Source organism: Camellia sinensis, chromosome 2 (genome assembly GCF_055761805.1).
Source record: "Camellia sinensis isolate YWXY chromosome 2, ASM5576180v1, whole genome shotgun sequence".
In the NCBI taxonomy this organism is placed as follows: domain Eukaryota; kingdom Viridiplantae; phylum Streptophyta; class Magnoliopsida; order Ericales; family Theaceae; genus Camellia; species Camellia sinensis.
In genome coordinates, this window is record NC_138962.1 from 27,167,881 (window position 1) to 27,239,969 (window position 72,089).

A 72,089-nucleotide genomic window follows, 5' to 3' on the forward strand; every position below is an offset into this window, starting at 1 on the left:
AAACCACCGTATGGACGTCACGGCCAGGTTCCCTATGACTAATAAGACTTGTGAAAATAGATGGAATGCAAATAGCACGCATAGGTTGGGATTTAGATCCGAAAACACATTAAACTTAATCAAAAAAGGTTGTTAAAGGGGCGAAAATGTGAAATAGTCCCCGAACCACCATACAGATGTCACTGCTAGCTTTCCCGTGACAAATAAAACATGTGACAACAAACAGAATGTAATTAGCATGCATAAATTCAGAGTTAGAGCTGAAAACACATTGAACTTCACCGAAAAATGGTGTTAAGGGGGCAAAAATGCGAAATAGCTCCTGAACCACTATCTGGATGTCACGGCCAACTTCCTTATGAAAAATAAGACCTGTGACAATAGACAAAATTTAATTATCACGCGTAGATTGGGAGTTAGAGTCGAAAATGCATTAAACTTAATTGAAAAAGAGCGTTAAAGGGTGAAAATGCGAAACAGCCCTCGAACCATCGTACGAATGTCACGGCCACCTTCCCTGTGACAAATAGAAGCTGTGACAACTGACGGAATGTAATTAGCATGTGTAGGTTGGGAGTTAAAGCTGAAAACGCCTTAAACTTAGCTGAAAAAGGGCGTTAAGGGTGCGAAAAAGCGAAACAGCCCCAGAACCATCATATGGATGTCACGGCCAGCTTCCCCATGACATATTGGACCTATGAAAATAGTCGGAATGTCATTAGCACATGTAGGTTGGGAGTTAGAGTCGAAGTCGAAAATGCCTAAAATTTAACCGGAAAAGGGCGTTAAGGGGGCAAAATGCAAAACAGCCCCAGAATCACTGTACAGATGTCACGACCAGCTTTCCCGTAACAAATAGGTCTTGTGGCAATAGAAGGAATGCAATTAGCACGCGTAGGTTGGGAGTTAGAGCCGAAAATGCATTAAATTTAACTAAAAAAAAGGGCGTTACAGGGGCGAAAATGAGAAACAACCCCCAAACCACCATATAGATGTCATGGCCAGCTTGCCCGTGACAAATAGGACCTATGACAACAGAAAAAATGCAATTAGCATGCACCAGTTGGGAGTTAGAGCCGAAAACAAATTAAACTTAATTAAAAAACGGCGTTAAAGGGACGAAAATGCGAAATAGTCCCTAAACCACAGTACGGATGTCACGGCCAACTTTCCCGTGACTAGCCATAAGCATTTATTTTATGAAGAGGTATGCTCCTAAAAATTGTATTTTTTGTAAATTGAAATTAAGTTTGAAATAAATCTTTCATGATGCATACGTATGATTGTATTTCGAAAAAAGACTTTTATAAATTGTTTTACCTTAAATGCATGTTATTACAACATTTTTCCTATGTCTGAATCAATTGATATTTTGTAATTGGTGCAATGTTTTTTTTTTTTTTTTTTTTGTAGATGGCTTTTGACGTGGACTTGTGAATAGTCTATATTTTTGTTTATAGAGGACATTTGACACTTTTGTATAATCCTACTAACTATCCTCTACTTTTGTGTAGATTAGTATTACTGATACATATAACTTTTATAATCCAATTGATAGTTGGTGGCATGGCATATTAGATCACCTTTTGTCGTCGTACAAATTACAATGGTAATTTTACCACGCCAATGGCCATATTGGATGGTAGTAAATATATTTTTTGTATATGGAGGGTTAGATTTTTGTATGGAAATATAATTTTAGTTTGGACAATAGTTGGTTTGTATGGAATATATACATTTAAAGTTATTCATTTTTTGATGGTTGGAAGTAATATGGATTGTGGAATGATTGATAATTTTACATTGTGGAATGATTGATAAAATATGTATTGCTTTGTTTATATGCATACTACAGGTGCGCGAAATATATAGAAGCTATGGAGAAATTAGAATTTTGCGATAAAACATAAGAGTATTTTTTTGGCAACTAAACAATCTGTAGTAAAAAGGAAGTATATATTTCAGTGACTAAAATGTTAGTAGTTAAAACCAAATAAAAAATTTCGAAAAACAATTATAGCGACTACAAAATTGTGTCAACAAAAAGCAGACATTAGGCGACTAAAACTTAAAAAATAATCAAACATTTAGCGACTAAAATATTTTGTAGTCAAAAAATAAAAAACATTTGCCGACTGCAAGTTTAGTAGCGAAAAATGTGAGACTTTTGCCAATTAAATGTTTAGCAGGCAAAATACAAAAAATTTGCCTACTAAAAGCTTAGTAATCAAAAAAGTCAGACTTATAGCGACTAAAAAATTAGTAGTCAAAAAGAAAATCAGACTTTAGGCGACTAAAATCTCAGTAGCCAAAAACAATCTGACATTTGATGACTAAAATATTTTGTAGCCAAAAAATTTTTGATGAACAACAACACTTTTGCTAACTATAAGTTTAGTAACGAAAAATGTGAGACTTTGGGCGACTAAACTTTTAGTAGCTAAAATACAATCACACTTTAGGCAACTAATATATTTAGTAGCTTAAAAAATAATAGGAGGAACCGAAAAAAATTTGACTACTAAATCTTTAGTAACTAGATATAAGTAAGATTTTTCACGAAAAAATATTTTTAGTCATTGAAAATGTGATGTTTAATTGTTTTTCAATACTTTTGGCTAAGGGTGGGCTTAGGTCGGTTGCGGCCACGGAACTTCCAATCTGCTATCCATTCGCCAATTTGGCGGATGTGGATTGAACAGATTGACGGATGGATGCAAATCAATTTGATGGTTTAAAATTTTATAAATTTTCAACATAATTCAACTTGTGTATTTTCTCAAAAAAAGAAAAAAAAGTATTACTGTCAATGACTTAAAAAAATATTACAATCATTGCATATCTCATCCAAAGAAAAAAACTTTGAAACTTTATAATATTACCATCACTGCAAGTTTCATCCACATATTACAATCACAACATGCCTCATCCACATAAAGTATTACAATATGTGGTTTTTAAAATATAAAATCAATTCAAACCACCAAAATCATGAACAGAGCAGTAGTAGAGATTGTATGCCTTTGTATTGTTATATCTATATCTATTTTTTAAAACAAAAACCAACCAGCATATATCATCTTTTTTATTTATTATTTTTAGAGTTAGATTTAAAAATCAAAAAATATAGATAAATAATACATTTTTTTTTTTCAATTCAAAAATATATTCAAGTTGAAAACTTTTTTTCAATAGAATATATTCAACATAATATTTGAACTTTTTTGTAATGGAAAACACGAATACAATATCTAAACAAATTGAAAATATAAAATCTTACAAATTACTAGGGGTGCTTGCGGTTTGGCGGTTCGGTTGTGACCAAAAGAACTTCAAATCCGCCATCCGTCCAAAATTAGACGGTTTGGAAAAAATAAATCTGTAACAATCCGCTCGTCATCACGCATCCGTTCAAAATATGACGGGTCGGATCGGTTCGGTCAATTTGGATGGATCAGTATATCTGCTGCTCACCCCTACTTTTGACAACTAAAAAATTAGTCTGCATTTCAGTAAATTTGCCGACTAAAATAATTTTAGTCACCAATTACCTTTCCCAACAATCCTTCAGCGACTACTCTTGCGAACAAAAAATTTAGTCGCTAAAAAGTTTCGACGACTAAAAGATGACTTTTGATAACTAAAAATTTAGTTGCCAAAAGTATAAATTCTTGTAGTGTATCTCACACTAATTTTTACTTTGATAATTCATTATAAGTTAAAATATATATATGTATTAACTATAGCAATTTTAAAATTTAAACCACGGTTAGAAAAAAAAATATAATTACACACTAGTGTTGTTAAAAATATATATATATACGAAAATATAATAAATATTTTTATTTTTATTTTTTTTACTAATATGTAATAATTTTTAGAAATCCCTTCCAAATAGTAATTTTCCCATAATAGAATAAACTATAATAAAAAAAATTAGAATAATGTCACATTTATTATTTTTTCCCCATAACACTCACTCTGTTTGATTTCCATTTTTAGAATTCACTTTTCAGAAAATTTTACTTTTTTGTTTTCCCTATTTTTTTTTTTGTTTTCAATGAATTTTTTTTTTCTTCATATTTTCAGCATTTTTTTTTAAAATTTTTAGACACACCTAACATAAATCCACTTAAAAAGTATAATATTTGTGAAAACAATCTTTAAAAAAATCACTAACTACCAAAAATACAAAAAAAAATAAAAAAATTGTATTTTTTTGTATTTATTAATTTTTTAAAATAATTTTTCACAAATATTCTATTGTTTAGATACATTTAAGTAAGGCGCATCTAAAAAAGTAAAAAAAATTGTTAAAAAATATTCACCAAAAACAAAAAAAAATTAAAAACAAAAAAACTGAATTCATAAAATTGAAACCAAACACACTGATTGATATTAACAATTTTATTAGCACATTCATAAAAATTAAGGTTATTTATACCAAGATTTCCTCAATTTTTACCGAATATCATTTTATTCTTTTTATTAATGAATTTGTACATTTTGACCTCCTCAATTATACAAATGTATCAATTTTGCTTTATAAACTCCTGCGTAAAATGATATTCACCAATAATTGAGGAAATCTTAGAGTAATTAACCTTAAATTTTACTAGACCCATTATAATGTTAAAATCTCACAAATTTGTGTGTACGTTAATATAATTGTTAGTACCGATGTTAGTATTCTTTAAGACAATACATATATATATATATATATATATATATCTCATTTTATTTGTCATGTAACGTAATAATGAATATTAAAAAATACACATCTTATTAATCATTATAAGTGTCATATACCAAAAAAAAAAAGGATGTATGACTGAAAAAAATGTGACCTAAGATTAATTTGTGTCATTAATATGAGTTTTTTTTAGACTTCTTTATTGTTTTCATCTCACTCTTGTTTTGGGGGACACTTTTCATAATTATTATGGCGTCTTTTAGGAGAGTAAGGATCTTCTAGAATTTTTTTTTTTTAAAGTTTCGTGCATTGTGTGGTTGAGATTTAATGACAAGTCACATCAATTTTTCAGCATTAAATTTCAACCACACAATACACCATTTTAGGAAACTTTAGGAAAAAAAGCACTCTAGAGGATCCTTGGTGCTTTTGGGAAGCAAAAAAAAAGAGTCAATTTTTAACTTTTTATTCATTTTAGATCATATCACCTCTCACATTTTTTACCTACAAAAAGATAAAATGAACTCAAAAAACTAAAAAATTACCAACTTTCTAAAACAGCAGTACGTGTCCCACCCTCAAATCAATTGAGGTGATAAGCTACTTTCTTTATAGTAGATTTTTTCTACTATTACAACCAATTGATGTTTGTCTCGTATTAAATAGAGTGTAGAGTTTCGACACATTTATTTTAAGAAGTCATTCATTCATGATATTAGGGGGTGCGATTTTACTGCTTTCGTGCTGTGTGCAGTTGTTGTTGTCGTTATGGCTCCAATAAAAGCCTTACGCATTGCATCAATACTTAGGTCACTTAACCTTGCATCTTAACAGAGCAAACTGTCTCTCTCTTTTTTTCTTTTTTTTTTTTTCTCTCTCTCTCTCTCTAACTTTTCCTCTCTTCATTTAAAATAGGGCAAATTACATATACACCCCTCGAGGTTTGGCTAAATTACAGATACCCCTGAGGTTTGAGAAATTACGAATTCCCCCCTGAATGCTATATTTGCATAAGAAATCAGGGGGTAATTTGTTATGAAATATAAACCTCAGGGGGCAAATTGTTATGAAAATACAAACCTCAGGGGGCGGGATGTAATTTCCGAAACCTCAGGGAGGTATCTGTAATTTAGCCATACCTCAAGGGGGTATATGTAATTTGCCCTAATTTTCCTTTTCGGCTCTCTTTCTCTCTTGCTCTTTTCGTTTCTCTTTCTCTTTCTCTCCCTCTTCCTCTTCCTTTTCTGATCTAACCTTCCATGCCCATAAAAATTGTAAGAAGTCTTCCTCTCTCTTTCTCGTGGCAAAGTTAAGTGATCCAGTTAGAGAGAGAGTTTACTTCGTTAAAAAGTAAAGTTTAGTGACTTGGGTATAAGTGCAACACGTCAGGCTTCTGTTGGAGCCATGTAAGCGACAGTAACAACCGCACACAGTACGAAAGCAACAAAACCACATCCGATATTAGGAGATTTCAATTAATGAAGTGATAAGCTTTATTGATAACTAGTTCTTTGCTGTTCAAATAACTTAAATTCAATTGAATTAGGGATTCCAATTAATGAAGTGATAAGCTTTCTTAATTGATAATTAGTTCTTGGCTGTTCAAATAACTTAAATTCAATTGAATTACGGCATGCGAGAGATACTAATTGTCAAAAAAAATAAATAAATAAGTGGTAAGATTTACATTGCATCACTATAAGGCGATTGTGCTTATTTTCTTGCATATTTATTGTACTTTTATAACCAATTGAAAACTTCAAATTGTCTATACACTGCTCTTTATTTAAAAAAAAAATGATTTGACATGAAGAATTTTAATTATTAGATTTCTCAACAAAAAATAAAAAATAAAAAATTGGAACATTTGTGTGAATATGTTGGCTGTTAAATATTTTTTATACAAAATTAAATAGCTAAAATTTGTCAATTAGTAATTTTTTTTATTATCTTTACAAATTAAACATTCATAGAAAAATAAAATTCTATTATACACGCCTTAAACATGTATACTATATGCTTACCATTTTTCACATTTTTTAATTGCGTGTATATTTGATTGAGTTACACAAATTATTTTTTGATTTTTTAAAATAAAAATTAATTTGACAGAAATAAATACAAGGAGAAGATAATTTTTAATTTTTAAAAATTATTTCTCTAAAAAATGAGAAGTACATATAAAAAAAATATGGCTATTTTTTAAAGTTTTTTCACCAAGCTAATTTTTTATTAAAAAACACTTTCTATGAAAATTCAATCAAACTTTAAAAATCATAAATACATCAAAATCAAAGATAACGAGGTAGACATAGACAAGTGGGAAACAAAATTAAAAAAAAAAAAAAAAAAAAAAACTGTTGAATTAATAGTTATTTTGAATTGGATAGAACCCTAGTATCCAATGAAACTTTCATAATACACAATACTCTTAATACAAAATCTGTTTTTAATTTCATCTCTATCTCTAATTCTATTATATACATCTCTAAATCTATCATCAAAATCAAACCCATCTCTTACTTTTCTCTTATTTTTTTTTTTGTTCTTTCTTGCATTATTTTCCTTTGTATTGCCCTAGATTTTTTACCACATAAGGAACGAAGAAGACATGAACAATGCTGAAGAAATCAAGAAGAGAAAAAACAGTCATGATTTTCTTGGAAAATTATCAGGTCTTGAAGAAGAAGACAGATTTACTCACTCTTTCTCTCTCCTGCCCTCGACACTTGTCACCACCACCGCCACCACTACCACCGCCACCACAACAAGCATTCTCACAATGGTCCCCACTACCACCACCACCACCACCACCACCGTGGCCACTCCAACTATCCGCCTCTCACTCTCTCTACACCCAGCCGCCACCTTTACCACCCCCACCACCACCACCTCCACCTCCAACCCCCTCCACCTCCGTTACCACAGTGCACCGCCACGAGGCAGGCCCTGGCCCATCTCGTATGGTACGTGCTCGCCGAAACCCTACCCAATTGCCGCGGGAGGAGAAAAGTGACACAGTCCCAGCTCCTTTCCCGTGGGCGACCTCCCACCGGGCCACCGTGCACAGCCTCAACTACCTATTATCGAGACAAATTTATTCCATAACCGGTGAAGTACAGTGCAAGCGATGCGAGAGGCGGTATGAGATGGATTTTGATCTCCGGGAGCCGTTCGCGGAGGTTGGGACCTTCGTGGCAGAGAGGAAGAGCAGCATGCACAATTGAGCTCCGAGCGCGTGGATGAACCCAGTGCTCCCGGCATGCAGGTTGTGTTTATTTTTTTTATTTTCATTTAAGTTTATTCAAATAATGGAAGAGTGATCTGTTAAAGAAAATTTAGTATTATTTAGTGATAGAAAAATGTTATATATGTATATAATCTAATTTCTTACTTTGTTGGTTTCATATGCATTTATAAATTTAGGTTTCAATTCTATTTATCTATAGCATTGCTTTTTTTAATAATTTGATAACCTATGTAAGAAAACAAAACTCTCAAAATATTTTTAAAAATAATGTATGTTAAGAGAATTTAGTATTATTTGGGGATATATAATTGCTTATGTGGTTATATATATCTATGGGAGAAAATGAGTGTTTATATTGTGATGAAAGAGTCTTAATGTTAAAATGTCAAAAGTTTATTTTTAAGCTTTATATATATAACTTTGTAATTTAGTTATTTGAAAATTGAGAGTAATATGAGTGAAACTTTCTTCCAATTGTTTGAATTGTATAGCCATTTTATTTTCTAACAGGTTTTGCGAGCAAGAGAACAACGCAAAGCCGGTGATTTCAGAGAAGAAAAAGTCCATCAATTGGTTGTTTTTGCTTCTGGGTCAGATGATCGGGTGTTGTACTCTTGAACAGTTGAAGTACTTCTGTAAACACACTAAGAACCATCGGACTGGAGCAAAAGATCGGGTTTTTTATCTAACTTATCTTGGTCTATGCAAACAGCTTGATCCTAATGGACCATTTGATCGCTGAGCACATAAGATGTGTCACGAGATCTTTAATCTCAAATTTAGATCATATAATTATGTGAAATTTATTTTTGAAGATCATAAAACATAATGTTTTCATCATTATGTTTATGTAATTTTAGAGTTGTTAGATTTGAAGTCATTTGTGATTTTGTTTAATTTCATTAGATCTTTGTCTCTATGTCTATCTGTTTGAATTTTGTCTGTTTGAGTAAATTATTATTCATAAAACTCTAGCTTGGTCAACTACATGATTGGTCCCATTTATTACTCATGCAAAATAAATATTCAAACTTTGATTTTATTTTGTTAATGTATTAATGTGTTCTTGGAGTATATGTTATATTAAAAGAATTATACATTTTGCATAAAAGTTAATACCATAAAAAAATGTATAATATTTTAAAGCATGCTTAGTAGAATTTATAATAAAATTCATCGTTAATGTTTTCATTATATGTGAATAATAAGGGAATAATCACATTTTTTAATCACGTTTTGCTAATCTTATAATGCGGTATACTTACAAACAAACATTTGCACGAATCTTATTAATACTTCATCATTGATAGGCCTATCACATCCAATTATAAATAAAATGTGATAAAAAGTTATTGATACTATGTTTCTGTAGTACTCACCTTTGCTTGTGACCATGTCATTTTTGTTGTACATTAATGTTGATTTACTTCAACCCCGTCGCATATTTTGTTCCCTAATAATATATAATATATATTTTCAAATATAAATATTTATTTTTTTGTGTGGTTTAAGGCATGTTTGATATCATTTTCGTTTTCTATTTTCTCCTATGAAATTGAGAAAGTAATAATATATATTACCAAAAAAATTGTTCTTATGACTGCAACCATGCCGAGTCAATTAGAATTGTAGATTATTATAGTTTGAATTAAAATTTTAACAAGTTTCCAAAATCTATTAAAGCTTCTGAACTGATTTCAAACAAATTATAATTGAGCCAAAACTAAGTAAGTTAATTTTTTATAACACATATTAACTTACAAAAATTAACAAGTATTGAAATGTATTTACTCTGACCTTTGGGAGAAGCATTCAATGAATAGGCACGTCTTCTCTGGTTTTAGTTTTCAAACTTTTTGTTTATGAAAATACAAAAATCAAAAGATCAAGAATGAGATCAATACCAAACAATTATAAATACTAAAGCTTCCCACTATACCTCCCGTACAACATTCTGAAGGAATTTTATACATGAGGTTTTGAATTACTAAAATTTTTGGCAAATTGGCAACTTGGAAACCAAACAAAGTTTATTATAAAAGCTCACTCCTCTCACATATACAAAAGGATCTTGACGACAATTAATACATTGCATATCGTGTCAATATCTATAAAAAGGTGTTGGGTGCCAGTGAATTGAGGGGAGGCTCGATAACGAATAGGAAAAAGCTTAAAACTAGAACAACGAGGGAGAATATGACAAGTGATTTACAGGGATTGGCATATTGTCTAACAAGTGTGATTCCTTCTTCTTGACCACTTTTTGAAGATCCATCATCCATTCGCAGCATTGGGCACGTCAGAAAACCATACAATATACCCGTAAAACCTGCTCCAAAATGTGTCCTGCAACATGTTGTAATATCATTAGAATGTGAAGATCTTTGTCTATTTTCTGTGTAGTCAAATTTTCAATTCTATAGCACTAAACAACAGTTCATATATATTTTGTCATGCATATAAGTGAAACTTTTTCAAAAAATATTTTTTGTAGAAAAAGTTTTTCTATATTTGATTGCATCCTTGAAACTAATGTACTGGCGGTGGTGGGTGGAGGTGGTTTGGTCGGAAAGGGGGAGAGTGGTGGTGGTATAGTCCGAAAAGCATTTGTCATATTTCAAAAGTGGAGAATATTTTATACTCAAATAAGATTGTTTTTCATTGATCCAAAAAAATGTTCACTTTTGACTTTCATTTTCCGATGTACCAAACACTAAAAACGGAACATTTGTACCCATTTGCTTTAAAATTCCGGGGAAATCAAATTAAAATTATTTTAACTTGTAAAGAACTGACCAGTCATCAATTGGACCAAAATTGCTTAATATGCAGCTGATGCCGGTGGCAATTATTGCTTTCTGAAGCATGTTTTCAGAATCATCCTTTGTGATCACCTCCTTGTTCTGAATTTGATAAATGAGCCAAGCTCCAATTACAGCAAATACTGGTCCCTGAACATGTAGAACGACTTCGTTAATGTTAGTATGGACAGAAAAAGCATTGCAAGAAAAACAGAAAGATGCTGAATTTGAAGCATTATATCAGAACAGTGCTCGCACAAACTTTGCTTGTCAATGTAATGTAATGTTTTTTCTTTAAAAGAAAGAAAGAAAAAAATAGAAAAAATATGGTAGGAGAAATTGTCATAAAGATCTACATGGTGGAAAGACCAAATGATGGCTCAATTTTCAGTGTAGTTACTACGTGCATATGAAATCCCAACAAACTAATTTCAAACCTCGACTCATTTAGGGAGTGTGTTTGTGTATGTGTGAAGAAACACATATCTCCATTGGTTTGCCATTTTGAAGCTACAGACACAATCTATATATTTCTCCAGAAAATGACTCTCAGTAACATACAGACCCATAGAGAGAGAGAGAGAGGCACATTTCAATTACAATAAAAATCTTTGCAATGACTAAAGACAGCAAAGCAAAATACAAATAGAGCAAACAAGTCTGAACTCTATATTGAAAGGACAATGAGGTAAAAGTAACCACAACGACCATGGTATTATTCACATAATCTATCATGAAGTGGAAATTGCCCGGAAAAACAAAAAATAAAAAATAAAAAGAAAAGAGATACAAGGAAAATGAAAAAATACATAGATAGTATGTATAAGATTATATACCAAAGAAATAAAAGAAAACAGTGCAACACGGCTTACCGTCCCACCCACAGTTGGGTCTGGTGTTTGACGAAAGCTGGTCAAGTTACCAGAAATTCCTCTAAGAATATATATCAATGAAAATGTAAAGGAACCATATGCTCTGCAAACTCGAGGCCCAAAACTAAGAAGCACCCAACAACCAAGGGCCACGTTAAGGATTCCCGAGTGCTGCAAATAGAAAATGTTTAAAAGAAGGCGAATCTAAAATGTTCACATCTCAAACTTGTGTGCAGTAATTTACTAAAGGAGTTCTTGGACATCCAGAAGAATTCAAACCAGTACTTTATTTTCTCTTTTACATTAAATGGAATTGAAACAGTCTACTGTTTCTTTCAAAGCATTTTTGTATTATTTTTCATAGCATATACATGAACCCATTGTTCTAATTCTAAAAAGGACATGATTCAATAATGGTTTCACATCTTTGGAATGATTACATTTCTCATTTTTCCATTAAAAAAACAAGAAACTAGCAATCAATAAAATAAGATAAGTGACAGATGATTGGGTGATTTGTTTGTAGTCAATGTAGTACAGTGTTCTTTTGATTGAACTTCCTAGTAGAGACTAAATCTTGATTACGATAGACAAAAATAAAAAATATACAAAATTTGTATATAGAATGATGTTGGTGTATTAAAACTTTCCATTTTAAAACAGAGTGCCCAAGAAAATGATACTTTAATTACTGAAATCCCACAGCCACACCATTTTGGTGGAAAAGTCTGCATAAAAATCCCGTAAGAATAGTATTTTCCCAAAAGAATATATCAAGTTTATAAATGTGGCTATTTGGTAGGCTTTTTGTTTTTAACCATTCACCAAAGGATTATAAATGACAGTTAATGCTTCACAGTAATCAAAAGCCCAATGGAACCATTTTGTTTTTAGGACATGCAAATGCCCTGTACCTAAAAATCTGTCTCAAGTTTCATTTGATTAACTAAATCCACAAACCACTACGGCAAGTTTTATAAATAATCATTTCAGTACTGTTTGAATAATTGTTGAAACGGTATTGAATAAAAACACGAACCCAATCATCAATCTTGTACCAGAAACATAGGTGTCACTAGTCTCCACCATTCTCCAAGCAGAATCAAGTGATTTATCTTTGCTCCATATAACAATGGGAGTGAAAAGAGCTCTAAGTCAGAATTCTGGATCGGACTTGCTATTTCGAACAGAAAAACTGCTATGTTTATGGAAACCAATATACTTCTGCATTGAGAAATCTTAGAAGTATCAGAATGGTATAAATCGAGAGTTACCCAAAAAGAAAATGTATAGATAGTGGCAATGGAAACCAAACAACATCAAACATAAAGTTCAAAAAGATGGATGGATATATTACATCAAGTGAAAATCGGAGGTTTCATTGTATGAATGCTTTGAACCATCCTCACCATCCTTGTTTTTAAACCTCATATAGTTTCTCATTTTCTTCCATCCACCTCTTCCAGAACCTACCCTGACAGAATATGATGCTGCTTCACTAGTTTCATCGTTGGAAGCAGATGACACGTAGTTTTTTGAATTTGCATCTGAATGAAAGATAAAAAGCATTAGGACTTTTATTTTCCTAATAAACAATGACTATGGAAATCTAGAAATACATGCTAGAAATATGCTTCGGTGCTTTGCAACATATCAATGATATGCTCGTACCAACAAAATTTGAAAACAAAAAAAAATAATAATAATAAATAATAAATAAAAATTGAACCATTACCTTTACTAACTTTGCCAAAATAATCATCTAAAGATCCTAGTACACTTTCGCATTGGACTGACCATCTTGATCAATAAACTCTTCCTTCTTATTCAAAGAAACTGAAGAAGGCTTATTAGCATCATGTTGAAGTTTTCCAAAATAAGTATCTAGAGACTGCATTCGAATTTGACTTATATGCATGACAGACGATGCACCATTTGTCTCTTTGTGGAATTTTATTGGATCTGGATCTTAGACAGAACGGTGTAGATCCTCTGGTATAAACCATTCCTTGGGAAGCTCCAGCGCCTTTTCTCGTATTTTCTTTTAGTGGAATCCCAGTAGCATCATTTGACCATCTTCTGCCTATTTCACCATAAATTGAAGAAAAACAACCACAATCCTCCTGGGTTGCAGTAAAGCTACACATAAAATCCTTCTCATTATGTCTTACTTCTTTTGAATTTAAAGGAGGTTGGTCTTTGTATGACATTTTGTAGCATATTGGAACCACAGCCATGGAGACCTGAAACAATAACATAAATAGCGGTATCAGCATCAGTTTTATACCTATAAACAGAAATTACTTTATTAGTTTGTTCCCAATATCAAATAACGCACTATATTCATTCACACATTTCTACGAACACTTTATCTATGAACTTAAAGCAGCACATTAAATAATCAAACAAGAGCACATACATGCCAATATCAGCCCAAAATTCATTCATGCATATCTACAAAAACTTTATCTATGAAATAAAATCAAGATATAGAATCTTAGGCGGGGTTTGGCAATAGAACTTTTTATTTATTTATTTTTTTTGTTAGTGGGAAAATTGAATAGTTCCTTAGTTTTTATAGCACCCCCCCCCCCCCCAAAAAAAAAAAAATTAGGGACTAATATAGCTAAAAAAAACTACTTTTTTAGAATTTACCAAACAAGACTCTGATAACAATTGCCACAAGTTAAATAATCAAACAAGAGCTCATTGGGAGCCAATATTCATTCATGCATATCTACAAACATTTGATCTATGAAGTTAAAGCACCATAAAAAATCTTAATAAACATTGCACAATGTAGTTAAATAATCAAACAAGAGCTCATTCGGTACCAATATCAAATACCAAGTATTCATTCATGCATTTCTACAAACACTTTGATCTCTAAACTTAAAAGCACCACATAGAATCTTGATACCATACACACACACACAAACCCAAGACATGACATGTTTTCATGGGAATAAACAGAGGAAAAAAGGTAGTTATATACCGTTAAAGACAACAAGTGAAGGTGATGGAACCAAGATAACATGCAGAGAGGTGAGGGAAAACAAAACACACAGAGAGAGAGAGAGAGAGAGAGAGAGAGAGAGAGAGATAGAATCTAACTAGGAATTAGTCAGATAAGTGGCACTTCCATTAATGAAAGGACTTTGCAAAAACATAGATGGTAATAGCAAATGTAGAAATCTGACATGTAGCCAATGGAAAGTACTGCCTCATCATGGTTGGTCCACTGCAGTGCTGCCACGTGTTCCCAACAACACCCAGATTCTCACTGGTTCTTCCTGATTTGGTCGCCAGGAAGTTTGCATGGTCCCACGTTCTTTGATTTTGTGTGTCGCACCAACCACGTCGTGCCACGTGGTGGTTTACAGTGGATATTAACGCTTACTTTGTCAATTAGAAAAAGAAATTATTCGCTTATTCACTTATTTGATGCCATTGGCCACTTGGTTGATGTTTTATGTTTTATTATTATTATTGGGTAGATTACAAATAAACTATTAAATTACAAATAAACTATTTGCAAAAAATACTATAGCTTCCTATAATTATAAAAATTATGGGTGTGTTTGGTTTGGTTTTGAGAGATAGATTTTCAAAAAAAAATTGGACAGAGAGTTTAGAATTTTTATTTATTTATTTGGTTGTATATTTTGAAAATAGTTTTGGAGTATGGGAGTTTGGAATGATTTGGGGCTGGTTTGGCAACTTTTACAAAAAAAAAAAAACCAAAAAGTTACCAAAAAAATTAAAAAGTTATCACTATTCACAAAAAAATATTAAAAAATTAATATATATAATATTAAAATACAAATCAACTTTACGCTTTTTTAAGGACTGACGTCAAAGCAAAGGCTGAAAGAAAGAGGGAAAAAAATTACATGTCTGTAGTTGGATGGTAAAGTTGGGCCCATAGGGGCCTACCATGGGTTCTATTTTGATAATCCAAACCGTTAATATGTAGAACTCGTCTAATACTATATGCTTGTAAAAAATCACGTCTATCGAATATCACTAACTACATGATCAAATCAGTTTTGTATAAAAAATGAATGGTGTTATAGTTAACAGTTGACAAAAAAAACTAACACGATCAGATAGCTATCAATATCCAATCAACGTGATTTTTTACAAGCATATAGTACTCGACGAGTTCTACACATTGAACAGTTCCGATTAGAAAAAAGGACCCGTAGTAGGCCCCCACGGGCCGAGCAACACATTCCAATCAAAGCCCGAAAAGGAGGTAATCTTTTCCCATCTCCTACCCAGCCGACTGCACTGCCCAGCCAGTACAGATTAATTAATTATTTTCTCCTACACACTTATTTATACAATATTTTAATGCACATTTTTTCATAAAAAGTCAAAAAGTTAACCAAAACATTTATATTTTTTTTCTCAACTTTTTAGTCCAAAAAGACAAAAAGTGCACTTATTTAGGACACCCCAAATAACCCCTTGATATTTTGTTATAGTTGAGTAGATGTGTGTGAGAGAAAAAGTGATTAAGAAGGAGAGAGGAGAGAGAAAAAGTGATTGAGAAAGAGAGAGGAGAGAGAAAATGATTTTGGAATTTTTTTTCCAAAATCACTAAACCAAACAAAATTTTAAAATTTTTTCTCCAAAGCTACTCTCTTTTAAATTTATAATCACAAATAACTTATTTTGTTAATCAATTATTAAATTAATTAATAATTTTTAATAACACCAATAATCTATTTCAATTAACAATTGCCATAATTTTATTGTTGTATAAGATAATAGTTAAAAATTTCATTTTTTATATCAATTCTATTAATTAAACGGCAAATTATGATAAGAGATTACTTATAATTTTCAAAATCATAAAAAATAATTTATATTTTAAGTAAATTGTAGTGAATATATTTATAATTTATTTATTTATATTTTTTTACATTAAAATTACAAATAAATCTTCTTAAAATGGAGAGACCCCACCATATGATATTTTTAGCAGGAACAATGTTACATCTACTTCAAATCTTGTTAATAATCTTACTAAGATATACATGTCTAAATATCATTGGATGTTTAAATATTTTTACCTTTTATTGGAACTAATCATATTTTGTCTCTTGTATTTAGAATTATTTTTACAAAAATGCTTTGCACCCCCAGTTAGGCCGACCCCCACCCACCCCCAGCTGACGTGGACAATCACGTGATTTTCACGTCCACCTTCAGCACACGCACCTTCACTTTCTCTCTCATCATTCAGAAGTCATTCAAAATCTAATTTCATTACAGGTCTCTCATCTCTCTCTCCCTCCATTCTTGACTCCGACGAAGGACACGCGATTCTCTCTCTCTTTCCCCCTCTCTCCCTTGACTCCGATGAAGGTCCGAGACCCACGGCCACCACCATGGAAGTCGCCGGAGATGGAGGAAGTCGCCGGAGATGGAGAAGAGAGAGACGCCGGAGATGGAGGAGAGGAAGGAAATTGGTTAATCGCAGTGCTCTCTCTTGATCTTTTTTTTTTCTTTTTTTTTTGTCCAGCTGTGTTTACACGCCTGAGATGGAAGAGAGGAAGGAAATTGGTTGATGGCAGTGCTCTCGATCTTGATCGCAGTGCTCTCTCTCGATCTTGATCGCAGAGCTCCAATGATTGTTCCGATTAGGAGGTTGAATAGGAAGATCAAAGAGCTGATGAGTGTCACCCGAGCCTTTCGAGGGATGGCTTCACCATTGTTGCTCTTGGGTAAGCTGACTCTGTTCTCCATCATCGACTTCACCATTGTTGCTCTCGGGTAAGCTGACTCTGTTCTCCATCATCACTGTGTTTCATTCGTTTGGATTCGTAGAGGACTCCCCAGAAGTTGAGGGTTGGGGCTAGAGTTGCCATGGGAGGTGAGCTATAGAGAGAGAAAGTTGTTGCAGAGAGGGTCGTGTGAGAGAGAAAGAGAACTCAATTGGTTATAATTTTCCTTTTTTTTTTCTTTTTTTTTTTTCAGCTGTGTTTACACATCAGCTGCCACCTCATCGCCATGTCACTGGGGGTCGCCATATCACTGGGTGTCGCCACGTCACTGGGTGTATGTAGCGGGATTGTTATTTTTATAGAGGGCAAGTTTGGGTAACATTTTTCTTTTTTGGGTGAAAAAAAGGGTTACGCAGGCTCTGTGAGTGAAGCAATGTATAAGGGTGCCACTTCGAGAGAAGATGAAGAATCGAATTCGAGTGAAAGCGTTATTTGACCAATCTCTAACCACTGAACCCACCTCTTAGGGGCAAGTTTGGATACTTAGGCCTCGTTTGGGAACCATCCCTTTTAGCCAAAAAGTCAAAAAATTACTAAATTAGCCAAAAAGTCAACAATTCATACCAAAAAATCAAAGATTCTCTTTTTTCTCTACTTTTTGCACATCTTTTCGTAAAAAGCAAAAAAGTCATCCCAAACATACTAGTTTTTTTTAGCTCATATTTTAGCTAAATGGCCAAAAAGTTACTAAATTAGCATGTTCCCAAACGAGGCCTTATTAAAAAGGAGAAAAGACAAAAGGACATTGTTAAAAATTTAGGGATTGTTTGTAATGTTCTAAATAAGTGTACTTTTTGACTTTTTATGAAATATGAGTTGGGTTTGAAATGATGTGATAGAGAAGTGATGTGACTTAAATAGGATAATAATCTTTTGACTTTATAATTTTTTTAAGGGACGACAAACAAAGCCTTAATTTAAATTTTTACTTTCATAAAAAAATTAATTTTCAAAACAAGCAAGAGGTGAAGTCATGGGCCATTTGCAAAAAAAGAAAAAGAAAAAAGCTGGTGAGTTGTGAACTAGGCCCAACGGACTGAACACAGTTACAGTGTTCAGATTTTGGAATGAGGAATGTTAGACATCAAAATATTTTATATAAAGTCGGTACCAAATATTTAGGGATGGTTTAGGATATTCTAAGGGTTGGTTTGGGAAGTGGATTGTCTTTTTGATTTTTTGGTTTTTTTGACTATTTTAGTCTGAACTAAAAAACTTGGTTTGGGAAGGCTTTTTGGCTTTTTGATTTTTTTAACTTTTTTTGTGAGAGAAGAATGTAATAATTATGGGTTGGATGTGATGTTCTGTTTGTTGTGGCTAAAATAGCTTATTTTGTCTTTTGTGGCTAAAATAGCCAAAAAAACCCACAACCTATCTTTCCAAACGAAGCCTAAATAAGTGTATTTTTTAAATTTTTATGAAATATGGGTTGAATATGGGTTGGATTTGAAGTGATGTTGTAGAAAGATGATGTGACTTAAATAAAATGATGTGATTTAGGGATTGTTTGGGGCGTCTTAAATAAGTACACTTTTTTGTCTTTTTGAACTAAAAAGTTGAGAAAAAAAAGATGGATGTTTGGATTAACTTTTTATTTTTTTATGAAAAATGTGTAATAAAAATTGTATAAATAAAGTGTATAGGGAAGAAAGTTGAATAAGTTGTACGGCTGTCTTGCTGAGGCAGCGTATCTTATCCAGCAAATTATTGCCTTATTTGGGGCAAAGTATTTGAACAGTGATGGTCGGTCCGTGGGGGCTACCACGGGTCTCATTTTAATAATCTGAACCGTTCAATATGTACAACTCGTCGAGTATTATATACTTATAAAAAATCACGTTGATCGATATCAATAGCTATATGATCCGATTAGTTTTATTCCAACAGTTAACTATCACACCATCCGTTTTGTTTATACAAAACTGATTTGATCATATAGTTAACGATATCCGATCAACGTGATTTTTTACAGGCATATAGTACTCGACGAGTTCTACATATTGACAGTTTGGATTATCAAAACGGAACCCATAGTGGGTCCCTAAAGACCCAGCATTACCATCAAACTTTGTGACTTTACATATATATATATTTTTTTCTCCCAAAAAAGTGTATGACCTGGCTTCTTATTGGGGTAGTATGGTTGACAGTGTAATTCAAACTTTTATAATACAAAAATATATAAAATATTTTTTTAATATTTTTTATTTGTGAATAGTAATAACTTTTTTACTTTTTGTGTAATTTTTTGACTTTTTAAATTTTTTAAGATTTGTCAAGCCTAATCTTAAATAAAATAGTGACTTTTTGACTTTTTTAACATACGTCAAATAAGGCTAGATAAAATATTTAAGATTGTTAACAATTTTTTTTTTTGTTTTTTGGGAATACATCGTATCGGACGAGTCGATGCTCGCATAAACAAACCGTATGTTCCAAAAAAAAATTGTCTGGTTACGGCTATACGAATCAACTGAGGGAGAGATGCAAATAAAACACTGCCGAAGATCTGGAAGAGGCGCGAGTTGTGCCTCGTACCCCAAACACAGGACAGACACCCCAACCAATACCGATATATCTATTCTATTATTAAAAGCAAACACCAATTTTGGCGTCATGAAGCCTCAACCATGTCCACGTGTAAATTAGATGATTTGACCAAAAAAAAAAAAAAAAAAAAACAACATCCCATGTTTTCCACTTTCTCCATCAGTTACTTCTTTCAACTGCTCAAAAAAAAAAAAAAAAAAAAAAACCACATCCCATGTTTTCCACTTTCTCCATCAGTAACTTCTTTCAACTACTCCATCCCATACTCTTCATTACCCACTATTCTCTTCCCCAACCCCGCACAACAACAAGAACCCATCTCCCTTCTCTTCATTCCACGCCCTCTCCCTCCTCAAATTTACCCCCAATCCATTTCCTTCTCTCGCCGCCGCAAAGAAAGCCGTAGCCGTCCTCAAGGGCAACTCCAAAGTCGAAGGCGTTGTTACCCTCTCCAAGACGACGGTAGTCATTTATTTTTTTAGCCCCTTCACATCTCTAAATTGAAAATTCACAATTTTGTTTATTTTGGATTCAAGTTAATGTATACAACAATTTTATATATATAATGTTATGTACATCATTTGTGTTTTGATGCAATTGTTTGGGTTTGATTTATTTGTTTGTTGTTTTAATAGTGTTCAACTTCTTTGTTTTAATTTTTTTAAACTGTCAACTGTATATTAATCTCTTTATCTGTAAGTGTTTTAAGATCATTGGTGTCATTTGTTTGTTAAAAAAAATAAAAATTAAGCATTTTAAAATTTTCTAGATGTGTTTAAAAAATTTAGTGTTTTTCAGTGTTCTTAAATTCTACATAACTATAAGTCTTTTGAGAGTTTTCAATTTGTATTTTTGTATTTTTTTGTGTATTACTGTTAATTATACTTTTCATAGAAAATAAAAAAGATCCATTATGTTACCAGGTTTCTTTGGGGAAAAAACACATATAGTACAAGTTTATATTCAAATTTTTTTATATATATAAAAAATTGCGAAGTATAAAATGTGTGCAATTATTTAGACGTAGATTACACTTAAAAAGTTTGGAGTTTTTTTTTTTCACGATTATCTTTTTAAAGCTTTTGTTTTTGTTTTTTTGTTTTGTTTTTTGGGTCTTTTTTTTTTTTGTGTGTATAAATTCAATTTTTAAAATTTGATTTGTTTGTTCACTTATTAGTTAAAGTACGCATGTGTACTATTGTGGCTCATTTTAACAACGTAAAATTCTAATTTGATCAATGTACATTGTTTGTAAATTAATTTTTACATGTATCTTATATATTTTTTGCAAGATTTGTAAGATCTTTAGTCTTATCTTACCAAATTGAGATTTTATATGAATTTTTGTTGTAAGGTTTTCTTTAGTTAAGATTAGTAAATATTATATTTTTTTAAAAAAATAAATCGAACAAATTTTAACATATATATTTTATTTATCAATATCTTAATATCAAATGTTTCATCACACATAGTTATACATGTGATTTATATGTGTATTATTAGAAAATTTAATATGAATTTCACGTTATACACGTATCGCGCGTGTGCCCAACCGCCCGCTAGTATAAAGAAAGAAAACACAGATATAGAAAAATGGCGAAGCAGAAGAACAGCGACGCCACAAGACGTCTCTCAACTCCGAACCATTCCAAAGACGATCATCATCAACAACAATAGCACCACCGATCCTCCTTCCAAACCCTAATTACGCAATTCTCTCTCTCTCTCTCTCTCTCTCTCTCTCTCTAGATTTCGCCTTTCATCACCAGAGCTTAAGTTGAGCTCCGAGTCTCGATTCCTCTGAAACCATCAATCTCTCTCTCTCTCTCTCTCTCTCTCTCTCTCTCTCTCTCTACATTTGTATGCATTGTTTCTCTCTCTCTCTACATTTGTATGCATTGTTTCTCTCTCTAGACTTGTGATGTTGTTGCGTTTATCAAGCAATGTGAGACTTGATTGTTGAGGACTATAAATCCTTGGTTTTTGTTGAATTGGGCATTGGATGGGAATGGAGCCTTTGATCGAGCTCTGTGACTTGATTGCACAGAAACCTGACCAATTCGCCGATAAACTCACCTGGATGTGCGGCAGATGCATCCAGCCTGAGTCTCTCCTCGCCGGATCTCCTAGGGTTTCTCGTGCTCAACTCAATGCCGTGGTCGCCCTCGCTCGATTTCTCTCCAAATGCCCTAATCACACCGATCAGCGTCCCGAATACGTCGTTTCGGAGTTTCTCCGCTCGATTCCCGCTTCCTTCAACCAATCTTTCTGGCCTCAGTCGTTCGGGACCGATTCAATTGCTTCGTTTTACGCCGATTTCTTGGCTTACGTCTCGAAAGCCACTGAATTGTCGTCGGATTTCGCCGCCGATGTTGCGGAGTTCATGGGAGATATTGTGATGTCAGCCGTTGGCAATGAGACTGGAGATTTGAGGATTTCTAGGGCTTTCTTGAGAGCTCTGTCTCAGAGTTTCCTGCCAATTCTAATTTCCGATGGTGATAAATTGGTTGCATATCTTCTTGATCACTTCGTGAGTGATGTCCCGAATTCATTTCAGAGTTCACCTATTATTGCAAGTCCACAAAATCATGTATCTGGGTCGTCTAGCAGTTCAGCATCCAGAGAATCAGCGATGAATGGGTATAGCGTTGCGTGGAAGAGTGGTGTGGATCAGTTGGTAACAAGTATTGGGAGTGTTGGGTTCAATGATGGAGGAGGCAATGCCGCGGGCTATAAGCAACTGGTTGTCACTTTTGAGGGGGAGCCTGTGGAGAGGCTCGAGAAACAAGAAATTGCGTTTAAATTGATTGCACACATTTTAGATAAAGTATTCATCGATACCAAACTGTTGGACCAGGTGATGATAATCGCGAAGGAGCAGCTCCAGTCAATGTCTGCTTTTCTAAAGGTAAAATTTTGCAGGCGTACAATCTTTAATTTTTATTGTAGTGTTTAGAAATAGAGAAAGAGAATTAGCTTCTTGAAGAAAAATGGAAAATTGAAAATGAAAGAGCTCATTCAATTGTTTGGTTTTGTGGGCAGATAAGGAAGAATGACTGGAATGAACAAGGAACAGTACTTAAAGCTAGAATCAATACAAAATTATCTGTTTTCCAAGCTGCAGCTAGGTTAAAAATTAAAAGTCTTGCATCCCTTAATTGTGACGGAAAGTCATCAAAGAAGTTGCTTCTCAGTACTCTTGCACTGTTGGTAGACAATGCAGAAGCTTGTTTATTTTCAGTGTGGCGAAAATTGAGAACATGTGAAGAGCTCTTCAGTTCTTTGCTTTCCGGAATTACCCAAATTGCTATCACTCGTGGGGGTCAGCTGCTACGTGTTTTGCTAATTCGACTTAAACCTCTTGTGCTAGCCACATGTGCGCAGGTACATATCTTGGATTGATTCAGAGCTAGCTCGTCTATCTAATGGACAGTGCAGTTAATGCAGTAAACTTTTTATGCACATAATTTCTTTTTCTAAACAGGCTGACACTTGGGGCAACAGCCAGGGAGCCATGTTCGAGAGTGTACTGAAAACAAGCTGCGAGATAATTGAATTTGGTTGGAGCAAGGACCAGTCTCCTGTGGACAGTTTTATCATGGGATTAGCTACGAGTATTCGTGAACGAAATGATTATGAGGAAGAGGTTAGCCTTATAATGCTGGTTATTGAATGGCAAACACATAAATATACACCCATACACACATACACAATTACATGTATAATCACATGCATATGCCATGTTTGTGAGTTTCTAAATGCACATGGATGCTTATGCACTTGCCTATAAATGCTGTCTGTGTTTTATTTCTTCTCCTTTTTATTTTTTTGGTTTAGGTGGTTATTATTATTATTATTATTATGTTTTAATGTGCAATTGTATGATCAGTTGTTTACTATTGAAATTGCTTGTAACTGATGATCCTCCAAGTATTGGAGGACGTTGGGTGGGTGTTGATCACATACTCTTTTGTTGTTCCTCTTTGTAGGGGTTATTTTTTCAATACTTTGTGGTTAGGCTTATTAGGTACAATTTATTCTGCACACAATGACTTGTTTGACAATATGATTGAATGTTGAGATGAGAGGAATATAAAATGCTTACCTAGGAGGGGAAATTGTCGCCCCACTTCCTCTTTCCATGTGCCGTTTGGTTCAAGCACAATGGAAAGGTTGAACTAGGAAGGAATGAAAAGAGTGGTTATTTATTTACCATTAGACGCGTACAGGTTAATATGAGGGTGCTGTTTGAAGGCAAAAATGTAAAAGAATGTTCCTCCTTTTGGGCGTTTTGGTTCGCATTTGCATAGAAAGGAAATGGGGGACCTGTACAAAAACTCCCCTTCTTTCTTTTCCCAGTTCTGTCATAACAAAGGGTGGAAATTCTCTCCACCCCTTCCTTTTCCTTTCCTCCTCTGCCTCTGAATATGTGGCATACCATATGCATGGGTGGGGAATGTTTTTGATTAAGATCTGGCATACGTCAGTTTCTTTATGTCTTTCAAGTTTGTGGAAGTGAAGTGGTGCATTAGTGTTTCGAAGCTCAAGTTCCTTAATAGGGTACTTTTTATTTGCTCCTTTAACTAATTTATATATGTTATAGATCATATGTCACCCTCAAATCAATTAAGGAGGTGATAAGCTAGTTTTTTATAGTAGATTTTTTCTACTGTTATAACTAACAAAAATAGTAGAAAATCCTAAAAATTCTATCAAAAGTTCTACTAAATGCCTCACATGAATATGGGACCCATATGAGACCCACCACTACAAGAAAATCCAGCTTTGGCGACTAAAAAATGAATTTTCGTCGCTGAAAGTAGGACAATCGGCGACTAAAATGGAATTAGTCGCCAAAAGTGAACACTTTTGGCGACTAAGACAATTTAGTAGCCAAATGCATAGTTATTGGCGACTAAAATCAATTTCGTAGCCAAAAGTAGGGGTTTTGGCGACTAAAATTCAGTTTAGTCGCCAAAAGTGCAGATTTTTTGCTACTAAAAAAAATTAGTAGCTAAAAGGAGGGGTTTTGCCGACTAAACCCGACTTTAGTAGCCAAAAGTGCTGTTTTTAGCTACTAAAAAAAAATTAGTAGCTAAAAGGAGGAGTTTTGGCTACTAAACCTGACTTTAGTTGCCAAAAGTGGCTGTTTTTGGCTACTAAAAAAAAATTAGTAGCTAAAAGGAGGAGTTTTGGCTACTAAACCTGACTTTAGTCGCCAAAAGTGCTGTTTTTGGCTACTAAAAAAAATTAGTAGCTAAAAGGAGGAGTTTTGGCTACTAAACCTGACTTTAGTCGCCAAAAGTGGCTGTTTTTGGCTACTAAAAAAAAATTAGTAGCTAAAAGTAGAGGTTTTGCCGACTAAAACTGACTTTAGTCGCCAAAAGTGGCCTAAATTTTTTTTCGTAAATAATTTATTTTTTAAATAATTATATTGAATTAAAATAATTATATTTGTATATATTATTATTTTGTATTAATCCGGTTAATATACTATATAAATAATATATATTGCATATATATTCATGTGAAGTTGTAGTGGCATAGTGGAGGGAGTGTTGTGCAAAAAGGCTGGGAATATGGGATGGTTAGGGTTCGAAACTCAGGAAAAGCAAAAAAAAGTTGATTTTTTTTTTTTTTCCAGAAACACCTTTGGCGACTAAAATTTTAGTCGCCAAAAGTCTTTATTTTGGCGACTAAACCGTTTAGTCGGCGATTTAGTGACTATTGGCGACTAAATTTTTAGTCGGTAAATGTATTATTTCCAAAAGTGAAAAACACTATTGGCGACTAATTTTTTAGTCGGTAAACACCTATTTTTGGCGACTAAAAAAAGTTTAGTCGCCAATACCCTCCGCGACCAGAAATACGCGACAAATGTGGCGACTAAAAAATTTTGTCGGGAAAAGTCAAAAACTGACTTTCGGCGACTAAAAACAGACTTTTGGCGACTAAAAATTTAGTCGCCAAAAGTGATTTTTTTTGTAGTGCACATTGTGTGGGTCCCACAGCCATGTAAGACATTTGATAGAACTTTTAGTAGAATTTTTGAGATTACTAACATTACTCTATAACTAATTAATGTTTGTCTCCTATTAAATAGAGTGTAGAGTTTCGACACATTTATTCTAAGAAGTCATTCATGATATTAGGGGTTGCGATTTTACTGCTTTTGTGCTATGTGCGATTGTTGTTGTCTTTATGGCTCCAATAAAAACCTTACGTGTTGCCTCTATACTTAGGTCACTTAACCTTGCATCTTAACAGAACAAACTCTCTTTCTGTCTCTCTAACTTTTTCTCTCTTCATTTATAACTTTTCTTTCCTGCTCTTTTTCTCTCTTCTTCCTCTTTCTTTTTCATTTTCTTCTGATCTAACCTTCCATGCCCATTAAAATTATAACTCTCCCTCGCTCTTTCTCGTGGCAAAGTTTAGTGATCTAGTTAGAGAGAGAGTTTACTTCGTTAAGAAGTAAAGTTAAGTGACCTGGATATAAGTGCAACACGTCAGGCTTCTATTGGAGCCACATAAGCGACGGTAACAACCGCACACAGTATGAAAGCAACAAAACCACGTCCGATATTAGGAGATTTCAATTAATGAAGTGATAAGCTTTCTTAATTGATAATTAGTTCTTTGCTGTTCAAGTAACTTAAATTCAATTGAATTAGGGCGTGGGAGAGATATTGGTTTTCAAAAAAAAAAAAAATTAATAAATAAAAGAGTGGCATTGCATCACTATAAGGCGATTGTACTTATTTTCTTGCATATTTATTGTACTTCTATAACCAATTGAAAGCTGCAAATTGTCTATACACTACTCTTTATATATATATATATATATATAAAAATAAAAAAAAAGAGTTGATTTGACGTGAAGAATTTTAATTAGGAGTATTAGATTTCTCAACAAAAGAAAAAAAAATTGGAACATTTGTGTGAATATGTTGGCTGTTAAATATTTCTTATACAAAATTAAATAGCTAAAATTTGTCAATTAGTAATTTTTTTATTATCTTTGCAAATTAAACACTCATAGAAAAATAAAATTCTATTACACACGCCTTAAACATGTATACTATATTCTTACCATTTTTCACATTTTTTTAATTTCGTGTATATTTGGTTGAGTTACACAACTTATTTTTTGATTTTTTTAAATAAAAATTAATTTGACAAAAATAAATACAAAAAGAAGATAATTTTTAAAAAATTATTTCTCTAAAAAATGAGAAGTACATATAAAAAAAAATATGGCTATTTTTTAAAAAAATTTCACCAAGCTAATTTTTTATTAAAAAAAAAACATTTTATGAAAATTCAATCAAACTTTAAAAATCATAAATGCATCAAAATCACAGATAAACTATTGAATTAATAGTTATTTTGAATTGGCAAGAACTCTAGTATCCAACGAAACTTTCATAATACACAATCTATACTATATATTCAGTAAAAGGGAGTTTCTAACCCCCAAGGCATGTGAGAGCTTCAATATGTCAATTCTAATTTTCTAATTTTTTATTTTTAAAAAAAAAAAATAACCTCAGCATTTATTAACTTCTCTCATTCCACAAGACTTTTTGACTTCTCTTATAAATATTTATATCTATATCCATCTATTTATTTATATCTATCTCTAACCCACAAGTTTTATGGGAGTTCCAATATCTGAACCTTAATTTATTAATTTTTTGATTTTTTTTTTTAAAAAAAACTTAACACTTATTAAATTCTTCCAAGTCTTTTTAATTTCTCCAATTTACATACTCTTTTTAACTTTTTACATACCTATTGCAAACAGTGAGTTTCCTTTTTGTTTTTTCCTGCTTGACTTCTCACTTCTACACTTTCAACTTTAGTGACCACGCATGCAAACAGTAAATCTTCTTTTTGTTTTCTCCTTCTTGATTTTTCTTTTTGTTTACTATTTTAATATTGTAGTTAGATAGTGCATAAAAATATTTGTGATTTGTCTAGCGAATAAAAAATTATAATTTAATTTTTTAATATGATTGAAGTTAGATAAATATAAACACTCACAAAGAGAAAAATATGATTATAATTAGTTGAATGATTCTTTTTTTTAATGTGATTGTAGTTAGTTTAATAGTTTTTTTTTCATTTATTTATTTTATTATGAGAAAAATATGATGTGATTGTAGTTTGTTCAATGACTCTTTTTTTTAATATGATTGTTGCAGTTAGTTCAATGGTTTTTTTTTTAATGTTATTTAATCTTTTTATTTACTATTTTAATTTTATTTTTAATATGATTGAAGTTAAATAAACATAAACACTTACAAAGAAAAAAAATGTGATTGTAATGTGATGTGATTGTAATTTGTTCAATGACTCTTTTTTTTAATATGATTGTTGTAATTAGTTCAATGATTTTTTTTAATGTTATTTAATCTTTTTATTTACTGTTTTAATTTTATTTTTAATATGATTGAAGTTAGATAAACATAAACACTCACAAAGAAAAAAATGTGATTATAGTTAGTTCAATGGTTCTTTTTTTTTTAATGTGATTGTAGTTAGCCAATGGTTCTTTTTTTCATTTATTTATTGTTTTTATTATGGGAAAAATGTGATGTGATTGTAGTTTGTTTAACGATTTTTTTTTAATGTGATTTAATCTTTTATTTACTGTTTTAATGGTGTTTCTTTACAATTATTTATGAAAAAAATATGATTGTAGTTAGATAGCATAAAAATATTTGTGATTTGATTTGATTTGATTTTTTTTCTGATTTGATTTTTAAAGTACCAATTATTGATAATGATTAGATTGTATTTTGAAAAAAAATTGTAATTGATTTTTTTAACTCACTGTGTTTTTTGAAAAAAATATTATTGTGTTGTTTTCACTATCAAATCACTTAATTTGTTATTTGATTTTTAACTCACTGTGTTTTTTGAAAAACAAAATGGATTGTACTCATTAGGGTCACATAATGTATCAATTATTGATGATAATTAGATTGTATTTTGACCCCCAAAAAAATTGTAATTGATCTTTTTAACTCACTATGTTTTTTGAAAAATAAATTATTGTGTTTTTTTAATTATTGATGATGATTAGATAGCATTAAAAAAATTGTGATTTGTATGATTGAAGTTATCTCCTTTTGTTTATAATTTTATTTTTTAATATGATTGAAGTTAGATAAATATAAACACTCACAAAAAGAAAAATGTGATTGTAGTTTGTTCAATGGTTCTAAATAATTTTTTTTATTTACTATTTCAATGGGTATTTTTTTCAATTATTTTTTTTATTATAAGAAAAATGTCATTGTAGTTAGATAGCATTAAAAAAATTGTGATTTGTATGATTGAAATTATCTCTTTTTGTTTATAATTTTATTTTTTAATATGATTGAAATTAACTCACAAAAAGAAAAATGTGATTGTAGTTTATTCAATAGCTCTAAATAATCCCAATTTGAATTTTCTAAATTTTTTATTAAAAAAAAAACGCAGCATTTATTGATTTGGTTAAAATCCTCTGATCAGCATTTATTAACTTTTTTCAATCCACATGTTTTTTCACATGCCTGCATTTATTAATTTGGTCAAAATCCCTTAATCAGCATTTAAAATCTCCTCATATAAATAATTATAGATACAATCTGTGTGTAGTTACTGCAGTATCTTTTTCAACTTTTCTCATACACTATGATTAGTGATAAAATTGTTAAATTATTTTTATAAAAAATCTAAAACAAATATAAATATCTATAATTATCCCGTGCATAGCACGGGTGATAGGCTAATACTCCTAATACAAAATCTGTTTTTAATTTCATCTCTATCTGACTCTATTATATACATCTCTAAATCTATCATCAAAATCAAACCCATCTCTTACTTTTCTCTTATTTTTTTGGTTCTTTCTTGCATTTTTTTCCTCTGTATTGCCCTAGATTTTTTCCTACATGAGGAACGAAGAAGACATGAACAATGCTGAAGAAATCAGAAAGAGAAAAAATAGTCATGATTTTCTCAAAAAATTATCAGGTCTTGAAGAAGAAGACAAAGATTTACTCACTCTTTCTCTCTCCTGCCCTCGACACTTGTCACAACCATTGCTGTTGCTGTTGCCGCCGCCACCGCCGCCGCTACTACAATCATATACACTGCTCTTTATATATAAAAAAAAAAAAAAAAAATTGATTTGACGTGAAGAATTTTAATTAGGAGTATTAGATTTCTCAACAAAAGGAAAAAAAAAATTGGAACATTTGTGTGAATATGTTGGCTGTTAAATATGTTTTATACAAAATTAAATAGCTAAAATTTGTCAATTAGTAATTTTTTATTATCTTTACAAATTAAACACTCATAGAAAAATAAAATTCTATTATACACGCCTTAAACATGTATACAATATACTTACCATTTCTCACATTTTTTTAATTGCGTGTACGTTTGGTTGAGTTACACAACTTATTTTTTGATTTTTTTAAATAAAAATTAATTTGACAAAAATAAATACAAAAAGAAGATAATTTTTAATTTTTAAAAATTATTTCTCTAAAAAATGAGAAGTACATATAAAAAAAAATATGGCTATTTTTTAAAGTTTTTTCACCAAGCTAATTTTTTATTAAAGAAAACATTTTATGAAAATTCAATCAAACTTTAGAAATCATATATACATCAAAATCAAAGATAACAAGGTAGACATAGACAAGCTGGAAACAAAATATAAAATAAAAATAATTAAATAATTAAAAAAATTATTAAATTAATAGTTATTTTGAATTGGATAGAACTCTAGTATCCAACGAAACTTTCATAATACACAATACTCCTAATACAAAATTTGTTTTTAATTTCATCTCTATCTCTAACTTTATTATATACATCTCTTAATCTATCATCAAAATCAAACCTATCTCTTACTTTTCTCATATTTTTTTTGTTCTTTCTTGCAATCTTTTCCTTTGTGTTGCCTTAGATTTTTTCCCACATGAGGAACAAAGAAGACATGAACAAAAAACAGTCCTGATTTTCTCGAAAAATTATCAAGTCTTGAAGAGGAAGACAAAGATTTACTCACTCTTTCTCTCTCCTGCCCTCGACACTTGTCACAACCACTGCTGCCACCACCACCACTGCCGCCGCTACTACAATCTTATACACTACTCTTTATATAAAAAACAAAAGTTGATTTGACATGAAGAATTTTAATTAGGAGTAAAAAAAAATTGGAACATTTGTTTGAATATGTTGACTGTTAAATATTTCTTATACAAAATTAAATAGCTAAAATTTGTCAGTTAGTAATTTTTTTATTATCGTTACAAATTAAACACTCATAGAAAAATAAATTTCTATTATACACGCCTTAAGCATGTATACTATATGCTTACCATTTTTCACATTTTTTTAATTGCGTGTATATTTGGTTGAGTTACACAACTTATTTTTTGATTTTTTTAAATAAAAATTAATTTGACAAAAATAAATACAAAAAGAAGATAATTTTTAATTTTTAAAAATTATTTCTCTAAAAAATGAGAAGTGCATATAAAAAAAATATGGCTATTTTTTAAAGTTTTTTCACCAAGCTAATTTTTTATTAAAAAAAACTTTTTATGAAAATTCAATCAAACTTTAAAAATCATAAATACATCAAAATCAAAGATAACGAGGTAGACATAGACAAGTGGGAAACAAAATATAAAATATAAAATATAAAATACAAAATAAAAAACTATTGAATTAATAGTTATTTTGAATTGGAAAGAACTCTAGTATCTATCGAAACTTTCATAATACACAATACTCTTAATACAAAATCTGTTTTTAATTTCATCTCTATCTCTAACTCTAACTCTATTATATACATCTCTAAATCAATCATCAAAATCAAACCCATCTCTTACTTTTCTTTTATTTCTGTTGTTCTTTCTTGCATTCTTTTCCTCTGTATTGCCCTAGATTTTTTTCCCACATGAGGAACGAAGAAGACATGAACAATGTTGAAGAAATCAGGAAGAGAAAAAACAGTCATGATTTTCTCGAAAAATTATCAAGTCTGAAGAAGAAGACAAAGATTTACTCACTCTTTCTCTCTCCTGCCCTCGACACTTGTCACAACCACTGCTGCCACCGCCGCCGCTGCCACTACTACAATCATATACGCTACTCTTTATAGAAAAAAAAAAAAGTTGATTTGACTTGAAGAATTTTAATTAGGAATATTAGATTTCTCAAGAAAAGAAAAAAAAAATTGGAACATTTGTGTGAATATGTTGGCTGTTAAATATTTCTTATACAAAATTAAATAGCTAAAATTTGTCAATTAGTAATTTTTTTATTATCTTTACAAATTAAACACTCATAGAAAAATAAAATTCTATTATACACGCCTTAAACATGTATACTATATGCTTACCATTTTTCACATTTTTTTAATTGCGTGTATATTTGGTTGAGTTACACAACTTATTTTTTGATTTTTTTAAATAAAAAATTAATTTGACAAAAATAAATACAGAAAGAAGATAATTTTTAACTTTTAAAAATTATTTCTCTAAAAAATGAGAAGTACAAAAAAGAAAAATATGGCTATTTTTTAAAGTTTTTTCACCAAGCTAATTTTTTATTAAAAAAAACTTTTTATGAAAATTCAATCAAACTTTGAAAATCATAAATACATCAAAATCAAAGATAATGAGGTAGACATAGACAAGTGGGAAATAAAATATAAAAATATATATATATATATAAACTTTTGAATTAATAGCTATTTTGAATTGGATAGAACTCTAGTATCCAACGAAACTTTTATAATACACAATACTCCTAATACAAAATCTGTTTTTAATTTCATCTCTATCTTTAATTCTATTATATACATCTCTAAATCTATCAACAAAATCAAACCCATCTCTTACTTTTCTTTTATTTTTTTTGTTCTTTCTTGCATTCTTTTCCTCTGTATTGTCCTAGATTTTTTCCACATGAGGAACAAAGAAGACATGAACAATGCTAAACAAATCAAGAAGAGAAAAAACAATCATGATTTTCTCGAAAAATTATCAGATCTTGAAGAAGAAGACAAAGATTTACTCACTCTTTCTCTCCTGCCCTCGACACTTGTCACAACCATTGCTACCGCCACCGCCGCCGCCGCCGCCGCCGCTACTACAATCATATACACTACTCTTTATATAAAAAAAAAAAAAAATTGATTTGATGTGAAGAATTTTAATTAGGAGTATTAGATTTCTCAACAGAAGAAAAAAAATTGGAACATTTGTGTGATTATGTTGGCTGTTAAATATTTCTTATACAATGTTAAATAGCTAAAATTTGTCAATTAGTAATTTTTTTATTATCTTTACAAATTAAACACTCATAGAACAATAAAATTCTATTATACACGCCTTAAACATGTATACTATATGCTTACCAATTTTCACATTTTTTTAATTGCGTGTACATTTGGTAGAGTTACACAACTTATTTTTTGATTTTTTTAAATAAAAATTAATTTGACAAAAATAAACACAAGAAGAAGATAATTTTTAATTTTTAAAAATTATTTCTCTAAAAAATGAGAAGTACATATAAAAAAAATATGGCTATTTTTTAAAGTTTTTTCACCAGGCTAATTTTTTATTAAAAAAAACTTTTTATGAAAATTCTATCAAACTTTAAAAATCATAAATACATCAAAATCAAAGATAACGAGGTAGACATAGACAAGCGGGAAACAAAATAAAAAATAATAAAATAATAAAGAAATAAAAAAAACTATTGAATTAATAGTTATTTTGAATTGGATAAAACTCTAGTATCCAATGAAACTTTCATAATACACAATACTCCTAATACAAAATCTGTATTTCATTTCATCTCTATCTCTAACTCTATTATATACATCTCTAAATCTATCATCAAAATCAAACCCATCTCTTACTTTTCTCATATTTTTTTTGTTCTTTCTTGCATTCTTTTCCTCTGTATTGCTCTAGATTTTTTCCCACATGAGGAATGAAGAAGACATGAAAAATGCTGAAGAAATCTGGAAGAGAAAAAACAGTCATGATTTTCTCGGAAAATTATCAGGTCTTGAAGAAGAAGACAAAGATTTACTCACTCTTTCTCTTTCCTACTCTCGACACTTGTCACAACCACTGCTGCTGCCACCACCATCGCCGCCGCTACTACAATCTTTGTTACCGCCGCCGCCACCACCACAACAAGCATTCTCACAGTGGTCCCCACCACCACCACCCTCGTGGCCACTCCAACTATCCCCTTCACACTCTCTCTACACCCCGCCGCCACCTTCACCACCACCACTACCTCTACCTCCAACCCCCTCTACCTCCGCTACCACAGCGCACCGCCATGAGGCAAGCCCTGGCCTGTCTCGTACGGTACGTGCTCGCCGAAACCCTACCCAATTGCCGTGGGAGGGGAAGAGTGGCACGGTCCCAGCTCCGTTCCCGTGGGCGACCGCCCACCGGGCCACCGTGCACAACCTCAACTACCTATTATTAAGACAAATTTATTCCATAACCGGTGAAGTACAGTGCAAGCGATGCGAGAGGCGGTATGAGATGGATTTTGATCTCCGGGAGAAGTTCGCGGAGGTTGGGACCTTCGTGGCAGAGAGGAAGAGCAGCATGCACGATCGAGCTCCGAGAGTGTAGATGAACCCGGTGCTCCCAGTATGCAGGTTGTGTTTATTTTTTTTTATTTTCATTTAAGTTTATGCAAATAATGGAAGAGTGATCTGTTAAAGAAAATTTAGTATTATTTAGTGATAGAAAAATGTTATTTATATATATAATCAAATTTCTTACTTTATTGGTTTCATATGCATTTATAAATTTAGGTTTCAATTCTATTTATCTATAGCATTGCTTTTTTTAATAATTTGATAACATATGTAAGAAAACATAACTCTCAAAATAGTTTAAAAAATAATATATGTGAAGAGAATTTAGTATTATCTGGGGATATATAATTGTTTCTGTGGTTATATATCTATGGGAGAAAATGAGTGTTTATATTGTGATGAAAGAGTCTTAATGTTAAAATGTCAGGAGTTTAATTTTACGCGTTATATATATAACTTTGTAATTTAGTTATTTGAAAATTGAGAGTAATATGAGTGAAACTTTCTTCCAATTGTTTGAATTGTATAGCCATTTTATTTTCTAACAGGTTTTGCAAGCAAGAGAACAGCACAAAGCCGGTGATTTCAGAGAAGAAAAAGTCCATCAATTGGTTGTTTTTGCTTCTGGGTCAGATGATCGGGTGTTGTACTCTTGAACAGTTGAAGTACTTCTGTAAACACACTAAGAACCATCGGACTTGGGCAAAAGATCGGGTTCTTTATCTAACTTATGTTGGTCTGTGCAAACAGCTTGATCCTAATGGACCATTCGATCGCTGAGCACATAAGATGTGTCAAGGGATCTTTAATCTCAAATTTAGATCATATAATTAAGTGAAATTTATTTTTGAAGATCATAAAACATAATGTTTTCGTCATTATGTTTATGTAATTTTAGAGTTGTGAGATTTGAAGTCATTTGTGATTTTGTTTAATTTCATTAGATCTTTGTCTCTACGTCTATCTGTTTGAATTTTGTCTGTTTGAGTAAATTATTATTCATAAACCTCTAGCTTGGTCAACTACATGATTGGTCCCATTTAATAGTCATGATAAATAACTATTCAACCTTTGATTTTATTTTGTTAACGTATTAACATGTTCTTGGAGTATATGTTATATTAAAAGAATTATACATTTTGCATAAAAATGAATCGGTAGTGCTACGTAGCTCGAAACCCGTGGCTCGAACCCGGCTCGACACCAAAACGACGTCGTTTTGGTGTCATTTTTTTTTTTTTTTTTTTTTTCGTCTTTTTGTTGCAGAAGAAAAAGGAGATGAAGAAGAAGGGAGAAGAAGAGAAGGAGAAGAAGGGAGAAGAGAAGGGAGGAGGAGGAGGAGGAGGAGGAGGAGGAGGAGGAGGAGGGAGGGGAGGGGGCCTAAAAATCTGCTGGAGGAGGAGGTGGGGCGAGGCGGTGGCGGAGCTTCCACCTGCGACGATCGGCGAGGAGCAAAGGTGCTGCGACGACGGCGGCGACGGTCTGAAGCTGCGACGATCGGCGGCAAGGCAACGGCGGTGGTGCTGCGCGACCCTCTCCTCTCTCTTTCTCCCTCTCCCCTCCTCTTCCCTCTCTTTCTCCCCTCTTCTTCCATTTTCGAGCCGTTTCGAGCTCGACCCTCTCGAGCTACGGCTCATTTCCGAAAATGAATACCATAAAAAAATGTATAATATTTTAAAGCATGCTTAATAGACTTTATAATAAAATTTACCGTTGATGTTTGCATTATATGCAAATGATAAAGGGAAGAATCACATTTTTTTAATCACGTTTTGCTAATCATATAATGCGGTATACTTACAAACAAACATTTGCATGAATCTTATTAATACTTCATCATTGATAAGCCTATCATATCCAATTATAAATAAAATGTGATAAAAAGTTATTGATACTATGTTTCTGTAGTACTTACCTTTGCTTGTGACTATGCCATTTTTGTCGTAAACATTAATATTGATTTACTTCAACCCCGTCGCATATTTTGTTCTCTAATAATATATATTTTTAAATATAAATTTTTATTTTTTTTTGTGTGGTTTAAGGCGTGTTTGATATCATTTTCATTTTCTATTTTCTCCTATGAAATTGAAAAAGTAATAATATATATTACCAAAAAAGTTATTCTTATGACTGTAACCATGTCGAGTCAATTAGAATTGTAGATTATTATAGTTTGAATTAAAATTTTAGCAAGTTTCCAAAATCTATTAAAGCTTTTGAACTGATCTCAAACAAATTATAATTGAGCCAAAACTAAGTAAGTTAATTTTTTATAATACATATTAACTTACAAAAATTAACAAGCATTAAAATGTATTTACTCTGACCTTTGGGAGAAGCATTCAATGAATAAGCACGTCTTCTTTGTTTTTAGTTTTCAAACTTTTTGTTTATGAAAATACAAATACAAAAATGAAAAGATCAAGAATGAGATCGAGACCAAACAATTATACATACTAAAGGTTCCCACTCTACAACATTCTCAAGGAATTTTATACATGAGGTTTTGAATTACTAAAATTTATGGCAAATTGCAAATTGGCAACTTAGCAACCAAACGAAGTTTATTATGAAAGCTCACTCTTCTCTCATATACAAAAGGATCTTGATGACAATTAATACATTGCATATCGTGTCAATATCTATAAAAAGGTGTTGGGTGCCAGTGAATTGAGGGGAGGCTCGACAATGAATAGGAAAGAGCTTAAAACTAGAAAAAAGAGGGAGAATATGATAAGTGATTTACAGGGATCGGCATATTGTCTAACGAGTGTGATTCCTTCTTCTTGACCACTTTTTGAAGATCCATCATCCATTCGCAGCATTGGGCACGTCAGAAAACCATACAATATACCTGTAAAACCTGCTCCAAAATGTGTCCTGCAACATGTTGTAATATCATTAGAATATGAAGATGTTTGTCTATTTTCTATGTAGTCAAATTTTCAATTCTATAGCACTAAACAACAGTTCATATATATTTCATCATGCATATAAGTGAAACTTTTTCAAAAAATATTTTATATAGAAAATGTTTTTCTATGTTTGGTTGCATTCTTGAAACTAATGTACTAGCAGTGGTAGGGTGGAAGTGGTTTGGTCGGAAAGGGGGAGAGTGGTGGTGGTTTAGTCCGAAAAGCATTTGCCATATTTCAAAAGTGGAAAATATTTTCTATTCAAATAAGATTGTTTTTCATTGATCAAGAAAAATGTTCACTTTTGACTTTCATTTTCTGTTTTACCAAACACCAAAAATGGAACATTTGTACCCATTTGATTTAAAATTCCGGGGAAATCAAATTAAAATTATTTTAACTTGTAGAGAACTGACTTGTCATCAATTGGACCAAAATTGCTTAATATGCAACTAATGGCAGTGGCAATTATTGCTTTCTGAAGCATGTTTTCAGAATCAGCCTTTGTAATCACCTCCTTGTTCTGAATTTGATAAATGAGCCAAGCTCCAATTACAGCAAATACTGGTCCTTGAACATGTAGAACGACTTCGTTAATGTTAGTATGGATAGAAAAAACATTGTAAGAAAAAACAGAAGGATGCTCAATTATGAAGCATTATATCAGAACAGTGCTCGCACAAACTTTGCTTGTGGATGTAATGTTGTTTTTCCATTAAAAAAAAGAAAGAAAGAAAGAAAAGAATAGAAGAAATATGGTAGGAGAATTGTCATAAAATCGTACATGGTGGAAAGACCAAATTATGGCTCAATGTTCAGCGTAGTTACTATGAAATCCCAACAAACTAATTTCAAACCTCGACTCATTTACGGAGTGTGTTTGTGTATGTGTGAAGAAACACATATCTCCATTGGTTTGCCATTTTGAAGCTGCAGACACAATCTCTATATTTCTCCAGTAAATGACTCTCTGTAACATACAAACCCACAGAGAGAGAGAGAGGCACATTTCAATTACAATAAAAATCTCTGCAAATGACTAAAGACCAATAATCAAATATTAACTTCAATGAAAGAACAATTCAAGGAATAGTAAGATAAGGTCAATCTTGTCCATGATAACAGCAAAGCAAAATACAAACAGAGCAAACAAGTCTGAACTCTATATTAGAAGGACAATGAGGTAAAAGTAACTCTATATTCACATAATCTATCATGAAGTGGAAATTGCCCGAAAAAAAAAAAAGAAAAGAAAAGAAAAGAGATACAAGGAACCAATTGTTCTAATTCTAAGAAGGACATGATTCAATAATGGTTTCACATCTTTGGAATGATTACATTTCTCATTTTTCCATTAAAATCAATAAAATAAAACAAGTGACAGATGACTGGGTGATTTGTTTGTAGTCAATGTAGTACAGTGTTCTTTTGATTGAACTTCCTAATGGAGACTAAATCTTGATTACGACAGACAAATGACATACAAAAATAAAAAATATAGAAAATTTGTATATAAAATGATGTTGGTGTATTAAAACTTTCCATTTTAAAACAGAGTGCCCAAGAAAATGATATTTTAATTACTGAAATCCCACAGCCACACCATTCAAAAAAATCCTGTAAGAATAGTATTTTCCCGAAAGAAAATATCAAGTTTATAAATGTTGTTGTTTGGTAGGCTTTTTGTTTTTAACCATTCACCCAAGGATTATAAATGACAGTTAACGCTTCAAAGTAATCAAAAGCCCAATGGAACCATTTTGTTTTTAGGACATTCAAATGCCCTGTACCTAAAAATCTGTCTCAAGTTTCATTTGATTAACTAAATCCACAAACCAACACAGCAAGTTTCATAAATAATCATTTCGGTATTGTTTGAATAATTGTTGAAACGGTATTGAATAGAAACACGAACCCAATCATCAATCTTGTACCAGAAACATAGGTGTCACTAGTCTCCATCATTCTCCAAACAAAATCAAGTGATTTATCTTTGCTCCATATAACAATGGGAGTGAAAAGAGCTCTAAGTCAGAGTTCTGGATCGGACTTGCTATTTCAAACAGAAAAACTGCTATGTTTATGGAAACCAATATACTTCTGCATTGAGAAATCTTGGAAGTATCAGAATGGTATAAATCGAGAGTTACCCAAAAAGAAAATGCATAGATAGAGGCAATGGAAACCAAACAACATCAAACATAGAGTTCAAAAAGATGGATGGATATATTACATCAAGTGAAAATCGGAGGTTTCATTGTATGAATGCTTTGAACCATCCTCACCATCCTTGTTTTTAAACCTCATATAGTTTTTCATTTTCTTCCATCCACCTCTTCCAGAACCTACCCTGACGGAATATGATGCTGCTTCACTAGTTTCATCGTTGGAAGCAGATGACACGTAGTTTTTTGAATTTGCATCTGAATGAAAGATAAAAAGCATTAGGACTTTTATTTTCCTAATAAATAATGACTACGGAAATCTAGAAATACATGCTAGAAATATGCTTCAGTGCTCTGCAACAAATCAATGATATGCTCATACCAACAAAATTTGAAAACAAAAAATAAAAAATAATAATAAAAAAAATTGAACCTTTACCTATACTAACTTTGCCAAAATAATCATCTAGAGACCCTAGTACGCTTTTCGCCTTGGACTGACCATCTTGATCAATAAACTCTTCCTTCTTATTCAAAGAAACTGAAGAAGGCTTATTAGCATCATGTTGAAGTTTTCCAAAATAAGTATCTAGAGACTGTAATTGCTTCTCATTCGAATTTGACTTATATGCATGACAGACGATGCACTGTTTGTCTCTTTGTGGAATTTTATTGGATCTGGATCTTAGACAGAACGGTGTAGATCCTCTGGTATAAACCATTCCTTGGGAACCTCTAGTGCCTTTTCTTGCATTTACTTTTAGTGGAATCCCAGTAGCATCATTTGACCATCTTCTGCCTGTTTCACCAGAAATTGAAGAAAAACAACCACAACCCTCCTGGGTTGCAATAAAGCTACACGTAAAACCCTTCTCATTATATCTGTCTTCTTTTGAATTTAAAAGAGGTTGGTCTTTGTAGGACATTCTGTAGCATATTGGAACCACAGCCATAGAGATCTGAAACAATAACATAAATAGAGGTATCAGCACCAGTTTTATACCCATAAACAGAAATGACTTTATTAGTTTGTTCCTAATATTAAATAACCCACTATATTCATTCACACATTTCTACAAACACTGTATCTATGAACTTAAAGCACCACATTAAATAATCAAACAAGAGCACATACAAGCCAATATCAGCCCAATATCAATTCATGCATATCTACAAAAACTTTATCTATGAACTTAAATCAAGATATAGAATCTTAGGTGCGGTTTGGCAAGAGAACTTTTATTTATTTATTTATTTATTGTTACTGGAAAAATTGAGTAGTTCCTTAGTTTTTAGAGCAAGGATCTTCTAAAGTTTTTTTTCCCTAAAGTTTCCTAGAGTGGTGTGTTGTATGGTTGAGATTTAATGACAAGTCACATCAATTTTTTAGCATTAAATCTCACCCATACAACACACCACTTTAGAAAACTTTAGGGAAAAAAAACTCTAGAGGATCCTTGGCGTAGTTTTTATAGCTGAAAAAAAAAATAAAAAATTAGGGACTAATATAGCCAACAAAAACAACTTTGTTAGAATGTACCAAACAAGATCGTAATAACAACTGCCACAAGTTAAATAATCAAACAAGTGCTCATTGGGAGCCAATATTCATTCATGCATATCTACAAGCATTTGATCTATGAAGTTAAAGCACCATAAAAAATCTTAATAAACATTGCACACTGAAGTTAAATAAACAAGTGCTCATTCGATGCCAATATCAAATACCCAGTATTCATTCATGCATTTCAACAAACACTTTGATCTCTGAACTTAAAAGCACCACATAGAATCTTGATACCCTACATGCGCGCGCGCACACACACACACACACAAACCCAAGACATGACATGTTTTCATGAGAATAAACAGAGGAAAAAAAGGTAGTTATATACCGTTAAAGACAACAAGTGGAGGTGATGAGCCAAGATAACATGCAGAGAGGTGAGGGAAAACAAAACACAGTGTGTGTGTGTGTGTGTAAGAGAGAGAGAGAGAGAGAGAGTCTAACTAGGAATCAATCAGATAAGTGGCACTTCCATTAATGAAAGTACTTTGCAAAAATCTGACATGTAACCAATGGAAAGTACTGCCTTATCATGGTTGATCCACTACAGTGCCGCCACGTGTTCCCAATAACACCCAGATTCTCACTCGTTCTTCCTGATTTGGTCGCCAGGAAATTTGCATGGTCCCACGTTCTTTGATTTTGTACGTCGTACCAACCACGTCGTGCCACGTGGTGGTATAAAGTGGATATTAACGCCTATTCATTTATTATCACTTCTATATTTTATTTTATTTTCAAAAAAAAAAAGAAATCAATAAATCAAAAAAAAAAAATGATATTTCTCAAAATAGGCCTAATTCTTGATGCCATTGGCCACTTGGTTGATGTTTTATTATTATTATTATTATTATTATTATTATTATTATTGGGTAAATTACAAATAAATTATTTGCATAAAATACTATGGCTTCCTATAATTATAAAACTGTTGGTTACATATTTTGTATAAGCCAGTTACAATTCGACAGGTGGCAGAATAAGGGCAATACGGGAAGACTATTCAAGTCTTCGATCGTGATCGTGCACGTGGTAGTTAGTATTAGTTCTTACAAGATCTGCGTAACACTAGATCAACGAAGAGATGCAAAGTGATGTGGCTTCAACGGTTACTCACATTCAAATTCAAAATCAGGAGGGAAGCCTAACTGCAGGTAATGGCATAGTGGAGCTAACTATAAGGCAACATGATCAGCGATCATGGAGGAGCGATTCGACGGTTAGAAGTGCAATTCGATGGTCATCATTGAGAAGTATAAATAGCAAAGAAAGCTCCAGAAAAAGCCCCAGACTCAGATCCAAAAAACCAATTTTATCTACTTTATTTCCTTTCCAGTTTTACATTTCTTGTTCTTTATATTTCTGTACTTTAAAATTCCTACACTGCACTTCGTTCATAGGAGTAGTTTCAAGTAGATTGTTGCTGTAAACCTCTACGAGGCTGAATTGGATCATTGTAAGTTTTTCGTTCTACTTAATGAAATACTGCCATTGTTCTTGATTTAATCATTGTCAGTTTATTCCTCCTAAGCAAAGCCACCAGTAAAAGTCTTCTTCATTGAGGCTGAAAGAACTAAAATACAATCGTTTGATAATTGGTTGGCAATTAAATTTCTGTAAGGACTGATTGATCCTTGCTAGCATGCTCACAATTACAAAACTAACCTTCGAAAGCTAAAAAAGTCAACATATATTTTTGGCACGCCCAGTGGGACTAATTGAAATGGCTAGACGTAGGAGACAAGGAGAAAATGAACGCTTGGAAGAAGGTGTGGAAGGAGAGGTAAAAATACCTAATCTAGAGGATAATGTGATAACACATCCTGTGAAAACACTCATTTTATCAGAACCTATGGTCGAATAGACCAGCACTTCGGAACAAGTACCATATGTTCATAATATTGGACGAGGCCAAGGAATTGGACCATCCACTGTTCCATCTACTCAGCCAATGAATCCATGGGGTGGCCTAGTAGAGGCCATGGGACAGCAGTTAATGAACACAATAGAAAGGTGGGCAACATCCTTTTTGGATCGAATGAATACTCATCAACCAACAAATGCAAGGCATATAGAGGAAAATTCAAATACCCCTTAGCAAAGATTGGCTAGAGATAAACAGCCTATGTAGAGTAATGGGCATTCTAATGGTCAGACTAGCAACCAAACCATTAAAGACCACCACTTCAGTCTTGGTATGAGCCTCTTTCGAGGCCTATAGTAAATCAAAATGCTTCATTACTTAACAGTGAAACCATGCAAATTGGTGGATCTGGCCCAACACAGGATAATGGTGTAAGGATGGTTCCAAATCCCATGTTCGAAGCCATACCTAGCACGAGGGGGTTCATTAATCCTTTGTTCGAATTTATACCCGGGGGATTAGAAGGTTTTCCTCCAACTGGAAGAGACACAACACCTGTTCCAACGCCTTTCGCAGGTCCTTTTGTAGGACAGGCTCAAAGGGATCACCTATATCCCCAACAGCAGCCAGCACTACAGGGACAACCAGTCCCAAACATACCATCCTATGGACCAAGAGGACCTCAGGCACAAGGTTGTCTACCAAATCCTGTGTTTGTTCCTCCGGTAGTGGTTTAACAAGCACAAATATATGGTCCATAGGGACCAAATTGTTGATATTATTAGAGAGATGTGTGGACCAATGGCTTGGGGGGTTCAAACTCCTGTGTACAGGAAGCCATATCCAGAATGGGTAGATAAGGTACATGAATACCCAAGGGGGTTTAGAATACTCGACTTCGCTCTTTTTTTGGGGAATGGAAACCAATCAATGGTTGAACATATTGCTAGATTCGCTGCTTAGTGTGGTGAATTTACTAACAATGACTATATGAAGCTAAGATTGTTCCCAAACTCTCTAACAGGGGCAGTGTTTGTATGGTATATTAACCTTACACCAGGCTCTATCCAAACTTGGCAACAAATAGAAGAGGTATTTCATGCCCAATTCTTCCAAACAGAGCCAGAGGTTTCCATGGTAGACTTGGCAAGATTGAGTCAAAGGCCTGATGAGAAGGCTACTCAGTTTATTGCCAGATTTAAAAGAGCACGAAATAAATGTAGGATCATCTTACCAGAGCCTGAATTCGTGAGATTGGCTCAAAATGGTCTAGAGTTTAGGCTTCGAAAGAAGTTTGACTCAACTGAGTTTAGAGACTTAGTGGAATTAACCTATAAGGTGCCTAGGTATGAAGCATTACTAGAAGAAGAACAAGATCGAAGTAATGCATCGTACAAGACGTATTATAGAGATCCTAATTATGAGATTGATGCAGCAGAGATTGTAGGGAAAGAACCTGTGATCTGTGAGGCATTAATTCATAAAGATACAACAATTGATCAGCAGTTTAAAAATAAAGACCTTCATAGGAAATACTCTTTTGATTTAACAAAGGCAGATGACATTTTTGATCGTTTGCTTGCTGCAAATTTCCTGAATTACCAAAAAGTGTCAAAATTCCGTCTCCTGAGGAACTTAAAGGAAAAGTGTATTGTAAATGGCATAATTCTTGGTCTCACTCAACTAAAAGCTGCATTGTTTTTCGAGACAGGATCCAAGAGCAGATTCGAAAAGGGAGTTTAAAATTCCCAACTAAAGCAGAAAAGGCCATGGGGATTGATACAAATCCATTCCCATAAATTGGGGAGGTGGCAGCCAATGTTATTATGCCAGACTTCTAGAACGTGTCCTTGAAAGAATTAGAAGAAGTTAATGTGCAAATGCATGTTGTCAGCCAGACAACTATCAAGAAAGTCACTGGAAATCTACCAACTATTGGACAAGGTTTCTCAGACCAGAAGGAACACTCTAGAGTGATCCTCTAGAGTGAATGATCCGACGGTTCAGAATCGTCCTCACCAAAACGACGTCGTTTTGGTGAGGATTTTCAAAAAAAAAAAAAAAAAAAAAAAAAAACATTTTTTTGCCGATTCAAAATTCCCCCCAGCTGAAGAATGTCATTCCAGCGGGAAGAAGCATACCTGCGAAAGAAGGAGAGAGGGAAGAAGAGGCAGAGAGGCTGCTCCGTCGTGCATCCCGTCAGCCCACCGTCGTAGTCGCCCCGTCGGCCCACCGTCGCAGTCGCCCCGTCGCCCCACCGTCGCAGTCGCCACTGTCCTGCCGTAAGCTTCTGTCTCTCATCTCATTCTCTCTCTCTCTCTCTCTCTCTCTCTCTCTCTCTCTCTGTTCTATTCTTATCTACCAACAAGTTAGGCTTTTTTATTTCATGTATTGCTTAAATCATTGATTTGCACCCTTTATACACATATATGTGTGTAGATATATATGTATTTCAATCTTATTTCAGTGTTTGGTGATGTGGGTTTTGCTCAAAATTGAGTTTGTTCTTTGTTTCGTTACCCTCTGTTTGGTTACCTGGAAAACGAAGAAAAAGAAGGGAAACACCAACATTGTTGTCTTACTCACTCAGTTGGAATGCTCACACACCAACTGTTTGAGAATTTGCTCCTTCGAACTCTACACACATCACGCCCAATCCTCTTTGCACCATCCACCAGGCCATAAAATGCCATGTGAAGTATCCTCCAGAAACCTTAAAAAACTAGAGATAGAGAATCCACCCTTTTAATATATATAGGGCTTGAGATGGGAAGGACTTGAAGGAGTTGGTATGGTATGGAAAAAATAGCAGAGTCGTTTTTGGTCAAGATAACAAAGTGTGGAATGCCCCATCCCTTTCCTCCATTAAGGAAGTGGAATCTCTGCTCTTCCCATCCTTCCCAATGTCTCATGTCTCATCTTTTTATACTATAATATTCTTCCATCTCACAAACTAGCCAAAGTCTTACTTAAATAATAGTGGTACTACAGTACTTCTAGATCTCCTTTCATTTATTTATTTTATTTTTATGACAATAATATCCAAGGCTTTCGTCTGACTAATTTGTTGATACATATAGTCTCGACCACAAATCCTAAATAGTCTCAAGAGGAATGGAATCCAAGATATTGATCCAACCAACCTTTGAAATTTTTATATGAAAATTACTCGGTGTGTGATGAACCCCATGTGACCATCCACAAATCAATAACAAAATGTTACCTCTCATATTATTTCTCAATTACCAAAATAAAATAATGGAGCTCATATGATATTCATCAATTGTAATCATCTTGCGATATTATTAACTATGTCCTATGTGTACTAAATAATTGTTGCTTAAGTATTATTATATATAAATGAATGACATGTTGCATCATGAATATGAGACAAAATAACATGATATTCAATAATGCATACATGCTCCAAGGAGACAAAACTTGTCCACTTTCCCTGAATTTTAGTTTAATTGTTTTTTGGGTTTTTTTATTATACTAATGATTTGGAATGTTTCAATACATTTGTATTATATTCTGTGATTAACAATAGATTCTAATTTCTTTTTTCAAAAACCAAAATAAAAATAATCAAACAGAAGCACAGGCTGCAACACTAGTTTTTGTTTTATTTGAAAAGGTTGATAATTAGGTAGTATTGGTCATGTTTTGTCCAAAATTCTAAAATTAAGTGTTTTCTTGGAGTGACGGAATGTCTTCTCATATTAATCAACAAGATGATCTGAGTTCAACCCTTTACAATGATTTAGAAATGGAATCCACAATTTCCAATATGGATTTGTGATTCTTTAGACCTTTCAAAATCAGAAACCTAGGGTTCTTATCTAATCGTGGATGCACATGCATGGATGAATATGCATATACTTTCATACATAGGCAAGATTCTTGGCCTTAGCCCACCCTATTTGTTAGTATCTCTTTTATTTTTGGTTGTGTTATTATTTTTTTTATAATTTCAGAAACAAAATAGTGAAGAGTTTGAAAACAAATTTTGAAAAGTCAAAATAACTTTTTGGCATTTTCTAAAAGGTAAGTTGTTTTTAGAAATTTTTTATTTGTTTTGGGAAATAGTTCATTAAGTAAATTTTGCATGTTTTCGAAAACTAAAAATAGAATTGAACCAGAAAAGTCTCCTAAGAGGGAGCCAAACTCCTTTTCATTTATCATAAATTCTTAACAATAATAATATATATTCAATAAAATTATCCAGAAAAGTATCCAGAAAAATAGATCTATGGCTACAGTTATTCTTGGTGTGACCCAGATTTCACAAACTTGGTGTGACCCAGATTGCATAACCAAAATAGTGATTTCCATGTAATTTATTCTGCCTTCTTCGATTCCACTATTAACTTGCTGTCCTAAGCCACTAGAAAGCCTCCTAAAAAGGGCCATCAGAAGTTGGGCATGCCAAAACCTATCACTTCTTAAGTTGGAGCCTTCGAACAAGCACCCTCCTAGCACCAACCCCCTTTGAAAGAGGCCATTCATTTAGCCACCCATTACTTGCTACCACCTTGACTATAATTTTGACACTATCCTTGCTTGCTAGCTTCGGGCACCTATCCACTCCATCTCACACCTGTGCCTTCATTTGTCAACAGGTTTTCTTTTATTATAATAACTCACGAACAGGAATTTAGTCAGTTCTTGTAGAAGAAGAAGAGAGAAAGAATCTTAAAATCCCACCAACTGTTCCTCAAGAATCAATTCCTAAGGTAAGAACACTTGAAGCATCATTATAAACTTCAGTAGCTTCTAATAAGTTCTCATAATTCAATTCAATTGAATAAAAGGAGTACATGCACATTTTGTAGGTTGACAACATCTTGTAGGTTGATAGGTTTCCCAACACTATAAGCTTCTCCCAGTACAAGAAACACAACTTTGGGAGAAAAATAAAGTTTTTATGCAGAGCATTTAAATACAAAGGAGGAAATCAAAGACTTAATACTGCAGTGGACACTAAAAAGGACCAATAAAAATGCTGAGGTTTAACAGAATCAGTAGAGAGAAATTTAAAACATACAACCAATGTTCTATATATATTCTAGAACTTGGCAAAAGCAAGAGAATGTTATGAGTCTAGAAAAAGGTTTAAAAAATCAGAATTTAGCAAACAACATTTCCAAAATCATGATTACACATTGTTCAGGAATTCTGAAAACATCCCAAAATGAAAGAAAACAGAATAGGGATTCCCAGTGTGAAAATACAACAACAAATAATAAAAAAGAAAATAATGTCCAATTATTAAATAAAGCTTTCCTCCAAAAGGATGTGAGAACTGTGAATATAGAGTGTAATTAAGGACTCTCACTTTTAACTTTTCGTACATGACTATGTTTAACCAAGTGTTTATATGACTATGGAGGTATTAAAATTACATAATTTTAGTAGTGGATTGAGTGCATTATTTATTATCATTCTTTTCTTTTCTTATCTTTTTTTTTTTTTTTTTGTCCTATTTTGAGAAGTGGGAAGCAGAAATCTTTTACAATAATTACACAAGGATTCAAATACATAAAGGATCTTTTATATGAGAAATTGATTGGTAGGTTTTTTGTTTTGCATATGTTAAGTGATTAGCTACATACATCTACATATAGTCCTAATTATACTTCCTTTGCAGCCTCAGAGCACAAGTTGTGTGATTTGTCAATGAATTGTACTAGCTTGTGACACAGAGCACAAGTTGTGTGATTTGTGCTATCAATCTGTTAGTAATGTATACTCAAGTAGAGGAATAGGCTCTACAAAAATCAAGTAGAATGTGTAAGTTTTGACATTTCTGAATTCTTGAGAAATAAAACAGCAGCCTTTAATTATTGAGAAAGAAATCTGTTTTGATTTTTTATGCAGACAAATCAGCAGCCTTTAATTGTTGACATTTCAGAAATATGTTGGTATTTTTAATGCAGAAAAATAATGGCTTCATCTTCCATTCACAATACGAACTTAAGATTCAAGCCAAGGTTTTGTAATTGTGGAAGAATAGCTTCCGTGCGTGTTGTACAAACCAATGCGAATGGAAATCAAGGGCGTGTCTATTTTGTTTGCCCAAGAAAATATGTAAGTACCTGTTATATAAATGAATATGTTACTTTTTACAAATTTCATTTGTCGTTTATTGATTAACTGATTATTGTCCATTGTAGACTATGAACGAACACTGCAATTACTTCAAATGGTTCGCAAATGATGACGACGACGACGACGACGACATTACCTCATCAATCCGTGCCAATGATGGACCTCCGACAGATGCAAGAACAGAAGAAATTAATGATCTGAGGAGAAGGGTTGAAAGGATTGAGAAGATTTTCAAGGCAATGACTTATGTCATTGTATTTTGTGTATTTTGGTACTTTATCATGTAAATGACTAAGTTCTTAGGTTTTGGAATTTTTATTTGGTGCTTCAAAATCTGATGGTTTGCAAAAACAAGTGTGTAACATGTTTGATGGAGATGAAATGTTGAATGAACAGTTTCTGAAATCTATTAGTTCAGGTTGAATGTTATATAACAGGTTTCTGAAATGTTGTGTCATGTTGAATGTTGAAATGTTGAAATGTTGAAAATGTTGTATAACAGGTTTCTGAAATCTATTGAAAATGTTGAATGTTGTATAACAGTGTGTATTATATGTGATGGTTTGAGGAAAACAGGTATATTGATTAGCAGGTTGAACATGAGCTATTGAAATGTGTTCAATGAACAAGTTTGTCTAGGAGGTTTTATGTGCAGAATGGGTATCTACAGAAGACATGATTCTCATTTCGTCGTTCTGTTTTTATATTACCTACTTCCATAGATCATTGCGCAAAACAACCATTAAATCACCCAAAAAATCAAATACAAAGCAAATGTAACCTACAAGAGTTGACAACATACTGCATATATGATTCCAATGCAAAATTATGATGCTGATAACATAATAAAATGAACATATGAGTTCCAAAACAATTCCCCATAGGTCAAATGAACAAATCCCCATACATAATGAAATGAGTTCCATAACACACAGCAAGCTCCAAAACAGAAAGCTATCAACTTTGCTTATATTGAACCCAAATTTCAGCATAAATTCAGCATTATTCTGCAAGAGTGTGCAGCAATTTCAGCATTATTCAGCATAAATTCTGCACTATTCTGCAAGAGTGTGCAGCAAATTCAGCATTATTCACCATAAATTCTGCACTATTCTGCAATACTGTGCATCAATTTCAGCATTATTCAGCATAAATTCATCAATATTCTGCATAAATTCAGCATTATGCAGCAACATTTCAGCATTTAAAAATTTCAGCAAATAACTTGAGCAACATTTCATGAACTCAGACAGCAACATTTCTGCATTATTCAACCAACATTTGAACATAAATTGTAGCAAAATTTAAGCAACAATTGAACCCAAATTTTTAGCAACAGTTTAATGAATATTACATATCCAACCAAAAATTCACAAAAATTCCCAAAACAAAATAACGCTAAGATGTTGGCGTGTGATCCACATCCCCATGCCCACGGCCACGCCCACGACCACGACCATGACCATATAGTACCTACAAAAAAAATAAAATAACATTACATCAAAGGAACCATAAAATAAAATGAAACTTTACATGAATGAATGACAAAATAAAAGAGGGAAGGTGAAAAAAAAATTACTTCACTACATGCGGGACTATTTGAAGCTTGCGAGTGATAACTATTTGCATTGTTCAGCAATGCTTGATAGGTTCCATGGACGGAATACATCGATGGCATTGAAAAATGCATATTGTGATGAAGATAACTTGGCTGCAACAATAACAAACACATATCAATCTAAAATGATAATAATCAGCTACAAATCCGTACTAAAACTTTTTATTAAACTAACTTACATCATAGGCGGGATACATAAATTGAGACGGAGAAGCTCTAACTTGAGGAACACTCGGCGAGAATGGACGAAGTTGAGGAACACTTGAAAATAAAGGAGCCGACTGAGGAATTAAGGGAGGTGCTTCAGGAGCACTTGCCGAAAATAAGGGAGGAGTTTGACGAGTAACAGACATGGAAGTTTGAGAAGCATTATGTGAACTTGTTTTATTTTTCTTTGCCAACGCAAGCTCCAAACCACCTTTTGTCCGCCGTCGTCCCTTGCTAGTGCACTCTTTTCTCTTGAGTCCTTTTGCTTGAACTACATTATTATCCGCTACACCATCCACTTCAAAGCTTTCGGGGCATGTGTTGGGGGGGCTTTCTTGTTGAATAGTATCTGAACAAGGCATATTGAATTTTGCGCTTAACATGGTTTCAATGTCTGCAATTAATTCATCCGCTTTCTCAACCGTCAAATTATATGTTTCCTCACTTTCAGAAGCTCTACACGCTACTGATCTGAATATTGCCATCAATGACCTATAACGTGAAGTTTGATGCAATCTTACATCAACCTGAATATCATGCCCACACCTATCTTTCACATTTTCAGATCTTGCTTTTTTAGTCCATCTCTTCAGAATATATTGTGAAGGAATCTTTTTCAAATTGAGTCTTTCTCTAAGGATCTTCAAACAATGACTACACAAAATGCCCTTCATTTCAAACTTCCTACAATTGCAAGTGACCGAATCATCACACTCTTGCCTCACCTTCCTCACCTTTATACCATCACTATCAAGAACCGTATAAACGGTACTCTCACCATCATTTTCAATTTCTTCAATGTTGACTTCAAGGGACTTGACATACTCATCCTGAAATTCTTCAAAAATTTTATTTGTGTAAACAGCTGCAGCTTGCTCCATAATCTTCACTTTAATATTCACTCTGGGCAACTTTTGGCATAGAGCATATTCAGCTTGTAACTCTTTGTACCTTTTCTCAGACAGAACTCGATCAAAATGCATGAAAAATTGCATTAAGTTATGATCAGACCGAATGAAATCCTTCAAGAAAGCATTAAAGGATTCACTAAGTTGGGTGCTACTCATGCCCGCACCCCATGCATTTCTAACATATGGCCAACCCCATTTTTCCTTGACCCCAAATGTTAACTTCAACCAATGATTATCTGTTACTTCATACTTGTCAAGCATTTCCTCCCATTTTAACATAAACTCTTCCTCATCCTCAATGTCGTACATAAACGTGTATAAAACACTCTTCATCCCCTTATCCTTCATCGCCTTATCCTTGAAGATAGAATTTGCATGCCTTAATGCATTTTGCATCAAATGCCAAGTGCAAAGGCGGTGGGTTGTGTTTGGCATGACAATAGGTATGGCCTTAGCCATTGCAGCATCCTGATCCGTAAAAATTGTTTTTGGAGCCTTACTTGACATTGCCTCTAAGAATCTTCTAAAAAGCCATACGAAAGAATCGGCGGTCTCATCATACATCAAAGCTGCACCAAATACCACAGTTTCCCTATGATGGTTTAATCCAACAAAAGACGCAAATGGTCTATGTGCACTATTTAACTTGTAAGTAGTGTCGAAAGTGACAACATCACCAAATTGCCCATAATCCATGATCATCTGAGCATCGGCCCAAAATATGTTCGTAATCTGCTCCTCGTTATCTAATTGGACCGAGTAAAAAAAAGATGGATTCTCCAATGATTTGTCACGAAAATATTGCAAAATACTACCTGCCTCCCCATATGCTAAACTGTTTTGCCTCTTCGTTCTCAAATAATTTTTTTGGTCAAGTTTTGTAAACCTAAGCGACTCCCTTCCACCAACTTCATTACCCATGAGCTCAAATGCAGCATTAAGACGGATTCCAGATTTTTCGGCTAAATCTATTTCGGTTGCCTGTGATGCAGATATCTTCCTTTGGGATGGTAACATATGCGTACATTCTGCTGGTACGAAGATATGATTATGTTGTTCAACAAAATCACTAACAAAAAATTTCTGAATATTCCTATCCCACTTAATGACAAGTCGGGCTTGACAACCAGTCCTCACTTCCTGCCTAGGATTTTTTGTTAATGAATCTCGCTTGTCGACAACCCGAAATCCTTCCTTATTACAAACAAATTGCCTTGAAGTGATTTGCCCCTCTTTGCTCTTGTTTACATAACCCCTTCTAATACTAAAGCCCAACCTTCCTCCATAAGTATTATAGAAATCATATGCTTCTTGTTCTGTATCAAATGTCATGCGAACTCTAGGCTTCCAATCACACTCACCCCCGTCATTCTCATGATTGTTAGGTTCCATATCAATGTGCCAAGTCACTTAAAAATAAAAAAGTGCTCAATATTAGCATAAAAATTGTATAAAAACCAAATAATATAATTAACGAATAACAAACGTACGACCTGAATATATATAAACAAACAAGGAAAAATTCTACTAATTAATAATTTTTACACTCTTATGATCAATAATTACTAGACCATATCAGGCCAAATAAGAAATCAAGCTGATAAATTCACTAGTAAAGCATCAGCTACCTTTCCATATTTCTAACTAGTCATTTTCTATAATTTGAAATCCCATGTTTGCTAACTAAGAGTTGAAAGGAAAATAAGTGCAACAAAACTAAAAAGACTGATCATATGCTTAGTTTAATTTGTATTTCCTTGGGCCTTAAATAGAAAATACTATAATAATAAACATTTTAAGTTTCTTCTTCTTCCTCACATTTAATTAGAAACCAAATTGACAAAAGGAAAAACAAGCACAATAGACACTTCCTAAATTAATAATTGACAAAAGGAAAAACAAGCACAATAGCTTTAATTTTAGTTTATTCTTCAGCGTTGAGATTGAGGAACTGATGAGTGACAAAAATGGGAAAGAAACAGAAATTCCATTTTTCAAATAAATTCAACTCTCAATCTCTTATCTTCAGTAAGCATTATTTTATCGGCTGCCAAACAAAGGAGGAGGAGGAGAAGATTGGGGAAAATCTCAAATTCTGGGTGAGGGGAGGAAAGTGACAAATTTACTATTCCCAACAACATAGATAGGAATCCAAAAAAATTAAACCAACAACGAACCCAAAAACATTACAAAATGAAAATCAAATTTTGAAACAGCTATACCTGAAACAGAAAAACAAGATGCAACTTGCTTGAAGAAAAATAACTGATTCCAAATTCTCTGAAACTGATTCCAAATTCTCTGAAACTGCAATAGCAGAGAACATCAAATCATCAGCTAAATTGCAAAATCGAACTTGATTTTATTCTGAAACAAACAAATCTTCACGAAGAAGTACAGAAATCAAAGCCAAATCCACTTCAAATCCCATGTTCCCAAGTCTCAGTATTTTTTTGTCTCAATATACTCTCAACTGCATCATTTCTTGGACATTTTGAGAAACAAAATTCTCGAGATATAAAACTATACTGTTGAAGTGTATTGAGACAAATGAATAAATAGATTTGATAACAAAAGAATCGTGACTGCATAGATTGATTTATATCATAACAAAATACCAAAAAGGGCAGGTGTGTGTGTGTGGAAGCAAGCATTGAAAATCTCTACACAAAAAAGATAGAAAATCGAAGTCAGACAACATAACATAAGATGGTAGCGCAAGGGCTATTATATGCACATTCTGTTAAATTGAAATTTTGTGTTTTAGTGGTTTGCAATGCATGTTCATACTTGAACATTTCATTTTATCTGTATAAATATTCAATAAAATATATAAGTGATATATGCTCTCTAGTGAACTACTTTAAAATTCCAGTTCAATTCATGAATTAACTCACTTTGAGTTTATTGCATCTGTAATTATATTATGTAATATATTAATTTAATTTAATAATACTATAATAATACATTAAATTCATAATTATTTTTTTTTTTTTTAATCAACATTACATCTAATTAAAAAAAAAAAAAACTAAAATAGCGTTTCCAAACATCAAATGGTTGGAATATGAAGGGCATTTATGTGCCTGTGAATTTCTTGCACTAAATGGTTCACAAATTTACAGATTTTTTTGTTCGTGGTTGGATTTGGGAGTTTTATTCTTAGATCTCTACTGGGGGCTTTTCAGTTCCGATGTGCAAACAGCTTCAAAGATTATTCTTTGTTGGGTTTTCAGTTCCGATTTGCAATTTTGGCTTCCAAGTACCAGTCAGAGCTGTTTATTTGTGCAGTCTTGTTGTTTTGTGTTGCTATTCTTCGGGTAAGAATCGAGGTTTTTTTGGGGGAGATGTGTTTCTTGTATTCTTCCACTTTTGTATTTTCTGATTTTATGATGTGATGAATTATTTTTCTCTGTTATTTAGTACATGGTTTGTCTATATACTTTGTTCTTGATTATGATCCTAATTTGCCTTTCTTTTTCTGTTGTATTGTTTTGGTTTTTATACATGTACATCAACATTGATGCGCTCGGATCCTCTAGAGTAAGAATAGAACAGAGAGAGAGAGAGAGAGAGAGAGAGAGAGAGAGAGAGAGAGAGAGGGAATGAGATGAGAGACCGAAGCTTACGGCAGGACAGTGGCGACTGCGACGGTGGGGCGACGGGGCGACTGCGACGGTGGGCCGACGGGGCGACTGCGACGGTGGGCCGACGGGATGCACGACGGAGCAGCCTCTCTGCCTCTTCTTCCCTCTCTCCTTCTTTCGCAGGTATGCTTCTTCCCGCTGGAATGACATTCTTCAGCTGGGGGGAATTTTGAATCGGCAAAAAAATGTTTTTTTTTTTTTTTTTTTTTTTTTTTTGAAAATCCTCACCAAAACGACGTCGTTTTGGTGAGGACGATTCTGAACCGTCGGATCATTCACTCTAGAGGATCACTCTAGAGAGTTACTCTAGAGGATCCAGACGCAATAGCAAATGTTGAAATCTGACATGTAACCAATGGAAAGTACTGCCTTATCATGGTTGATCCACTACAGTGCCGCCACGTGTTCCCAATAACACCCAGATTCTCACTCGTTCTTCCTGATTTGGTCGCCAGGAAATTTGCATGGTCCCACGTTCTTTGATTTTGTACGTCGTACCAACCACGTCGTGCCACGTGGTGGTATAAAGTGGATATTAACGCCTATTCATTTATTATCACTTCTATATTTTATTTTATTTTCAAAAAAAAAAAGAAATCAATAAATCAGAAAAAAAAAATGATATTTCTCAAAATAGGCCTAATTCTTGATGCCATTGGCCACTTGGTTGATGTTTTATTATTATTATTATTATTATTATTATTATTATTGGGTAAATTACAAATAAATTATTTGCATAAAATACTATGGCTTCCTATAATTATAAAACTGTTGGTTACATATTTTGTATAAGCCAGTTACAATTCGACAGGTGGCAGAATAAGGGCAATACGGGAAGACTATTCAAGTCTTCGATCGTGATCGTGCACGTGGTAGTTAGTATTAGTTCTTACAAGATCTGCGTAACACTAGATCAACGAAGAGATGCAAAGTGATGTGGCTTCAACGGTTACTCACATTCAAATTCAAAATCAGGAAGGAAGCCTAACTGCAGGTAATGGCATAGTGGAGCTAACTATAAGGCAACATGATCAGCGATCATGGAGGAGCGATTCGACGGTTAGAAGTGCAATTCGATGGTCATCATTGAGAAGTATAAATAGCAAAGAAAGCTCCAGAAAAAGCCCCAGACTCAGATCCAAAAAACCAATTTTATCTACTTTATTTCCTTTCCAGTTTTACATTTCTTGTTCTTTATATTTCTGTACTTTAAAATTCCTACACTGCACTTCGTTCATAGGAGTAGTTTCAAGTAGATTGTTGCTGTAAACCTCTACGAGGCTGAATTGGATCATTGTAAGTTTTTCGTTCTACTTAATGAAATACTGCCATTGTTCTTGATTTAATCATTGTCAGTTTATTCCTCCTAAGCAAAGCCACCAGTAAAAGTCTTCTTCATTGAGGCTGAAAGAACTAAAATACAATCGTTTGATAATTGGTTGGCAATTAAATTTCTGTAAGGACTGATTGATCCTTGCTAGCATGCTCACAATTACAAAACTAACCTTCGAAAGCTAAAAAAGTCAACATATATTTTTGGCACGCCCAGTGGGACTAATTGAAATGGCTAGACGTAGGAGACAAGGAGAAAATGAACGCTTGGAAGAAGGTGTGGAAGGAGAGGTAAAAATACCTAATCTAGAGGATAATGTGATAACACATCCTGTGAAAACACTCATTTTATCAGAACCTATGGTCGAATAGACCAGCACTTCGGAACAAGTACCATATGTTCATAATATTGGACGAGGCCAAGGAATTGGACCATCCACTGTTCCATCTACTCAGCCAATGAATCCATGGGGTGGCCTAGTAGAGGCCATGGGACAGCAGTTAATGAACACAATAGAAAGGTGGGCAACATCCTTTTTGGATCAAATGAATACTCATCAACCAACAAATGCAAGGCATATAGAGGAAAATTCAAATACCCCTTAGCAAAGATTGGCTAGAGATAAACAGCCTATGTAGAGTAATGGGCATTCTAATGGCCAGACTAGCAACCAAACCATTAAAGACCACCACTTCAGTCTTGGTATGAGCCTCTTTCGAGGCCTATAGTAAATCAAAATGCTTCATTACTTAACAGTGAAACCATGCAAATTGGTGGATCTGGCCCAACACAGGATAATGGTGTAAGGATGGTTCCAAATCCCATGTTCGAAGCCATACCTAGCACGAGGGGGTTCATTAATCCTTTGTTCGAATTTATACCCGGGGGATTAGAAGGTTTTCCTCCAACTGGAAGAGACACAACACCTGTTCCAACGCCTTTCGCAGGTCCTTTTGTAGGACAGGCTCAAAGGGATCACCTATATCCCCAACAGCAGCCAGCACTACAGGGACAACCAGTCCCAAACATACCATCCTATGGACCAAGAGGACCTCAGGCACAAGGTTGTCTACCAAATCCTGTGTTTGTTCCTCCGGTAGTGGTTTAACAAGCACAAATATATGGTCCATAGGGACCAAATTGTTGATATTATTAGAGAGATGTGTGGACCAATGGCTTGGGGGGTTCAAACTCCTGTGTACAGGAAGCCATATCCAGAATGGGTAGATAAGGTACATGAATACCCAAGGGGGTTTAGAATACTCGACTTCGCTCTTTTTTTGGGGAATGGAAACCAATCAATGGTTGAACATATTGCTAGATTCGCTGCTTAGTGTGGTGAATTTACTAACAATGACTATATGAAGCTAAGATTGTTCCCAAACTCTCTAACAGGGGCAGTGTTTGTATGGTATATTAACCTTACACCAGGCTCTATCCAAACTTGGCAACAAATAGAAGAGGTATTTCATGCCCAATTCTTCCAAACAGAGCCAGAGGTTTCCATGGTAGACTTGGCAAGATTGAGTCAAAGGCCTGATGAGAAGGCTACTCAGTTTATTGCCAGATTTAAAAGAGCACGAAATAAATGTAGGATCATCTTACCAGAGCCTGAATTCGTGAGATTGGCTCAAAATGGTCTAGAGTTTAGGCTTCGAAAGAAGTTTGACTCAACTGAGTTTAGAGACTTAGTGGAATTAACCTATAAGGTGCCTAGGTATGAAGCATTACTAGAAGAAGAACAAGATCGAAGTAATGCATCGTACAAGACGTATTATAGAGATCCTAATTATGAGATTGATGCAGCAGAGATTGTAGGGAAAGAACCTGTGATCTGTGAGGCATTAATTCATAAAGATACAACAATTGATCAGCAGTTTAAAAATAAAGACCTTCATAGGAAATACTCTTTTGATTTAACAAAGGCAGATGACATTTTTGATCGTTTGCTTGCTGCAAATTTCCTGAATTACCAAAAAGTGTCAAAATTCCGTCTCCTGAGGAACTTAAAGGAAAAGTGTATTGTAAATGGCATAATTCTTGGTCTCACTCAACTAAAAGCTGCATTGTTTTTCGAGACAGGATCCAAGAGCAGATTCGAAAAGGGAGTTTAAAATTCCCAACTAAAGCAGAAAAGGCCATGGGGATTGATACAAATCCATTCCCATAAATTGGGGAGGTGGCAGCCAATGTTATTATGCCAGACTTCTAGAACGTGTCCTTGAAAGAATTAGAAGAAGTTAATGTGCAAATGCATGTTGTCAGCCAGACAACTATCAAGAAAGTCACTGGAAATCTACCAACTATTGGACAAGGTTTCTCAGACCAGAAGGAACACTCTAGAGTGATCCTCTAGAGTGAATGATCCGACGGTTCAGAATCGTCCTCACCAAAACGACGTCGTTTTGGTGAGGATTTTCAAAAAAAAAAAAAAAAAAAAAAAAAAACATTTTTTTGCCGATTCAAAATTCCCCCCAGCTGAAGAATGTCATTCCAGCGGGAAGAAGCATACCTGCGAAAGAAGGAGAGAGGGAAGAAGAGGCAGAGAGGCTGCTCCGTCGTGCATCCCGTCAGCCCACCGTCGCAGTCGCCCCGTCGGCCCACCGTCGCAGTCGCCCCGTCGCCCCACCGTCGCAGTCGCCACTGTCCTGCCGTAAGCTTCTGTCTCTCATCTCATTCTCTCTCTCTCTCTCTCTCTCTCTCTCTCTCTCTCTCTCTGTTCTATTCTTATCTACCAACAAGTTAGGCTTTTTTATTTCATGTATTGCTTAAATCATTGATTTGCACCCTTTATACACATATATGTGTGTAGATATATATGTATTTCAATCTTATTTCAGTGTTTGGTGATGTGGGTTTTGCTCAAAATTGAGTTTGTTCTTTGTTTCGTTACCCTCTGTTTGGTTACCTGGAAAACGAAGAAAAAGAAGGGAAACACCAACATTGTTGTCTTACTCACTCAGTTGGAATGCTCACACACCAACTGTTTGAGAATTTGCTCCTTCGAACTCTACACACATCACGCCCAATCCTCTTTGCACCATCCACCAGGCCATAAAATGCCATGTGAAGTATCCTCCAGAAACCTTAAAAAACTAGAGATAGAGAATCCACCCTTTTAATATATATAGGGCTTGAGATGGGAAGGACTTGAAGGAGTTGGTATGGTATGGAAAAAATAGCAGAGTCGTTTTTGGTCAAGATAACAAAGTGTGGAATGCCCCATCCCTTTCCTCCATTAAGGAAGTGGAATCTCTGCTCTTCCCATCCTTCCCAATGTCTCATGTCTCATCTTTTTATACTATAATATTCTTCCATCTCACAAACTAGCCAAAGTCTTACTTAAATAATAGTGGTACTACAGTACTTCTAGATCTCCTTTCATTTATTTATTTTATTTTTATGACAATAATATCCAAGGCTTTCGTCTGACTAATTTGTTGATACATATAGTCTCGACCACAAATCCTAAATAGTCTCAAGAGGAATGGAATCCAAGATATTGATCCAACCAACCTTTGAAATTTTTATATGAAAATTACTCGGTGTGTGATGAACCCCATGTGACCATCCACAAATCAATAACAAAATGTTACCTCTCATATTATTTCTCAATTACCAAAATAAAATAATGGAGCTCATATGATATTCATCAATTGTAATCATCTTGCGATATTATTAACTATGTCCTATGTGTACTAAATAATTGTTGCTTAAGTATTATTATATATAAATGAATGACATGTTGCATCATGAATATGAGACAAAATAACATGATATTCAATAATGCATACATGCTCCAAGGAGACAAAACTTGTCCACTTTCCCTGAATTTTAGTTTAATTGTTTTTTGGGTTTTTTTATTATACTAATGATTTGGAATGTTTCAATACATTTGTATTATATTCTGTGATTAACAATAGATTCTAATTTCTTTTTTCAAAAACCAAAATAAAAATAATCAAACAGAAGCACAGGCTGCAACACTAGTTTTTGTTTTATTTGAAAAGGTTGATAATTAGGTAGTATTGGTCATGTTTTGTCCAAAATTCTAAAATTAAGTGTTTTCTTGGAGTGACGGAATGTCTTCTCATATTAATCAACAAGATGATCTGAGTTCAACCCTTTACAATGATTTAGAAATGGAATCCACAATTTCCAATATGGATTTGTGATTCTTTAGACCTTTCAAAATCAGAAACCTAGGGTTCTTATCTAATCGTGGATGCACATGCATGGATGAATATGCATATACTTTCATACATAGGCAAGATTCTTGGCCTTAGCCCACCCTATTTGTTAGTATCTCTTTTATTTTTGGTTGTGTTATTATTTTTTTTATAATTTCAGAAACAAAATAGTGAAGAGTTTGAAAACAAATTTTGAAAAGTCAAAATAACTTTTTGGCATTTTCTAAAAGGTAAGTTGTTTTTAGAAATTTTTTATTTGTTTTGGGAAATAGTTCATTAAGTAAATTTTGCATGTTTTCGAAAACTAAAAATAGAATTGAACCAGAAAAGTCTCCTAAGAGGGAGCCAAACTCCTTTTCATTTATCATAAATTCTTAACAATAATAATATATATTCAATAAAATTATCCAGAAAAGTATCCAGAAAAATAGATCTATGGCTACAGTTATTCTTGGTGTGACCCAGATTTCACAAACTTGGTGTGACCCAGATTGCATAACCAAAATAGTGATTTCCATGTAATTTATTCTGCCTTCTTCGATTCCACTATTAACTTGCTGTCCTAAGCCACTAGAAAGCCTCCTAAAAAGGGCCATCAGAAGTTGGGCATGCCAAAACCTATCACTTCTTAAGTTGGAGCCTTCGAACAAGCACCCTCCTAGCACCAACCCCCTTTGAAAGAGGCCATTCATTTAGCCACCCATTACTTGCTACCACCTTGACTATAATTTTGACACTATCCTTGCTTGCTAGCTTCGGGCACCTATCCACTCCATCTCACACCTGTGCCTTCATTTGTCAACAGGTTTTCTTTTATTATAATAACTCACGAACAGGAATTTAGTCAGTTCTTGTAGAAGAAGAAGAGAGAAAGAATCTTAAAATCCCACCAACTGTTCCTCAAGAATCAATTCCTAAGGTAAGAACACTTGAAGCATCATTATAAACTTCAGTAGCTTCTAATAAGTTCTCATAATTCAATTCAATTGAATAAAAGGAGTACATGCACATTTTGTAGGTTGACAACATCTTGTAGGTTGATAGGTTTCCCAACACTATAAGCTTCTCCCAGTACAAGAAACACAACTTTGGGAGAAAAATAAAGTTTTTATGCAGAGCATTTAAATACAAAGGAGGAAATCAAAGACTTAATACTGCAGTGGACACTAAAAAGGACCAATAAAAATGCTGAGGTTTAACAGAATCAGTAGAGAGAAATTTAAAACATACAACCAATGTTCTATATATATTCTAGAACTTGGCAAAAGCAAGAGAATGTTATGAGTCTAGAAAAAGGTTTAAAAAATCAGAATTTAGCAAACAACATTTCCAAAATCATGATTACACATTGTTCAGGAATTCTGAAAACATCCCAAAATGAAAGAAAACAGAATAGGGATTCCCAGTGTGAAAATACAACAACAAATAATAAAAAAGAAAATAATGTCCAATTATTAAATAAAGCTTTCCTCCAAAAGGATGTGAGAACTGTGAATATAGAGTGTAATTAAGGACTCTCACTTTTAACTTTTCGTACATGACTATGTTTAACCAAGTGTTTATATGACTATGGAGGTATTAAAATTACATAATTTTAGTAGTGGATTGAGTGCATTATTTATTATCATTCTTTTCTTTTCTTATCTTTTTTTTTTTTTTTTTTGTCCTATTTTGAGAAGTGGGAAGCAGAAATCTTTTACAATAATTACACAAGGATTCAAATACATAAAGGATCTTTTATATGAGAAATTGATTGGTAGGTTTTTTGTTTTGCATATGTTAAGTGATTAGCTACATACATCTACATATAGTCCTAATTATACTTCCTTTGCAGCCTCAGAGCACAAGTTGTGTGATTTGTCAATGAATTGTACTAGCTTGTGACACAGAGCACAAGTTGTGTGATTTGTGCTATCAATCTGTTAGTAATGTATACTCAAGTAGAGGAATAGGCTCTACAAAAATCAAGTAGAATGTGTAAGTTTTGACATTTCTGAATTCTTGAGAAATAAAACAGCAGCCTTTAATTATTGAGAAAGAAATCTGTTTTGATTTTTTATGCAGACAAATCAGCAGCCTTTAATTGTTGACATTTCAGAAATATGTTGGTATTTTTAATGCAGAAAAATAATGGCTTCATCTTCCATTCACAATACGAACTTAAGATTCAAGCCAAGGTTTTGTAATTGTGGAAGAATAGCTTCCGTGCGTGTTGTACAAACCAATGCGAATGGAAATCAAGGGCGTGTCTATTTTGTTTGCCCAAGAAAATATGTAAGTACCTGTTATATAAATGAATATGTTACTTTTTACAAATTTCATTTGTCGTTTATTGATTAACTGATTATTGTCCATTGTAGACTATGAACGAACACTGCAATTACTTCAAATGGTTCGCAAATGATGACGACGACGACGACGACGACATTACCTCATCAATCCGTGCCAATGATGGACCTCCGACAGATGCAAGAACAGAAGAAATTAATGATCTGAGGAGAAGGGTTGAAAGGATTGAGAAGATTTTCAAGGCAATGACTTATGTCATTGTATTTTGTGTATTTTGGTACTTTATCATGTAAATGACTAAGTTCTTAGGTTTTGGAATTTTTATTTGGTGCTTCAAAATCTGATGGTTTGCAAAAACAAGTGTGTAACATGTTTGATGGAGATGAAATGTTGAATGAACAGTTTCTGAAATCTATTAGTTCAGGTTGAATGTTATATAACAGGTTTCTGAAATGTTGTGTCATGTTGAATGTTGAAATGTTGAATAATGTTGAAATGTTGAAAATGTTGTATAACAGGTTTCTGAAATCTATTGAAAATGTTGAATGTTGTATAACAGTGTGTATTATATGTGATGGTTTGAGGAAAACAGGTATATTGATTAGCAGGTTGAACATGAGCTATTGAAATGTGTTCAATGAACAAGTTTGTCTAGGAGGTTTTATGTGCAGAATGGGTATCTACAGAAGACATGATTCTCATTTCGTCGTTCTGTTTTTATATTACCTACTTCCATAGATCATTGCGCAAAACAACCATTAAATCACCCAAAAAATCAAATACAAAGCAAATGTAACCTACAAGAGTTGACAACATACTGCATATATGATTCCAATGCAAAATTATGATGCTGATAACATAATAAAATGAACATATGAGTTCCAAAACAATTCCCCATAGGTCAAATGAACAAATCCCCATACATAATGAAATGAGTTCCATAACACACAGCAAGCTCCAAAACAGAAAGCTATCAACTTTGCTTATATTGAACCCAAATTTCAGCATAAATTCAGCATTATTCTGCAAGAGTGTGCAGCAATTTCAGCATTATTCAGCATAAATTCTGCACTATTCTGCAAGAGTGTGCAGCAAATTCAGCATTATTCACCATAAATTCTGCACTATTCTGCAATACTGTGCATCAATTTCAGCATTATTCAGCATAAATTCATCAATATTCTGCATAAATTCAGCATTATGCAGCAACATTTCAGCATTTAAAAATTTCAGCAAATAACTTGAGCAACATTTCATGAACTCAGACAGCAACATTTCTGCATTATTCAACCAACATTTGAACATAAATTGTAGCAAAATTTAAGCAACAATTGAACCCAAATTTTTAGCAACAGTTTAATGAATATTACATATCCAACCAAAAATTCACAAAAATTCCCAAAACAAAATAACGCTAAGATGTTGGCGTGTGATCCACATCCCCATGCCCACGGCCACGCCCACGACCACGACCATGACCATATAGTACCTACAAAAAAAATAAAATAACATTACATCAAAGGAACCATAAAATAAAATGAAACTTTACATGAATGAATGACAAAATAAAAGAGGGAAGGTGAAAAAAAAATTACTTCACTACATGCGGGACTATTTGAAGCTTGCGAGTGATAACTATTTGCATTGTTCAGCAATGCTTGATAGGTTCCATGGACGGAATACATCGATGGCATTGAAAAATGCATATTGTGATGAAGATAACTTGGCTGCAACAATAACAAACACATATCAATCTAAAATGATAATAATCAGCTACAAATCCGTACTAAAACTTTTTATTAAACTAACTTACATCATAGGCGGGATACATAAATTGAGACGGAGAAGCTCTAACTTGAGGAACACTCGGCGAGAATGGACGAAGTTGAGGAACACTTGAAAATAAAGGAGCCGACTGAGGAATTAAGGGAGGTGCTTCAGGAGCACTTGCCGAAAATAAGGGAGGAGTTTGACGAGTAACAGACATGGAAGTTTGAGAAGCATTATGTGAACTTGTTTTATTTTTCTTTGCCAACGCAAGCTCCAAACCACCTTTTGTCCGCCGTCGTCCCTTGCTAGTGCACTCTTTTCTCTTGAGTCCTTTTGCTTGAACTACATTATTATCCGCTACACCATCCACTTCAAAGCTTTCGGGGCATGTGTTGGGGGGGCTTTCTTGTTGAATAGTATCTGAACAAGGCATATTGAATTTTGCGCTTAACATGGTTTCAATGTCTGCAATTAATTCATCCGCTTTCTCAACCGTCAAATTATATGTTTCCTCACTTTCAGAAGCTCTACACGCTACTGATCTGAATATTGCCATCAATGACCTATAACGTGAAGTTTGATGCAATCTTACATCAACCTGAATATCATGCCCACACCTATCTTTCACATTTTCAGATCTTGCTTTTTTAGTCCATCTCTTCAGAATATATTGTGAAGGAATCTTTTTCAAATTGAGTCTTTCTCTAAGGATCTTCAAACAATGACTACACAAAATGCCCTTCATTTCAAACTTCCTACAATTGCAAGTGACCGAATCATCACACTCTTGCCTCACCTTCCTCACCTTTATACCATCACTATCAAGAACCGTATAAACGGTACTCTCACCATCATTTTCAATTTCTTCAATGTTGACTTCAAGGGACTTGACATACTCATCCTGAAATTCTTCAAAAATTTTATTTGTGTAAACAGCTGCAGCTTGCTCCATAATCTTCACTTTAATATTCACTCTGGGCAACTTTTGGCATAGAGCATATTCAGCTTGTAACTCTTTGTACCTTTTCTCAGACAGAACTCGATCAAAATGCATGAAAAATTGCATTAAGTTATGATCAGACCGAATGAAATCCTTCAAGAAAGCATTAAAGGATTCACTAAGTTGGGTGCTACTCATGCCCGCACCCCATGCATTTCTAACATATGGCCAACCCCATTTTTCCTTGACCCCAAATGTTAACTTCAACCAATGATTATCTGTTACTTCATACTTGTCAAGCATTTCCTCCCATTTTAACATAAACTCTTCCTCATCCTCAATGTCGTACATAAACGTGTATAAAACACTCTTCATCCCCTTATCCTTCATCGCCTTATCCTTGAAGATAGAATTTGCATGCCTTAATGCATTTTGCATCAAATGCCAAGTGCAAAGGCGGTGGGTTGTGTTTGGCATGACAATAGGTATGGCCTTAGCCATTGCAGCATCCTGATCCGTAAAAATTGTTTTTGGAGCCTTACTTGACATTGCCTCTAAGAATCTTCTAAAAAGCCATACGAAAGAATCGGCGGTCTCATCATACATCAAAGCTGCACCAAATACCACAGTTTCCCTATGATGGTTTAATCCAACAAAAGACGCAAATGGTCTATGTGCACTATTTAACTTGTAAGTAGTGTCGAAAGTGACAACATCACCAAATTGCCCATAATCCATGATCATCTGAGCATCGGCCCAAAATATGTTCGTAATCTGCTCCTCGTTATCTAATTGGACCGAGTAAAAAAAAGATGGATTCTCCAATGATTTGTCACGAAAATATTGCAAAATACTACCTGCCTCCCCATATGCTAAACTGTTTTGCCTCTTCGTTCTCAAATAATTTTTTTGGTCAAGTTTTGTAAACCTAAGCGACTCCCTTCCACCAACTTCATTACCCATGAGCTCAAATGCAGCATTAAGACGGATTCCAGATTTTTCGGCTAAATCTATTTCGGTTGCCTGTGATGCAGATATCTTCCTTTGGGATGGTAACATATGCGTACATTCTGCTGGTACGAAGATATGATTATGTTGTTCAACAAAATCACTAACAAAAAATTTCTGAATATTCCTATCCCACTTAATGACAAGTCGGGCTTGACAACCAGTCCTCACTTCCTGCCTAGGATTTTTTGTTAATGAATCTCGCTTGTCGACAACCCGAAATCCTTCCTTATTACAAACAAATTGCCTTGAAGTGATTTGCCCCTCTTTGCTCTTGTTTACATAACCCCTTCTAATACTAAAGCCCAACCTTCCTCCATAAGTATTATAGAAATCATATGCTTCTTGTTCTGTATCAAATGTCATGCGAACTCTAGGCTTCCAATCACACTCACCCCCGTCATTCTCATGATTGTTAGGTTCCATATCAATGTGCCAAGTCACTTAAAAATAAAAAAGTGCTCAATATTAGCATAAAAATTGTATAAAAACCAAATAATATAATTAACGAATAACAAACGTACGACCTGAATATATATAAACAAACAAGGAAAAATTCTACTAATTAATAATTTTTACACTCTTATGATCAATAATTACTAGACCATATCAGGCCAAATAAGAAATCAAGCTGATAAATTCACTAGTAAAGCATCAGCTACCTTTCCATATTTCTAACTAGTCATTTTCTATAATTTGAAATCCCATGTTTGCTAACTAAGAGTTGAAAGGAAAATAAGTGCAACAAAACTAAAAAGACTGATCATATGCTTAGTTTAATTTGTATTTCCTTGGGCCTTAAATAGAAAATACTATAATAATAAACATTTTAAGTTTCTTCTTCTTCCTCACATTTAATTAGAAACCAAATTGACAAAAGGAAAAACAAGCACAATAGACACTTCCTAAATTAATAATTGACAAAAGGAAAAACAAGCACAATAGCTTTAATTTTAGTTTATTCTTCAGCGTTGAGATTGAGGAACTGATGAGTGACAAAAATGGGAAAGAAACAGAAATTCCATTTTTCAAATAAATTCAACTCTCAATCTCTTATCTTCAGTAAGCATTATTTTATCGGCTGCCAAACAAAGGAGGAGGAGGAGAAGATTGGGGAAAATCTCAGATTCTGGGTGAGGGGAGGAAAGTGACAAATTTACTATTCCCAACAACATAGATAGGAATCCAAAAAAATTAAACCAACAACGAACCCAAAAACATTACAAAATGAAAATCAAATTTTGAAACAGCTATACCTGAAACAGAAAAACAAGATGCAACTTGCTTGAAGAAAAATAACTGATTCCAAATTCTCTGAAACTGATTCCAAATTCTCTGAAACTGCAATAGCAGAGAACATCAAATCATCAGCTAAATTGCAAAATCGAACTTGATTTTATTCTGAAACAAACAAATCTTCACGAAGAAGTACAGAAATCAAAGCCAAATCCACTTCAAATCCCATGTTCCCAAGTCTCAGTATTTTTTTGTCTCAATATACTCTCAACTGCATCATTTCTTGGACATTTTGAGAAACAAAATTCTCGAGATATAAAACTATACTGTTGAAGTGTATTGAGACAAATGAATAAATAGATTTGATAACAAAAGAATCGTGACTGCATAGATTGATTTATATCATAACAAAATACCAAAAAGGGCAGGTGTGTGTGTGTGGAAGCAAGCATTGAAAATCTCTACACAAAAAAGATAGAAAATCGAAGTCAGACAACATAACATAAGATGGTAGCGCAAGGGCTATTATATGCACATTCTGTTAAATTGAAATTTTGTGTTTTAGTGGTTTGCAATGCATGTTCATACTTGAACATTTCATTTTATCTGTATAAATATTCAATAAAATATATAAGTGATATATGCTCTCTAGTGAACTACTTTAAAATTCCAGTTCAATTCATGAATTAACTCACTTTGAGTTTATTGCATCTGTAATTATATTATGTAATATATTAATTTAATTTAATAATACTATAATAATACATTAAATTCATAATTATTTATTTTTTTTTTTAATCAACATTACATCTAATTAAAAAAAAAAAAAAACTAAAATAGCGTTTCCAAACATCAAATGGTTGGAATATGAAGGGCATTTATGTGCCTGTGAATTTCTTGCACTAAATGGTTCACAAATTTACAGATTTTTTTGTTCGTGGTTGGATTTGGGAGTTTTATTCTTAGATCTCTACTGGGGGCTTTTCAGTTCCGATGTGCAAACAGCTTCAAAGATTATTCTTTGTTGGGTTTTCAGTTCCGATTTGCAATTTTGGCTTCCAAGTACCAGTCAGAGCTGTTTATTTGTGCAGTCTTGTTGTTTTGTGTTGCTATTCTTCGGGTAAGAATCGAGGTTTTTTTGGGGGAGATGTGTTTCTTGTATTCTTCCACTTTTGTATTTTCTGATTTTATGATGTGATGAATTATTTTTCTCTGTTATTTAGTACATGGTTTGTCTATATACTTTGTTCTTGATTATGATCCTAATTTGCCTTTCTTTTTCTGTTGTATTGTTTTGGTTTTTATACATGTACATCAACATTGATGCGCTCGGATCCTCTAGAGTAAGAATAGAACAGAGAGAGAGAGAGAGAGAGAGAGAGAGAGAGAGAGAGAGGAATAGGGAATGAGATGAGAGACCGAAGCTTACGGCAGGACAGTGGCGACTGCGACGGTGGGGCGACGGGGCGACTGCGACGGTGGGCCGACGGGGCGACTGCGACGGTGGGCCGACGGGATGCACGACGGAGCAGCCTCTCTGCCTCTTCTTCCCTCTCTCCTTCTTTCGCAGGTATGCTTCTTCCCGCTGGAATGACATTCTTCAGCTGGGGGGAATTTTGAATCGGCAAAAAAATGTTTTTTTTTTTTTTTTTTTTTTTTTTGAAAATCCTCACCAAAACGACGTCGTTTTGGTGAGGACGATTCTGAACCGTCGGATCATTCACTCTAGAGGATCACTCTAGAGAGTTACTCTAGAGGATCCAGACGCAATAGCAAATGTTGAAATCTGACATGTAACCAATGGAAAGTACTGCCTTATCATGGTTGATCCACTACAGTGCCGCCACGTGTTCCCAATAACACCCAGATTCTCACTCGTTCTTCCTGATTTGGTCGCCAGGAAATTTGCATGGTCCCACGTTCTTTGATTTTGTACGTCGTACCAACCACGTCGTGCCACGTGGTGGTATAAAGTGGATATTAACGCCTATTCATTTATTATCACTTCTATATTTTATTTTATTTTCAAAAAAAAAAAGAAATCAATAAATCAGAAAAAAAAAATGATATTTCTCAAAATAGGCCTAATTCTTGATGCCATTGGCCACTTGGTTGATGTTTTATTATTATTATTATTATTATTATTATTATTATTGGGTAAATTACAAATAAATTATTTGCATAAAATACTATGGCTTCCTATAATTATAAAACTGTTGGTTACATATTTTGTATAAGCCAGTTACAATTCGACAGGTGGCAGAATAAGGGCAATACGGGAAGACTATTCAAGTCTTCGATCGTGATCGTGCACGTGGTAGTTAGTATTAGTTCTTACAAGATCTGCGTAACACTAGATCAACGAAGAGATGCAAAGTGATGTGGCTTCAACGGTTACTCACATTCAAATTCAAAATCAGGAAGGAAGCCTAACTGCAGGTAATGGCATAGTGGAGCTAACTATAAGGCAACATGATCAGCGATCATGGAGGAGCGATTCGACGGTTAGAAGTGCAATTCGATGGTCATCATTGAGAAGTATAAATAGCAAAGAAAGCTCCAGAAAAAGCCCCAGACTCAGATCCAAAAAACCAATTTTATCTACTTTATTTCCTTTCCAGTTTTACATTTCTTGTTCTTTATATTTCTGTACTTTAAAATTCCTACACTGCACTTCGTTCATAGGAGTAGTTTCAAGTAGATTGTTGCTGTAAACCTCTACGAGGCTGAATTGGATCATTGTAAGTTTTTCGTTCTACTTAATGAAATACTGCCATTGTTCTTGATTTAATCATTGTCAGTTTATTCCTCCTAAGCAAAGCCACCAGTAAAAGTCTTCTTCATTGAGGCTGAAAGAACTAAAATACAATCGTTTGATAATTGGTTGGCAATTAAATTTCTGTAAGGACTGATTGATCCTTGCTAGCATGCTCACAATTACAAAACTAACCTTCGAAAGCTAAAAAAGTCAACATATATTTTTGGCACGCCCAGTGGGACTAATTGAAATGGCTAGACGTAGGAGACAAGGAGAAAATGAACGCTTGGAAGAAGGTGTGGAAGGAGAGGTAAAAATACCTAATCTAGAGGATAATGTGATAACACATCCTGTGAAAACACTCATTTTATCAGAACCTATGGTCGAATAGACCAGCACTTCGGAACAAGTACCATATGTTCATAATATTGGACGAGGCCAAGGAATTGGACCATCCACTGTTCCATCTACTCAGCCAATGAATCCATGGGGTGGCCTAGTAGAGGCCATGGGACAGCAGTTAATGAACACAATAGAAAGGTGGGCAACATCCTTTTTGGATCAAATGAATACTCATCAACCAACAAATGCAAGGCATATAGAGGAAAATTCAAATACCCCTTAGCAAAGATTGGCTAGAGATAAACAGCCTATGTAGAGTAATGGGCATTCTAATGGTCAGACTAGCAACCAAACCATTAAAGACCACCACTTCAGTCTTGGTATGAGCCTCTTTCGAGGCCTATAGTAAATCAAAATGCTTCATTACTTAACAGTGAAACCATGCAAATTGGTGGATCTGGCCCAACACAGGATAATGGTGTAAGGATGGTTCCAAATCCCATGTTCGAAGCCATACCTAGCACGAGGGGGTTCATTAATCCTTTGTTCGAATTTATACCCGGGGGATTAGAAGGTTTTCCTCCAACTGGAAGAGACACAACAC

General features: G+C 33.7%; 3 protein-coding genes and 3 pseudogenes across 5 annotated transcripts; 3 read left to right on the forward strand and 3 right to left on the reverse strand.

Annotated features, from left to right (window-relative positions):
* The first annotated feature begins 7,311 nt into the window (after positions 1 to 7,311).
* LOC114293781 (uncharacterized) lies at positions 7,312 to 8,685 on the forward strand (annotated as a pseudogene).
* Positions 8,686 to 9,835: 1,150 nt separating this feature from the next.
* Positions 9,836 to 41,758, reverse strand: LOC114260879 (Rhomboid-related intramembrane serine protease family protein). Of its 2 annotated transcripts, none has more exons than XM_082913970.1 (7): positions 41,706 to 41,758; positions 40,134 to 40,653; positions 12,974 to 13,163; positions 12,675 to 12,840; positions 11,617 to 11,787; positions 10,740 to 10,894; positions 9,836 to 10,289 (listed from the first exon to the last, which is right to left on the reverse strand). In XM_082913970.1, the coding sequence occupies exons 2-7, from the start codon at positions 40,645 to 40,647 to the stop codon at positions 10,052 to 10,054; spliced, it is 1,434 nt and encodes a 477-aa protein (XP_082770096.1). In that variant the 5' UTR covers positions 40,648 to 40,653; positions 41,706 to 41,758; the 3' UTR covers positions 9,836 to 10,051. The 2 variants fall into 2 exon arrangements, with proteins under 2 accessions (XP_082770096.1, XP_082770095.1); XM_082913969.1 differs by having other exon boundaries at positions 41,590 to 41,758.
* LOC145819936 (phosphatidylinositol 4-kinase alpha 1 pseudogene) lies at positions 21,846 to 23,751 on the forward strand (annotated as a pseudogene). Its single transcript, XR_014360724.1, has 3 exons — positions 21,846 to 22,869; positions 23,004 to 23,345; positions 23,446 to 23,751. The product of XR_014360724.1 is annotated as a phosphatidylinositol 4-kinase alpha 1 pseudogene (transcript).
* On the forward strand, positions 33,971 to 35,391 carry LOC145820713 (uncharacterized; annotated as a pseudogene).
* An 8,876-nt stretch (positions 41,759 to 50,634) lies between the features above and the next one.
* On the reverse strand, positions 50,635 to 54,403 carry LOC114283776 (protein FAR1-RELATED SEQUENCE 5-like). The gene is made up of 5 exons (XM_082907604.1): positions 54,371 to 54,403; positions 54,195 to 54,279; positions 51,034 to 53,381; positions 50,816 to 50,947; positions 50,635 to 50,709 (listed from the first exon to the last, which is right to left on the reverse strand). The coding sequence occupies exons 1-5, from the start codon at positions 54,401 to 54,403 to the stop codon at positions 50,635 to 50,637; spliced, it is 2,673 nt and encodes an 890-aa protein (XP_082763730.1).
* A 10,442-nt stretch (positions 54,404 to 64,845) lies between these two features.
* On the reverse strand, positions 64,846 to 68,614 carry LOC114310052 (protein FAR1-RELATED SEQUENCE 5-like). Its single transcript, XM_082907605.1, has 5 exons — positions 68,582 to 68,614; positions 68,406 to 68,490; positions 65,245 to 67,592; positions 65,027 to 65,158; positions 64,846 to 64,920 (listed from the first exon to the last, which is right to left on the reverse strand). Exons 1-5 carry the CDS (start codon positions 68,612 to 68,614, stop codon positions 64,846 to 64,848), a joined length of 2,673 nt encoding a protein of 890 aa, XP_082763731.1.
* Between the last annotated feature and the right edge of the window lie 3,475 nt (positions 68,615 to 72,089).

Excerpts from the sequence above, each read along its gene's own strand:
- LOC114310052 (XM_082907605.1), bottom strand. The coding sequence starts at position 68,614 with ATGGGATTTGAAGTGGATTTGGCTTTGATTTCT. Across the intron at positions 65,159-65,244 it reads TTATGTATCCCGCCTATGAT|CCAAGTTATCTTCATCACAA; the intron begins GTAAGTTAGTTT and ends TTATTGTTGCAG. Across the intron at positions 64,921-65,026 it reads ATAGTCCCGCATGTAGTGAA|GTACTATATGGTCATGGTCG; the intron begins GTAATTTTTTTT and ends TTTTTTTTGTAG.
- LOC114283776 (XM_082907604.1), bottom strand. The coding sequence starts at position 54,403 with ATGGGATTTGAAGTGGATTTGGCTTTGATTTCT. Across the intron at positions 54,280-54,370 it reads TGGATTTGGCTTTGATTTCT|TTTCAGAGAATTTGGAATCA; the intron begins GTACTTCTTCGT and ends CTGCTATTGCAG. Across the intron at positions 53,382-54,194 it reads ATCTTGTTTTTCTGTTTCAG|TGACTTGGCACATTGATATG; the intron begins GTATAGCTGTTT and ends TTTATTTTTAAG.
- LOC114260879 (XM_082913970.1), bottom strand. The coding sequence starts at position 40,647 with ATGGCTGTGGTTCCAATATGCTACAGAATGTCCTACAAAGACCAACCT. Across the intron at positions 13,164-40,133 it reads TTTTGGCAAAGTTAGTATAG|ATGCAAATTCAAAAAACTAC; the intron begins GTAAAGGTTCAA and ends TCTTTCATTCAG. Across the intron at positions 10,290-10,739 it reads TTTGGTCCAATTGATGACTG|GACACATTTTGGAGCAGGTT; the intron begins GTCAGTTCTTTA and ends AACATGTTGCAG.